General features: G+C 33.7%; 2 protein-coding genes and 2 pseudogenes across 2 annotated transcripts; 2 read left to right on the top strand and 2 right to left on the bottom strand.

Moving 5' to 3' along the window:
* The first annotated feature begins 2,516 nt into the window (after nucleotides 1–2,516).
* Nucleotides 2,517–3,540, top strand: LOC131943602 (mitochondrial thiamine pyrophosphate carrier-like; annotated as a pseudogene).
* Nucleotides 3,541–22,402: 18,862 nt separating this feature from the next.
* LOC131943601 (COP9 signalosome complex subunit 5) lies at nucleotides 22,403–22,765 on the bottom strand. The gene has a single exon (XM_059303807.1). It carries the CDS (start codon nucleotides 22,763–22,765, stop codon nucleotides 22,403–22,405), a length of 363 nt encoding a protein of 120 aa, XP_059159790.1.
* Nucleotides 22,766–28,192: 5,427 nt separating this feature from the next.
* Nucleotides 28,193–28,786, bottom strand: LOC131943619 (nucleolar protein 16-like; annotated as a pseudogene).
* A 10,278-nt stretch (nucleotides 28,787–39,064) lies between these two features.
* On the top strand, nucleotides 39,065–39,709 carry LOC131943599 (protein CUSTOS-like). The gene is made up of 3 exons (XM_059303806.1): nucleotides 39,065–39,069; nucleotides 39,253–39,401; nucleotides 39,495–39,709. Exons 1-3 carry the CDS (start codon nucleotides 39,065–39,067, stop codon nucleotides 39,707–39,709), a joined length of 369 nt encoding a protein of 122 aa, XP_059159789.1.
* The last annotated feature ends 32,380 nt before the right edge of the window (nucleotides 39,710–72,089 follow it).

Below are 72,089 nucleotides of genomic sequence, written 5' to 3'. Positions count from 1 at the left end.
TACACCCTGCCTTTTGTAAAAATGTTATCACAACTGGATGGTGTGGTCTAGCAGGTAGTACGCCAACGGCAAGACGATCCTGGTTCGCTTCAAGCTGCTGTACAAGCCCAACATATAAGGCGACGTCGCTAACATCTCGACCACATCACTCAGCCAGCAAGTGTACCAGGAGATCGTCTCAGTGGTCAACGCCAACCTGTTCTACATCAACGTGGGGGAGACGTTGTGTGTCTATGCGTGTGTATGTATGTGCATGTGTAATTGTTTACAAAAAGTGTATATGAATGTAGGTGTGGACATTTCGCTATATGTGGCCATTAATCCGTGTTTAGTATTATTCAAATAGTTTGAGATAAATAAAATCGTAGGTATGTATATATCACATGAAAGATCCTTTAATCTTATATGAAAGTAGTTAATTAAACTACCTTAATTAACTTTAATTATTATTTGGTAAGTTGTCTAATTAACAGTTGCCTATTAGACAATCAATAACTCAGCTGTTTCCTAACAGTATATTCCTTAAAGCGTCTATACATAGCAAGTATTGGAGATTTCCCAACACTAGTTCACATGTTGAAGAACGAATTATATTTCATTGTATTTTGAATTTCTTTTTAATGGATGAATGTTTTCAGAATATATTACTGCTAAAGAACATTTGACGAGAAGTATTTTCTTCATGCAAAAGTCAAACGTATGTAACTTTTTATGACACAATTAAAACAGATGAGGCCAATCGCAGTGATGAGTGTGGTGTGTTGTTGACTTGGCTTATGATTAAATTATGATGGTGGCATATTTCTTTACAATTCTACAGGTTCAGTTCTTGTAAGACTACAATTCTACTTCTGTTAAGATTTTTATTGTTTGGTTACCACTTGAATGGTCTCCAGGTCAGTTTTACATGGCACGAGAACTAGGGTTGAGGGATCTCCAACACTGGTTATTTATAGACGTGTTAATGTATATACTGTTAGGAAAACGCTGAGTTATTAGATCTTCTAATAGACAACTCTATGTCAGCCCATTTACCTAGTAATAGTTAAAGATAAAGACATTTTAAATTACTGATTTTAAAATTAAATATTCTCTCATGTGATATAGATATACTAAGAGTTTTGCTTAAATCTAACTATATAAATAATACTACACACACATTAATGGCCACACAAAGCTTAAATAACACACCGACATTAACACACACAACTTTTAAAGTTTAATATGTTACTTAACCTCAACGTTCACTTAATACAACGTTGACATTGTTTATATTTATTTTATCTGGTGATGATGGTGTTGTGAAACATGGTATGTTAACTGCATTGTCTATTATGTTGTATAGCTGTATGATGGTCGTATATCCTTCTCTTAAGAGCCATGATATTTCTTTGGTGTAGTGTAAATAACAACTAACACTCGTTCCAATAAAGATTAATCAAACAGTAATATTTGTTTTATAAACTAAACATATATATATATATATATATATATATATATATATATATACATATATATATATATATATATATATATATATATATATATATATATATATATATATATATATGCACCTTAGATTAACTTTGCTGCTATCTACTGTTCTACAACTGTTTTCCTATTTTTAAAAAAGCGTCGATTGTTAATTTTTTTTTAAACTAAATATAATTTAAGTGGAAACTTAAGTAAATTAGACATTGTCTCACAGCTACCCCAATCACTGATTTAATTGTATTGAAAATATTCCACTAAACTTTTCAGAAGTTCACATTGTCTCACAGCCACCCCGGTCATTCATTTACTTGAACATATTCACTAAATTTCTCTTCATCTGTAAATTATTCAGATGGATGTGTCATTGTTTTCTCTATAGTTAGCAAGTTTGCAATGAGGTCACCACCCCCCCCCCCCCCCTCCCTTCCTTTACGAGATCGTCAATCTGTACTTAATAGACTTTTTAACTTTAATAAGTCAATCACTGACCTGGGGTAAAGCATATTTCTGCCTTGCGACGCATTTGACTTGCGCCATCACAATATTCCTTATTTGAATGCATTTACGCAATTATTGTTACTTGTAACAGTTACTTCCCGTTTTCATTTTCTAAAAATATTAAGGGAAGTAATACATCATATTGGTTCCGAAACAATATTAAACTTTATGTTAACATTAATTGAAAAATAAAATACGAAATGTTGTTCATTTTTCATTTTAAATGTTTTTGCAAAAACTTTGAAAGTTTTATGATTTATACTTTCTTGCAATTTTCACTTATTAGTCGTTCCTTTTCACAAATAGGAAAGCTTTAAATAAGGTAACATTTATTTTGTATAGCTGAGAAATTGTGTAATTGACGTTGTTGTGTGACCGTTGAACAGTGGTTCTTTTAAGTTCTTTTAAATACAATGATATATTATTTGAAGATGGTCGCTTTTAAATAACAAATAGATCTAGATCTAGAAATCTAGATCTAGTAGAAAATTTACAAGGCGACGAACATCCTTAATATTAATTCTAGGACATTTTTATTGATTGATAAATCTAGAAGCTAGAATGGCCTACTGAATATATCCAGCAAAAACAATGGTTGGATTTGATCCTCATGAAAAGATTGATCTTTCTTCTACGGCCCATGCTTTGGCAGGTGCAGTTAGTGTTGCAGCATCAAGAGCTTTAACTCAGCCACTAGATGTGATCAAAATTTGATTTCAGTTGCAAGTTGATCCTTTCAACACACCCCAATCAAAGTATAAAGGACTGGTGCAAGCTTTTCAGTGCATTATAAAGGAAGAAGGAACTGCGGCATTGTCGAAAGGTCACATCCCAGCACAAATATTGTCTGTTGTGTATGCAGTTGCACAGTATTCAAGTTTTGAAATTTTGACTAAAGGCATTTGGCAGTACCTGCCAGAAGCACTTACTACAACTTACAGACCCATTACTCATACTGTGTGTGGTGGAATAAGTGGCAGCTTGGCAACTGCTTTTATTTTTCCAATAGATGTTATTAGGACCAGATTTGTTGCCCAAGGAGAGCCTAAACTTTACATCAGTCTGACACATGCTGTTACATCAATAATAAGGAAGGAGGGAATTGGGGGCTTCTATCGTGGATTAACACCTTCATTGATTCAGATACGACCTCAAATGGGCTTCAGTTTGGGTTTTATTCGTTATTTACAGTACTATGGAACAAATCTTTGGGTATCTTGCCCACAAGACAAGCAGAATCTCTTGAAGCGATTGTATGTGGATCTGGTGCTCTCTCAGAATTTATGGTCTACCCTTTAGATGTTGTAAAAAAACGTTTACAGGTTCAAGGTTTTGAAGAAGCGCGGAAGTTCTTTGGTGTGGTGCGAAATTATAATGGTCTAATTCAGTGTGTGATGCTTTCAATTCAGGAAGAGGGTTTTCGTAGTTTATTCAAAGGACTTTATCCAAGTTTATTAAAAAGCAGCTTTAGTTTCTGGAATAAATTTTTGCGTTTATGAAAATGTATGCAGATTACTTGTACTATACAATGCAAAAATTGATAGGTGATTTTATTTAATGGTAGACTGTATTTTTCAAAATCAAAATGATCTCATTTTCGTAACAGGCTAAATATTTGTTAAATAAAAACCTAAATCTAATTCAGACTGCACTTATAATTAAAACAATTAGTTTTAATTCTAAATTACCTAATGCTATTTATAAAAAACATTTTTTGTGTGTATTTTTCCTATACTTTATCCCAGTGAAGTTTAAATGCATAATTGATTTTATTTTAATTTTTTTGTGGTGTGTGTGTGAGGTTGTGTTAAAAAATATATCTAACATGATTTTAATTTTGATTGAACATTGCAAAAATTTCACACAAGTCTGGGTCTACTTCATAATGTACAATGATTAAATAGTGGTGAAAAAAACTTTAGCTGGTGATAATTAATGTAGTTGATGTCAATGTTAATTTTGCTCTGTATTTTTCTCATACTGTGCCTCTAACTTTAATCCTTTTCAACTAAGTCTTTCATTTATTAGATTATTCTTAACCTTGACAGTGATATAATAATATAAATATATATTATTATTCAATATAAAAAAATACAATGATCACTGTAAAGAATAACACCTTTAAACAGAATTTAAACACTTATCAGAGGTCAGCTATAATATGTGCAGTAGAAAGTATACGGACAGCTGATAGCACCTTGGGCACAAGGTCCAGCCTCACAGCGTGCTGTAGCTAGCCCCATGGCAACAATTCCATGCTTGCCTCTGCCCAAGTGCCGACTCTTTCAAATGCTATTTTATTCAGAATGAATTTTCCTAATTATCAGTAATAATTAATTTGACATTAGTGACGTAGTTTTTTTAGCTGTAAGCTTCCTACTGTTGAGCCATGTAATGGACGGTGGGGCACTAGTTTACCCTGCGTTCAGTGGGATGAAAGAAAAGCCTGGTGAGTGGTGAGAAACAAAGGACAGAAGCGAACGATACACGGTAATCAAACCGATACCCAAGCCAGTTAGTCGGCGCTTGCCGTGTTGAGGCCTGACTGGCCAATGGAAGACACCTCCTGAGCCGATGATATCCGTAAAGACAGAAAAAAAGCAGCTTCTAAAGTGGATTGGGATAGTGACGGATAGTCCTATAATTATATTCGATTACTAAGTTTATTATTCTGGCGAAACATGAGTATGATTTTATATGAATAAATATTATTTCATATTTAAAGCTATTTATTTTAAATAACAAATCACATTTGTTTACCTAGTCCTAATCAAATAATAAAATATTGAAATAAAAAGGTAGTAGCTATTTAAAAACTGGGAAATTTTGAAAATTCTAACTTTTGGCTCTTCAGTCTCAAAAGGTTGCCGACCTTTGTGCTAAGAATATAAACGTACGAGTGCCTGTCTGAGTGCTCATCAAACGTCCTTTTAGATCACGGTCACCACTGGTGACACAAGATAGAACACGATATTCTACTGGTGACACAAGATGGAACACGATACTCTACTGGTGACACAATATGGAACACAATACTCTACTGGTGACACAAGATGGAACACGATACTCTACTGGTTACACAAGATGGAACACAATGCTCTACTGATGACACAGGATGGAACACACACACACACACACACACACACACACCGTCCTGGTGAAACAAGATGGAACGAACAGAAGTACAAAGAAAAGGAAAAAAAAATAAATACAATGATCTTTCTTATACTAACGAATTGTCATGGTGCTAGAAACTCACAGGCAAATATGGATACATAATTATATAACAAAACACATCAGTCCAAATATAACAAAACACAGGAAAATAAAATCTGCAAAAATACAGTCCCCACACAGAAGGTAGTGTGCGGATACCGCCTACTGTCTTTTGTGAGGTGGTAGGAGAACGCCTGGGGGTGTCACAAAAAACTCGCCATGTCCGGGAAAAATCGGGAAATGGGTCAAAACTGACCAGTCGTATTTCCCTATATAATCTTTGTATTTTATGGGGAAAACAGAGGGTCATTTCAAAACGGATTTTAGGACACTTACCTTCTTTAGATCTGGCTAATGTTTGGCATGTTTATAGGTAAATGGCTTGGCCGTAGGGCAGACCTGTCGGTTTCAATCAAAGCCCTCGACGAGGGCTAAAAAGTGACCGCGAGTGAAATTCTCTTTATATGAGCTCTATTACGAAAAAAAATTTCCTCCGGCGACCCCCCTTGAAATTGTGTGAGGTGGTAGGAGAACGCTTGGGGTGTCACAAAAAACTCGCCATGTCAGGGAAAATTCGTTAAATGGGTCAAAATTGACCAGTCGTATTTCCCTATATAATCTTTGTATTTTATGGCAAAAACAGTGAATTTTCAACACAAGTTTTAGGTTACTTAACTTCTGTACATCATGCTAATGGTTTGCATACACGTCTATAGATGACAAGGCCGTAAGGAAAAACTGTTGGTCAGACTCAAAGCCCTCGACCAGGGCTAAAAGATGACCGCGAGTGAAATTCTCCTAATATGAGATATATATATAAATAAATTGACGAACGATCCCTTTATATTATTTGAGGTCGTAGACCGACCCTGGAGGGTAACAAAAAAACGTTATTCCCGTCGGAAAAAGCTATTGTAGTCGTTAAATATGTTCTCTTATATAAGCATAGTAACTGTTTGTTTAAAAAAAATAAACAAAGACATACGTCATTTGGTCCATTTTCAAGGGAGGTAACCCTTTTAAATAATTATTTTTTAAATAATTGTATACTATTTTAAACAAAAAACGACAAAGTATAGCATTTGTTTAAAAAAAATAAGTTGTTAAGTAAGCTAAATATCATGATTAAATAAAAAACTAATTTTGAAAGTTAGAGTAGTAAAAATTATGAGATATACTGTTCATGGAACCTCTGTATTTCTAATTCCATTTTAAATATAAATTGCGTCCTTTCTAATACTTTCTCTTAGAGCGGATGTTAAACAACATACAACAACATCTTCTCTAAAATTAGCATTACTGTTTAAATTCAAGTACTCAACACCTCATCCATCACTAAATAATTAGTATTTAAATTATAAAATGTGTTTGAAAACCTAAGCGAAGCTAGGCAGTATGCCTAGTATAACATAAGGCAGGTAAACAAAATCTGCAAAAATACAGTCCCCATACAGGTACGAAGTGTGCGGATACTGCCTACTGTCTTTAACAACGACTAAGAAAGAAGAAAACACACAATCAGAACACTGAACAGCCAACTGCTTTCTATGTGAAACCAACTTTAAAAGCAGAAAATACATTGCTGATAAAGAACATTTGATTAGAACTCTACGTTTTCTGCAAGTCAAACGTATATTACACTGTATGTTACAACTAAGACATAAATGTAGTCAACCTCGTTTATGTTAATCTCTAATAGTTAGAAACATATGTAAAATAAAATATATAAGTACACTTTTTTTTATTATTAATGGACATTTTATTTTTCGTCTAAATCGTGCTGTTGTGGCTGTTTCAAGGCGTGGATTACACATGTCTAAGATACTAGCTGAGGAATGGTTTACATATGTTTAAGATACTAGATGAGCAATGGTTTACACATGTCTAAGATACTAAATGAGCAATGGTTTACACATGCTAATTTGCATACTTCAAGCTCATCAGCATGCACTTTAAATGCGGAATGTTTTAAGAGACGTGAATAATAACAATATTTTAAATACACAATTGAAAAGGATGACTTTAAATAGTGCACTTCATGTATATGAGGGTCAGCGGCTCTCAGGATGGACCTGAGACACGTGACCCGCGCAAGACCAGTGACCCGTGTCAGACCAGTGACCCGCACCATACCAGTGACCCGTGTCAGAACAGTTACCCGAACCAGATTGGGATGGGATGTAGTACTGGTCAAACGCAGATGGTCATGTGACACAAATTATCTTCTTAACGATGTTGCAAAAATTAATAAAAGAAAACACAAATCTGATAAAATACATTACGTAACGTGCCAACTCCACAACAAACATATTCTACCTATAGCAGCTGTCCAGAGTAGAAATAAAAAGCTTGAATTAATTTAGCCATTCTTTATCCAATCTATTTGAACCAAACCACACAGCCCTCAGTGGAGCCATATCTCAACAACCTCACTCAACCTTAAACCTACTACCACACGCCACACTAGACCATCTCGTTACAATCCCAAAGCTCTCTTTACCTAGACACATACTACACTAGACCATGTCCACACAGTCCCAACCCTCACTAAATTTAAACCCACACTAGACTATGTCCACACAGTACCAAATCTCACTAAATTTTAACCCACACTAGACCATGTCCACACAATCCCAACCCTCACTAAACTTAAACCCACACTAGACCATATCCACACAGTCACTACCCTCACTAAACTCTAATTTCAACATTAACACAGACATCACACTATGTTTCTTGAATAACCGCAAAACAAGCCAATATATAATCGCTGCATCTCCGATATGGTGATCGCATATCAAATGAATATCCATAATTAAAACTAATTTAACCCTAAGACAATTTTTAAAATTTAATTTTTATGCAAAAAATCATGTGGGTGTAACGTATAGTACTACCAAAATGCATTAATAATCTTTTTTTACAGCCAGAGTTTTCAAGCATTTTAACACATAATTAAAACTAATTACTTTTCTAACTCAACCCTAACTTATTTCTAGCTGTAAGTAGCTGTAAGTAGCTGTAAGTAGCTGTAAGTACTGTAAGTAGCTGTAAGTAGCTGTAAGTAGCTGTAAGTAGCTGTAAGACAGTAATTTGCACATCAACGCGGCTCCTTACACCATGGGTCGTCAACCGGCGGCTCTTTTGATGTCAAAATGCGGCACTCCAGTTACATGCACAAATAATAATAATTATATTATTTTATTTTCAAAACACATAACAATGTTACACTGTAAGAAAACACATAACACTGTTACACTGTAAGAAAACACATAACACTGTTACACTGTAAGAGAATACCTTCAAACAAGATAAAAACACTGAGCGTATACGGACAGCTGATAGCTACTTGGGCACTAGACCCAGCCCCACAACTGTGCTGGGGTCAGCCCAGTGGCAATGGTTCCATGCTTTACACTACCGATGTTCACACTTTGTTTTCGAATACCGTTCAACAGCGAATGTTATTTTATTGAAAATGCATTTCTTTATATGTCAACATTCAAAAATTTGACCTGAGTGCCGTAGTGTTTTTAGTTAACACCTTCTAAATTGGGTAGGAATAGTGCCATAGCTATAAAAATTGATTTTAATTTTAAACTAGCAGATGTATCGAAAATAATTGTATAAATTTTGTGCAAAATAAAAAAAAATTATTTCACACTTAGGGGCCTAAACCTATTTATTTTAAATTTATTTACATAATTCTAATCAAATACCAATTGTTGAAATAAAATGTTAGTGACTCTTTAAAATTGGTGACATTTTATAAATTGTATGTTTTTGCTCTTCCGTCTCAAAAGGTTGCCGACACCTGCCCTACACCCTTTTGATATCTTGACGTTTCTCCAACCCCACTCTCTTTTAATTTGTTTAAAGTTTAAATGATTTCAGTTTTCTTTTTGATTTTATGTCCTACTTTACTAGCATATATTTCAAATTATTTTGTTTTTGTCCATCTATTATTTCTATGGGTTTCTTCGGTGGATGGGTTCATTGTCAATGACACAATTTAAACAGCAATGCCGATAGTGCGCCTGCCTTTACCTTTGACTACAATGTATATAAAATTGTTATTATTCTAATTAACATAGTGTTGGGATATGCCGTGAAGTGTTAATCGAACCCTGAAGCAGTTTATATATAAAATCAAGATCAACTTCAAATCTGACTTTCTACGCGGCAAGTGAAGTAGAGTTCACTTGTTTCTGTGACCTCGGCATTTGAAGAGATAGTGTGGTCAGCACTATGCCCAGCGCCTTCTCTTTCCCTAACGTGAGTTAGGTATCCATCAAAGTTGGGTATACGTTCTACTGACTTGAACCCAGATTCGAACTCGGGTTAGCAGTCCAGCTCTCTACCGCTAGACCGCTCCGTCTGGTGATGGGTTAGTATGATCCCATTTGTGGCTGCGTTTGTGTATCAAAGTTCGTGTATATGAAGGCTGTTAAAATATCTCATTTTAGTGTGTTAGATATGAAGCTAAATCTCAGTTTTACCTAGTCGTGTGTTTAATGTGTACTAATACCATGTAGGAAGCCGTCGCAAAAGCACTATTCGGAAGACGAAACAATGCACAAAAAATGAAAAAATGTGAACTTTTAATTTTTTTGCAAACGTTTCTACCAATTATATATATATATATATATATATATATATATATATATATATATATATATATATATATATATATATATATATATATATATATATATATATATATATAGATAAATATATATATATATATATATATATATATATATAGAGAGAGAGAGAGAGAGAGAGAGATAGATATATAGATATATAGATATATAGATATATAGATATATAGATATATAGATATATAGATATATAGATATATATTTATATATAGATATATAGATATATAGATATATATATATACATATATTAATGCAGTTGGTGCTACCATCCCCCCCCCCCACACCCTCACATTTTCCTATTTAAAAAAATATGCTTTGATTGTGTATTTTTTTTAAACTACATATAATTCAAGTGTAAACAAAAGTAAATTCGACATTGTCCCACAGTCATTGATTTGTATGTATTGAAAATATTCCACTAACATTTTCTTCCTCCGTAAATTATTCAGATGAATGTATCATTGTTTTCTCTATAGTTAGCAAGTTTGCAATGGTGTCACCCAGGGGCGTAGCGAGGGGGGGGGGGGGGGGGGGGGGCGGGGGGGTGCGGACCGCACCGGGTGACACCATTTAGGGGGGTGACACCAAGGCAAAAAATAGCAAAATATATAGAGAAAAACTCGAGGGGGGGTGCAAATCGAAAGTTTGAGGGGGGGGGGGTGCAAATCGAAAATTTGAAAGTTTGTCCCTGGGAAGGGTCTCTATGTCTCTGGGGGGTGACACCATTAAGTGCCGCACCGGGTGACACCCGACCTCGCTACGCCACTGGTGTCACCACCCTCTCCCCACCCCCACCCTTTACGAGATCGTCAATTGGTACTTAATAGACGTTTTAACTTTAATTAGTCAATAACTGACCTGTGAAAAAGCATATTTCTGCTTCGTGACGCAATTGACTTTCACCACAACAATATTCTAGATTTGAATGTATTCACGCAATTATTGTTACTTGTATCAGTTACTTCCCGTTGTTTATTAAACATATAAAGGTAGATAAAACGTTCGTTTTGGTTCAGAAAAATTTTTAAACATTATATTTCTTGTAATTGAAGTACAATATGCGAATTGTTGTGACTGTTTCATTTGAAATATGTGTGCACAGCTTTTTAAGATGTACGATTTTAATCAAATTGGAATCTTTACTTATTAGTCTTCCCTTTTCACAAATCGGAAAGCATTAAATTAGGTAACATATGTTTTGTATAGTTCAGAAAACTTCAAATTTACGTCGTTGATATGGCCACGAATTGTGTTCTTATTTTGTTCTAGGAATTTTTGTAAAATCTCAATTCCATTATAACAGTGTGAGGAATTGCATTTATTCTCCAATTATAATTTATTTTTACGAAATCTATGTGATGTGTGAATTCTAAAATTTTTCCTGCAAGTTGGATATTTTGTGTAGGCTATATTAAAACTCATATAATGTTATATCTGTTTAAGACTACACTTAATATCGTTTTTAGTGACGTGTTTTTATTTCTGCCTGTGGACTTCATTTGAACGTAAATTTTCATACTAAATAAAAACAATTGAAACTCGTTGAATGTATTTTGGTCTTGGTAGGGCCAAAACACAAAAACAAAGAATGGATGAAGATGACTTATTCTTTTACGTCTGCATACCGGGATTCAAAGCCTTCTTCCATGAACCAAATACGGTAGAAATTACAATCCTTCAAGGTCGATGGCTGACAACAATTACAAATTCCGAGTTTCTAACTCAATTTGCCAAAATAATAGGCTGCCAGGAGACCGAATTTAAAAGGGTATACACTTATGGAGTAATAAATGTCTGGTATGCCACATTGAGTTCAAGGAAATGATGCCTGGCAGAAACTCTGCCCTCAATGAATTTGCAAAAGACGATCCGGTCCAGTCCCAGATGTCATACAGCCATCTACTTAATTGTTACCCTCGCTATTCCCCCTCCCCAACTCCCAGGTGTACATTTGGTTATCAGACATCTTATTTCTAAGGCCCGTATCCGTCTCTGGTGGCACCAGCAATCCCCTAACTAAGCTTCGTAAAAGTTAACAAAGTAAAACTGGTATCGGGAACATTTGGAGCGGAATATTATTGGGGTATGACAACAGTACACAGCTAATTCACATTTCTGCTATATGTAGCTTGAGCTCTCTTATATGAAGAGTGTTAATCAACCAGAGTTTATTCCAGGCATCTCTGTTTACCGCCCCCCCCCCAGAACCAAATGAAATTTGTATAGAAAATATATACTTTTTACAGTGTCCGCCCCCCGAAGAAAGTTTACAGCCCCCCCCCCCCCCCCCCGAAAATTTTAAGTGCCCCCCCCCCGGAGAAAAAAGTCTGGAAGAAACACTGTAACCAACCCCCACGACTGAATCATTTCACCTAAATCTTGACCATTGTTATTATTCTAGTTTGTTAGAATTTGAATATCACGCACTAGTAAATTTACAGCAATACTAAATTAGTTTATATTCAATGGTATTAAATACTTCAGTAAGTGTAATTTTGAAAACTAAAAAAAATAGTAAGTTTTTCAATATTTTTAATTTTTTATACAATAATAAATAAGTAAATATAGGTCAAGATTATAATTTAATATCTATCAATACTACTTAACACCCCAAAGTCAACAGTTAACAAAGTCAACAATTGTTTCACCATAAATAACCATTTTACATAAACATTTTCATCTGTGTTTCTCGCTAGTGTCCAATAAATGTGACGTTTGTGTAACAATGTACATGGGGCCTTTCGTTGCTAGCGTCCCACTTATGGGACGCTTATTGTACACATGATATAACGAAGTAGTTAAAAAAAATATTGTTACTCTTAAATTTTTATCAGATAGAAATATGGTACTGCTACAATTTTTAAATGTATGTTGCACTTAAAATGTTAATATTTTAGAAGAAATGCATTTTCCTGTGAGCATGTTTTCTTTTTTCCGCCATTTTGACAAGTCCTGCAAAGCCGGCGCTATAACATTTTTCTAAATTATTTTTTTTTTAACAAAACACACACACATTCAATAGTCTAACTATTTTCAAATACAATGAAACATAATTTGTGTTTTTACTAGTTTTTAATGAATTTTAGCATAAGTGGGACGCTAGCAGAATATGGGTTAACGGCAATTCTAGGGGTCGGTAACCTGGGGCTCGCGAGCCACATGCGGCTCTTTTGATGTCAAATGTCGGCTCTCCAGGTCCTTGCACAAATGTTAACAGTTATATTATTTTATTTTCAAAACTCAAAACAAATATTGTACTGTAAAGAAACGCAACTTTAAACAGGATAAAAAAACATGAGAACAGTGAGAATAGGTGCAGTATAAAGTACGAGCCGACCCGCGGTGTATCATACGCCGCTATTTAGTTGCTTTTTCTACTTTTCAGTAATTCATAATTTGTGAATTCGACAGTACCAATGCTGCCACTGAAAATATTTGCTTTAAAACACTAAACCCCCATTCCCCCCCCCCCCCCCCCCCGTGAAAGCAGCCCCCTCTTACGTACCTCCTCTAAGTTTAAAATAGTTTCAAACTGAATTATCTGCCCCTAATAGCCCTAATAGTGGGGGGTGGTAGCGATGGAGAGGAAGAGAGGGGACTGTAAGGCGCGCGCTTGCAGCTTGTTTTCTATATAAACGCAACTTTAAACAGGATAAAAAATACTCATCAGAGAACAGTGATAATATGTGCAGTATAAATTATACGGACAGCTGACAGCCACCTGGGCTCCAGGCCCAGCCCCACAGCCGTGCTGTAGCCAGCCCCGCGGCAACAATTCCATGCTTGACACAAACCAAGTGCCGACTTCTTTTAATATCGTTAAATGGGGAATGTTATTTTATTCAAAATGCATTTCCGTATATGCCAATACGCATTAATTTGACGTGAGGGGCGTAGTTTTTTTAGTTATAAGCTTCCTACTATTGAGCCGGGTACTGGACGGTGGGGTACAAGTTTACCCTGCGTTCAGCGGTGTGGAAGATTAGCGCGGTGAGAACCCAAGGACAGAAGCGACTATTACAGGGTAATCAAGCCGATATGTAAGCCAGTTAGTCGGAGTTTGAGACTCAATGACAGAAGCGACTATTACAGGGTAATCAAGCTGATATGTAAGCCAGTTAGTCGGAGTTTGAGACTCAATGACAGAAGCGACTATTACAGGGTAATCAAGCCGATATGTAAGCCAGTTAGTCGGAGTTTGAGACCCAATGACAGAAGCGACTATTACAGGGTAATCAAGCCGATATGTAAGCCAGTTAGTCGGAGTTTGCCGTGTTGAGGATTTACATAATCCTAATCAAATACAAAATATTGAAAAAATTCATAAAAAACGTTTTAATAACAAGCTTTTATGTAATAATGCAATAAAAAGTAGAAAATAAATTATAGACTACTATTTAAATAACTATAAACAAAAGCGTGGGTCACTTTAGAATCTATTGGATACCTTTACTAATGTTGAGGAAGACACCCACGCTTTTCTTTATAGTTATTTAAATAGTAGTCTATAATTTATTTTCTGCTTTTTAGTGCATTATTACATAAAAGCTTGTTATTAAAACGTTTTTTATGATTTTTTTTCCAGTACTTTACATATTTTATTTACAATAGAGTTACATGACTAAAAACCATTGCGTGCCTACTGAACGTGATGGCGCAGCTATTGAACGTACCGTGATGGCGCAGCTATTAAACGTGATGACGCGTGTGGTCTGGTTGGCTAGACATGCCTACTAATTCGGTCCAATGTTTAATTAATTCATAAAAAAATAATTAGGCATCCAATTAAGACAAATTTAATTTCAGATTGCATTGTCTTCATGTATTGACCCACGTGTCAAATGTGAATCGTATCGGTCAAGTAGAAGTTTCCGAATTTTCACTCCTGCGTTTCGATCTAGACTGACGACAGAGAGACGACAGAGGAAGTGAGTTAAATACAAGCTTGTAAAAAAATATTGGCTCTTTTAAAAACTGGGAAGTTGTAGCTCAAAGTAAATAAACATCTAATCATCAATTAAAATAAACCGTCTAGACTGATTGAATTATGTATCTTATAAAAGTATTACTTGTCAAATAAAAAATAATTGATACAATTTGTAAAAGCTATATTTTTGTAAATAATTATTAAATAAACTTTTTTTTCTAAAAGTAACGTTCGTTTAATTGTTTTAAAGTTGTCTCCCTCAGTGTAAATAGTTATAAGTTATATACCTTGTTTTCTTTTTAGATTTTTAAATGGGCAGTAACCAAAAAATATAATTTTCTTTGAAACAATTTTAAAAAAAAAGGCTAATAAAAATATTTTTCAACACAGTAATGTGTCCAGTCATTAAGCAACGAGTGCCACAGATATATGAGACTAGCTGACATCTGACCACTAGGTTAAACCATTCAATTTTCTATCAGTACAGCACACACCAGTGTACTGCCGTCTTCTACAGTTATAATGTCGTTAAACCATTCAATTTTCTATCTGTACAACACACATCAGTGCACTGCCGTCTTCTACAGTTATAATGTCGTTAAACCATTCAATTTTCTATCTGTACAGCACACACCAGTGTACTGCCGTCTTCTACAGTTATAATGTCGTTAAACCATTCAATTTTATATCTGTACAGCACACACCAGTGTACTGCCGTCTTCTACAGTTATAATGTCGAAGTGATGACCAGATTGTCCAGGTACATTGACCTCAAAGGATATCAAGTTAGTAATTACCGGACAAACCTATTGGAATTACCCTGCTTTGGCAAAACGTTTGTCATAGTTATATTGATTTAACTTGTAACTATTACCTAGCATTAACAATTATGAATCAACTGAGTAGGCCTATGTCTTTTATACATGTACTCTGAACAATAGTATCATCAAACTTTAATACAGTAGAGATCTGTAAAAATACTGTTTTGAAATCGAATATTCTTTTTTTTTTACCTGTAATTAGCATGACTTGAAAATGTCATCCTGTATCTATCAATCTTTACACAGACAACACTTTCTAGTGACAAACAATTTATTTTATAAATGTGTAACACATAACACAGATCCAACTCCCAAATAATGTAACCCTGCTATTTTATAATCTATTTAAACCAGACACAGACTCCCATGCACGCAATTTGATACAAAAAACTCAGCCTTTTCTTTTTAGTTATTTAAATAGTAGTGCATTATTACATAAAAGCTTGTTATTAACGCTCAACAAACGATTGATTGGTTTATGACTCATTTTTGTCATATGACTTTGAGATATTTTAAACTGGTAAAAAAAAATGTTTTATTTCAAGCACAATAGTATTTTATATCAAAATAAATGATGAATTAATCATTATCTGCAAAAAATATTATTATTCTTGAACTTATTATATATTTTCGAGTTCGAAATTTATTTTTAATGAATTTTTTTTTAGAGTTAGGAGGGCTGGGGTTGGGAATCAAGCTGGAAATAAAGTTAACTTAAAGCATTAATGTTCGACAAATAAAATGTTTCTATATGAAAACTAAATTAATTAATTAGACAACACACACATTCAGAGGCGTAGTGACCCTTCCCGGCGCCCGGGGACAAACTTTTCGATTTGCACCACCCCCCCTCAACATTTCGATGTGCACCCCCCCTCCTCAAACTTTCTTTTTTGCACCCCCCCCCCCCTCGAGATTTCCATTTGCACCCCCCTCAAACTTTCGATTTGCACCCCCTCAACCTTTCAATTTATTTTTCCAACCCATTTCGGCGCCCCCTAAGGTCGGCGCCCGGGGACATATGCCCCCCCCCTCGCTACGCTACTGCACACATTGGTAGTAAAAATGTAATTCTAAAAATATAAGTCGGGAGGCAACTCAAAAATCTTATCGTAAGTTGTATTTATTCGGTTGTTCCCCTTTGAAAGATGAACAAGCTTGAATTTAAAGCTTGGAATTTCTAAAAACCGACAAAATAAAAATATATTTTTTTTCAAATCAGTAATTTTAAAGGAACAATACTATAGACATATAACGCCCCCATTGAATGATACAGTAATGATATCAGTGAGATATGAGAAATGTGATTCAACAAAATATTCTTAATTCAAGAGATTCACAACCACCCAATTATGATCTCTAAACGTTATCTGCAAACAAAATAATTGTTTAAAGCGCAAGAAGAATTGACTATCACAAAGACGAAAAGTGATCATTTACTGTTTTTTAATGTTTGTACTTTGTTTGAATTTTAAGATACAATTATACATGAACAAAAGAATAAAAGAAAATTAAGAAACGAAAAGTATTAATGTAAAACTGTAGCTAATTCAATTTTAAATATATATATAATGTAATTTAATGCAACACATGCAACATATCCACAAAGCTGGCTCCTGGTTGAAATGGAGTGAACTCTGTGGAAAGAACAACCATTTAGGGAAACCTTCCCCCATCCACCTCCTCAGGTGCCTCAGACGTCACCACAACACACAAACAATCACAACCCACACACTGAATTTCACCAACTATGTCAACACGTGAATAGGCGGAAGTGAAAAATGACGTATTGACAGGTCGTGTGGAAAGTTTGTTGATAGACAAGAATGGGAGAGATCGGAAGCTTTATTGTTAGTGTAATGGTTTAGATGTAATGAATCGAAAAATGGTGTGTGTCGTACTACTAGACAACAGAAACAATGACACTGCATTACATTTCATGTACAAGGTTTCTCTCTCAGCGTAGAGCTGTGGTATGTCGTAATGTCTATATATTCACGACGCTGGTTCTATGTTTGATTTCGGTTGCATTTTCAAAGACAACACGATTTTTGTCGATTTGTCATTGCTCTAAAATGTCCATCCGTGTAAATATTTAAGATACAAGATATTGCGCTAACTTAATCCTGCTTAAACAGTGGATATATATTACCACAGTTAATACACACGTTCACAGATCCTTAGAATGAATTGTTTATACACGTGTTTCTTCCAGACTTTTTTTTCTCCGGGGGTTCACTTGAAGTTTTCGGGGAGGGGGGGGGGAACGGACACTGTCAAAAGTATATGTTTTCTATATACATTCCATTGTGTTCGGGGGTGGCGGTAGACTTTCTTGGGGAGGGCGGGGTACTTGGAAGAAACTCTGTCAGTCAAACATGTAATTAGGAACGCAATACACATTTCACCTATTTTATTGTGTGATTAAATACATTTGTTCCTGTTCCCGCTCTACTATTCTGCAATTTGTTGAAATAATTTGTTTTCTTTTTAATCGATCGAAACAAACAGTGTCTATATTAGGTGCCATGCTATACTATCCCATGGATTCAATTGTTTTAATATATATTTTTTAATATGTCATTACTCAAGAGGCAAACTTTTGCTTTGCCGCCTTCAAAGGGAAGTACAAAGGGAAACAAACAAGTAATTACTACACAAGACAGGACGACAGAATTGTCTCCTCTTAATAAAATATCTGTAGAACCGTGATATTATTTTCTTGTCTATTCCTAATTTCTATTGTTTTTATAATATAGTATTTGCAATTGGTTTCTTTGCCGCCTTCAAAGGGAAGTACAAAGGGAAACAAACAAGTAATTACTACACAAGACAGGACGACAGAATTGTCTCCTCTTAATAAAATATCTGTAGAACCGTGATATTATTTTCTTGTCTATTCCTAATTTCTATTGTTTTTATAATATAGTATTTGCAATTGGTTTCTTTGCCGCCTTCAAAGGGAAGTACAAAGGGAAACAAACAAGTAATTACTACACAAGACAGGACGACAGAATTGTCTCCTCTTAATAAAATATCTGTAGAACCGTGATATTATTTTCTTGTCTATTCCTAATTTCTATTGTTTTTATAATATAGTATTTGCAATTGGTTTCTTTGCCGCCTTCAAAGGGAAGTACAAAGGGAAACAAACAAGTAATTACTACACAAGACAGGACGACAGAATTGTCTCCTCTTAATAAAATATCTGTAGAACCGTGATATTATTTTCTTGTCTATTCCTAATTTCTATTGTTTTTATAATATAGTATTTGCAATTGGTTTCTATTTTGAAAGTACAGTTTTATTTTTTTTAATAGTACTGTGAAAAGGCTTTTAATAAGCAAAGCGAAAGACACGTACTTTTCTTTCAGGAAAATCCTTTGTAAAGCAACGACCAGATTAATACATTAGTGGGATGGACATTCTGTTTGCCTCCGTATCTCCGCACCCAGTCAGTTTTTCAAATCCCTGTCCCTCACAAAAACTGTTATTTTACTAGTCTTAGACCACAGCTCACTTTACGAAATAAGGCCCCACAATCTACGTACTGTCGCTATTTATTTACATATAACAAAAACAAATGAAAGTTACTAATCAAATAGTGTTAAAAATTAAATTTAATTGTCTTCATTTTTGTAATAACCTGTTTGATTTTACTTTTGTAAATGTATCAGTTTTGTTAATACACATGTTGGAGCTTATAAAATTAAAATTTTGAATAGTTAAAACAAAATAAAACATAAACCATAATGACTGTGGCAGATAGTAAGTACACATGCACAGACTGAATGACACTGATTACTTAATGTATATTTTGTTTGTGTCTTACCCGCGTCGTTATCGATTACCTTTTCTCAAGCCTTAACCCTACCAAATGATAGTCTAAACCTTACATCAACCCTAGTAATAATCATCCTGAGAGCTATAGCATAATTGTAAATCTGCAACAGTCCTCACACGTCGCATGATAAACACAGTAAAGTTACAGTGGACGCCGTGGGACAACGTCTAGACCAGGGGTCTCCAAACTACGGCCCGCGGGCCGGATGCGGCCCGCGAGATCCTCTCATCCGGCCCGCGGAGTTCTTTTTGTCCACGGAAAAAACGTTTGTTGGTGATGGCTGAGGAACTTTGCCCAGAAAAATCAAAGACATGCCTGGAAGAAACTGGCCCCCGAACTGAAATTTGATAGTTAATGCGGCCCTCGGACTGAAAAGTTTGGAGACCCCTGGTCTAGACCGTTGATACATATACGAATCTGAGACTAACAAATGTAAATAAAATATTGTTAATGACGTGAGTAGCCTGAATGATCCACTCGTTATAAAAAAAATATCTTGTACATAATAAAGCTACAGCTTTACTGTCCTATTTAATACGCTTGTGACGTTATATGTCTGCAATTCCTTACCACATCAACCCCATCAAGTTTAACATAACTCACTCCATTTATTACATAGTCAAACCATATTTAAATACAACACCCATAATTATCACTAAAACCATTACATCCTCTTCTACTCCATAACTATTTTGATGTCCAATCCCCACAACATCACACCATCAACTACACTGGCCTATACCATCAACATTACGCATTGAAATTACTGACACTGAAAGTGACAAGTCTACATTTTCTAGTTGGTTTAGATATTGTAAATTATCTAATAGTACTTTTAAGAGTTATGCCCCATGTACACTTTTTTTTTTAAAGCATGAGCATTAATTCACAACTGTGATTAAATATGTTATTCCAAGATATATTTAAAAGTAGTTTAGAAGAAAAGCTACATATATATTTTTTTTATTTTGTAATAAAGAAAAGTGATATATTTCTTCAGGTCAATACCGTTTGTTGAAGGTAACATTATCTTTTTTATTCGTATACAACAACATAAAACTGAAGGAAATACGTTTTGTGTTTTGTAGACTAACGACGCTTTACTTTCGATAGCGATTGTTGTTGCACTCTAGTTTAGGCCTAAACAATTTTTTCTATACTAATAAATAAAAAAAAAGGAAATACACATTTAATAATGCATGTAGCCAACCACCCACTTATAAAAAGTACATCTTGAAAATTTAAAAGTACATACTAAAGTAGCACCACCTTGCACATCTGACCAATACATTACAAAATCAGTAATATAATAATTCAATATGTTATTCCATAATTTGTGTATATGTACAGCACCTATCTGTTTAAAACCGTCTTCCATAACTAACTGTATTAGAGATTATCCAAAAAGTCGATGTTTTATGTACATGTACCTTGCACTTTGATGTCACTATCTATCATTATACACTATCTGCTGCTGAAATTATGTCCTATAGAATCCTTCCCTACTAACAGCACAATCACCACAAAATCCTCTCCACAATGTTTAACGTCACTCACCCCATCACTTTATCCTTCACTGTATCACCCACACCATAACCATTTAACTTTCTAATAAAAAAAACTAACCACCTCTCACACCATTACCATCACACACCCACATTACAAACACCATCACATTTACCATTCTTCGATTCTCACCGGTAGAGCCTGACCACAAGTAATGTGGGCATGTAGTAGAAATGTTCTTTGCATGTAGTAAATAATAACACAATAATACAATATACTGCATGCACTGGTAACCTAGATCTAAACCATAGTTAAATGTTATTTTAATGTAACGACAAACTAAAACTAAAGCTTCTTAACGTATTTTTGTCTACCGAGTTATGTCGTGTCGAGTCAATCCTCTTCATAGAAGGTGGCGCATTATGTGTGTCAATATCTAAAATAAACCATAGGGTTTCTGTCACTTGCATTCATCGGAACATCTACTCACTTTTTGAAGAGGAATTACATAGTGTTCACATATACGACTACATAAAGACATTCACTGATGTGACTGTTGTGCCATTTACATGTATCTACTGCTGTTATGTTTGCCTACTTGTTATCTAGCTAGTCGTTATGTTATGTACATGATACATGCTATCCAATTAGTGATGATGACGGCATTTCAACATTAATTTCTCTTTAAGCAAACTACATGAGTGCAATAATTCAATACACACATTTATCGTAATCGTACACCTAAAAAATGTGGTTTATTTACCTTTTTTGAATTTCATAAACTCATAGATCGAATCATTCGTAATAGCCATATAGTCCAAGCTAACGCACTGCGATTGTGTATTAATTGTGTATAAATAACCAAAGTTGTTATGAGGACTTTAAAATAATTCTTTCTTGTTAAAGCTTTTATTGTGTCTGTTTATAATGAATGTATTTGTACCGTCCTCTGCAGATTGTTCGCGTTTGATTTACTATTTTTATCATCGGCTGTAAAGACTTATAAAGGTTTACAATAATGCAAGTTCTTTATGGCGAGTAATTTATTTCTAAATCATTTAGTTATGCATATGATTTATTTAATTTAACTTTTTTTTTTTTTTTTTTTTTTTTTTTTTAAGTTGTTTGTTTTTTAATTTAAAATAAATACACATTTCAGAGTGAACATTTTTTCAACTGTCAAGTATTAGTTTTTGAAAATATACAATAGTATCTAAAGGTAAAAAAATTGTATATGATTTATTTTAGTTTAGTAAAGACTGAATTTTTAGTTTAGGTTAAACTGCAGAAAAACAAAACAAAATTATCAAAACATTCCTTAATTACCTTATAAATGTCATCAAAACAAGATAAGTAAACATTTACGACAGCACCCTTTTCTTTCTCACACCAGCATAACAGTTTTTTAAGTAATGGAAATTATAAATGAAACAAACTATTGTTGCGGCTGTTGTGCTTGATCTGGCTCAGCAGGTTTGCAATGAACTTGATTAAACAGCCGATCTTTAATCACTTGTGACATGAGTCCATGTAAAACCTCCATAGTTGTTTTACAGCCATCTTTGGTTGCTTTGGTGAGTTTATCTTCAGTTTTCTTATCCTGTGCATCAGTGCCTATGAGACCGCCACGACCCAGCTGTGATTCAGACTGTTCTAATTTGTCTGACAAATCAAATATCATTCCTGTTGTGTAATCAGCATTTGTAAGAAGGCTAGATGAGCTCAGGGTATTGACCCAGTATTTATTCCACAAAGATTCAAGCAGTCTCCGATCCATGGATGATTTGAAGTAAGACATTTCTAATGGGTAATAAGCTTTACAATGTATTTAATTTAACTTGAAACGTTAATCTACTGTTTAGTAATCAGCTTGCACTTTAGTTAAAACGACTCGTTAGTAATAGAAAAACACGATTACAGCTGACAGTAGTGTTCATTGATACAAGTGGAATTATTCACCCCCTGTCAATATTCAATCTACGGACCATATTTGCTAAGACAGTATCTGTGGAACTCGAGGTGCCAACTCATTGCTTAATGTGTGCATACATCACTGTGTTCAAGAATGTTGTATTAGTTTTGCTGACAGTTTTTTTTGTTTCGATGAAAATTGAATTGATCTGGTTACTTCCCATTTATAAAAGTATAATAACCAAGGTATATAACTTATAACTATTCACACTAGGGGATTCAACTTTAAAACAATTCCACAAACGTAGTTTGCAAATAGTTTATATTAGTATTAATTTACAAAACAAAACAATGTTTTTACGATTTTTGTCAATGAATTTTTAGCAATATGTTTATTTTTAATGTAAAAGTTATTCGGTTTTAATTTGGCAAGCAATACCTTTATAAGATACATAATTCGATCAGTCGAGAACTTTACTTTTAATCTTCGACCAACTACTAACACAATGGAACTTACGAAATTATTTTTTTCATTTCAACACACTATACATTATTAATTAACAAATGTCAACTCTCGAGTAGCACAATATGTAAGACGCAGAGTTTCTTCCAGGCATCTCCAGACAAATTCTACCGCCCCCCCCCCCCTGAACGAAATGAAATGTATGCAATTTATATAGAAAATATATACTTTTAACAGTGTCCGCCCACCCTCCCCCCGAAGAAAGTTTACCGCCCCACCCCCCCCCCCCAAACGAAATGAAATTTATATAATTTATATAGAAAATAAATACTTTAAACCGTGTCCGCCCCCCCCCCCCCCCCTCACGAAGAAAGTCTACCCCCCCCCCCAAACGAAATGAAATTTATATAATTTATATAGAAAATATATACTTTTAACAGTGTCGCCCCCCCCCCACGCAAAAAGTCTACCGCCCCCCCCCCCGAAAATTTTAAGTGCCCCCCCCCCCGGGGGAAAAAAATTCTGGAAGAAACACTGGTAAGACGAACAAAAAGATCTTAAGGATTATTTTATTCTAGCTGCTTTGTTCCCGGAAAGGGGAAGCCATCAAGTAATTGCAGATCAGAGGCAGGAAACCAGTACTGTCTCCCTTTATTCACTCTTTTACCCTTTTATACCCTTTTATATATATATATATATATATATATATATATATATATATATATATATATATATATATACTTCAACCAAAAACAATAAACACAACACAATCTGTTTTGTAATTCTTGTAAAAAAAAATTGATATAATAATTCCTGAAATATTAATTAAGACAAGCGAAATAGGGGAAATAATCACTATCTTAATATAAATATGTATATATCTACATATTTAATTATAAATGTCAAAACAAATCAATAATTACTTTAAAATGTAATAAAATTGTTTACTTATATTCGTATTTACAAATAATTTTTGTCTACAATCAGAATTAAATATATCGTCTATATAAATGCTAAAGTATTACAGCATAATTAAAGTTTTTTAAATCAAAGTTGGTATAAAAACATGCTTAAAAATATCATAGAAAACCATTCGGAATAATACCTTACATTTTACTAAAATATCGGTCTTTTAGTTCAGATCATGCACTTTTTAATTAGCTACTGACTTTTTGTGTTCTTTAAAGATCATTTTTTAACATTGTCACATAGTGATCAGGTATGGGTTAGACCACTGCATTGATTACACACCGTTTTACTGGTAATTGCAAAAACAATATTAACAGAGTTTTACTTGTTTCAAAAGCTATGATTCTGGCAGCATGGTACTTTGGTACATCGTTACGCGTTAACCAACTCAGAGTGAACATAGCGTCAGTTTTTAGATGACTGTTCTAAACATGCATATTCAATTACAAATATATACTGATTCGGAAATAGCTTTTTATAAGTTGTAGTGGTATTATGACAATATTTTTTTACAGAGGGGTCCATGGGGGAGGGGGGTTCGTAATCACTATCGCTCAAACTGTCATAATACTACTATTTCATCGTGATGACGTTGTTGACGTTGTCAAAATTTCCCCAACTACGCAGTTTGCCCATAAGTAAATTTAAATGGAGGTGCCACATCAGTTGTATTTGAGTCTGTATTGTAATTTTTAAAAATTAATTACACGATTAAAACTTGATATATATAAAGTAATTATGTGTGAAGATTTATGTATAATATTTTCTAGATCAATTATTCTTAAGCAAACACAGTATACAGTTGCCTTAAACTTAACACCCCTCTTGCCAAGTGGTACTACCGGTAGAGTTTTTTTACAAATTGCAATGCATCGTAATGGTTATTTTTAGAATGACAACCTTGATACAGCTGTTAATACGTGTTGTAAACGTAGACGCTACTAGACTAGTACAATTCTGCTTAATTGCTTAATTTAGAAATCTAAAAATAAATTTTTAACAAAAATCATTTTTTAAAACTTTGAGTTTAAAAAGTTTCCAAAAAGGCGCCACTTTACTGAAAATGGCCAGAGGGGGAGCGGCCGCTCCCCCTGCTCCCCCCCCTGCGTACGCCTCTGTTGCTAACCATAGAGAAAACAATGATACATGCATATGAAAAATTTACAGAGGAAGAAAAGTTTAGTGGGATATTTTCAAGTAAATGAATGACCGGGGTGGCTGTGAGACAATGTGAACTTTTGAAAAGTTTAGTGGAATATTTTCAATACAAATAAATCAGTGACCGGGGTGGGTTTGAGACAATGTCTAATTTAATTTTCGTTTCCAATTGAATTATATGTAGTATATATATATATATATATATATATATATATATATATATATATATATATATATATATATATATATATATATATATATATATATTAATATATATATATATATATATATATATATATATATATATATGAGACTTTATATGAGTAGGGGGGATGGTGACATTATGGGGTGCTGCATCTAGTGATTATATATGTGATTTTCTAATTGTTGTATTAGTTATTTTAATGTTACAAGTCATACATTTATTAGATACATATATTGATTAGAGGAGAAAGAATTTTTAAATTCGCGGAAATCTGGTAGATTGTGCTGAAGTATTAACATTGTTTACTTAAATTAATTACACTATTTACTTAATTAATAAATATTAACTCTCGAGAACATGCCAAATAATGATGAAACTTGGTATAAATTGATAACACAAGCAGATGATCAAATACTTATGATCTTTAAAGAAAAAGCAGGCTAAAAAAAGACATAAGATTGCGTTGATTTTCATTAACAAATAAAAAAATAAATAAAAAAAAACGATATGCATACAACTGATTGAGTCCACCCAGATCTAACGGGTACCTAAACTCGGAACCAAAAAAATGGTGCGATTGGAGAGCTAAAGAATTGTATGTTAACATTATGAATCGTTATAAACTACCCCACATATTCATCCCCATACAATCATCACCCTCAAAAAACAAAAACTCTACGGCCATATGCCATACTAGATAATCTGCATAAAATACAAACCCTCACTGAACCCTAACCACAACATTAGCATAGACCTCACTCTTCGTCTCCATAGTGACGGCAAACCAAGCCAACAGATGGTTGGTAGTCATCAAGGAATATAATCCAAAATTAAAACTAATTTCTTCCCAAACTTAATCCTAACCTAGTTCTAGCCATAAGACACCGGTTGACACACATCTTGTCAACGTTTCTCCCTACACAGATATCTTGGCGTTTCTCCCTACACATATATCTTGGCGTTTCTCCCTACACAGATATCTTGGCGTTTCTCCCTGCACAGATATCTTGGCGTTTCTCCCTACACAGATTTCTTGGCGTTTCTCCAACCCTACCATTTTTTATGTGTTAAAAGTTTAGATGATTTCAGTTTTCTTCTTGATTTGCTGTCCTACTTGACTCGCACAATTTATGTTTTCAAATTATTTTGTTTTTGTCGCCCAAATACCTTTAAGAATATATTTGGTTGATCGGTTCATTGTCAATGCCAAATTTTAATAAGCAGTGCCGACAGCACACTTTCTTATCTGACTTCAGTTTTAACTACAAAAGATATTGCAATATTTGAATTTACACGTTGTTAAGATATACCTTAAAGCTACAAAAGATATTGTATTATTTTAATTTACACGCTGTGAAGCTATACGTAATGTTTTAATGGCCATGAGGATGTCTCTGTGTATATCATTATTTGTTGTGGAAATCAACAAGTAGACTTCATTTTGAACTTCTAAGCTTTATTCTATAACATGCCAACAGAGTAATTATTTGATCTTCACAATTTTTCCTTTTATTAAACCTGCTTTTACTTCCACAACCTTAGTCATTTGGACGTGTTCTTGTGCTATCGCTTTAGAACACGTTTTGTTTTTATGTTTCATGTTCTCGAGAGTAGCTGTATATCTCTAAATTAATATGCATATTGTTATTATTGATTTAATCATGGAGATTTCCATTGCATGGGTAACCGTAACAGACAATTAAACGAAACTCTTTGCACGATCGAATTTTGTATCTAGCTAAATAAGAATAACACATACATTAGAAAACTCCTTTATATAAATCTAATTGAATCTAAACGTAAAGTCAATATTTTCAGAAAAAATATTGCTTATGTGAACAATTTTAATAAAACGTTCGTTTAATATTTTTCTTTTTTACCAAGTTATTATTGTACATCCATGTAAGTTATTTACATTTTCTATTCAGATTATGTGCATGAGAGGTTGCTAGAACAAATGAACTTTCATCGAAACCAACAACATGCTTCAAACAGTAATTGTTCCACACATTAAGCCATAAGTGTCCAGTTCGAATCCGGGTTCAAGTCAGTAGACTCTCCAAGATCTCTGATGGGTACTTAACTCAGGAGAAGTAAAAGCCGCTGGGCATATCGTTGACCACACTAGTCCTTTATATGACAAGGTAATATAAACTGGTGAACTCTACTTCACTTGCCACATAGACCGTCATTGATTCTACTTCATACTAGAACAGGCCACAACAGACTGACACAACACAAGTATAAACAACAAAAAGTTGGTCCTAGCGAATCTCGTGGCATGTCCCCCGTGAATACCGAGCACGTCCTACAGACTGACACAACACATGTATAAACAACAAAAAGTTGGTCCTAGCGAATCTCGTGGCATGTCCCCCGTGAATACCGAGCACGTCCTACAGACTGACACAACCCTTGTATAAACAACAAAACGTTGGTCCTAGCGAATCTCGTGGCATGTCCCCCGTGAATGCCCTGTACGTCCTACAGACTGACACAACACATGTTCAAGCAAGAGAAAAACGGAATTTAAATGCAAATGTACAAAGCTGGAATATCTTCTTTTAAATACTATCTCGAGCCTGATTTGCTCTCACCTTGTCTGGCTTCCGCATACACTTTGTACATTTCAGGGATAGTTTTAAATCGATTGATCTTGCGCTGAAGTTGTTTGGGCGTTTCTTGGTAAAAATTTCTTTCATCTCTAGACATACCCTTATAATTATCACCATATTTATCCATCAAGTAAATACAGAATCCAGCATCTTCTTCTGACATGCTCATTTTCTTTGGACCTGATATTTTGGATTTCTCTTCAAGATCTTGAATGACAAAATTTTTCACTGGTGTCTTTTGAAAATCAACTTCCATTTCTACATCAAGCATTCCCAATTTTTGTCACCTTTGACTTAGGAACAGGGAAAGTCTTGTTAGGATCAACAGATATTCCCATCTCCTCCAGATTTCTGTCAATTGTTTTTGTTTCATCCCATGCCTTCTTGATTTCTTCAAACTTAGTCGTAGGCATTCCCTTAGCTGTTTTTCCAGTTCTTCTTTCTGTCTTTATCGTAACGAAATTTAAGGTGACGTTTCTGTTTTTTCACTTTACCCATTTTTAATTGCAAATGTCCAGTACAAAGTTTTAAAAAATATTGTGCATACTTTTAGATGATAGCGCGACGTAGCTTAAAAGAAACTATCCAAACTTAAAGAAAATGTACTTTATATAGTTTAAAGCAACATTTTTAAACATAACTCAAAGTAAAAATTTGATTTTAATTTACATTTTAATTGACGTAAAAGTATATTTTAAAAATATATTTTGTTTTGTTTGTAAAATTATAATTAGAAAGGTCGTGATTACTTCTAAATCCTTCTTTTTGTGTATAACGCTTTTATTTTGTAAGTTTACTGGATTATGTCCCCTAACTATTTTAATTTTATGTCACGGCGGATAACTATTGCAGGCGAATGTTAGTAATTTACGAAATAGTAGATTAACACTTTTTAAAATAAATTTAGGTAGATGATCATAATAGCCACTACGCCCCTTTATAATTATTCTTATGAAATTTCATCAACCTAGTTGTAACGGTACTCAAGTTATTGTGTTTACAGACATACACAGAGTCACACGCATTGACACACAGACATACGGACATAATTGCAAAGTCCAATTTTTCCGACTCGATAACGCATAAATGTTTATATATGTAAATCAAGTTGCATGAGGAGACTCAAAGTTTTAAAATATAGTATAAAAACACGTCGAGAAAAGTCGAGATACATAGCTAAGTTGTTAGTGTAATCGGCTTACATGCGGGTACCACAGATTCTAGACCAATAATTCAATGTTATTTTTTTTTCAATTTTTATTTTTTATTTTTAGATGTGAATGATAAAGTTGCCTATCTGAACTTGGCGGGATACAGGGCAGGTGAAGTAGAGTTCATCTGTTTCTTTGTCCTAAGCATATGAAGGGATAGTGTGCTCAGAGACATTCTCGGCTGGAATCGTTTTTGTAAACGATAAAAACATGTTGTCTGAGACTTGGCAGGACACTGGGCAGGTGAAGTAGAGTTGAGTATGTCACCTGTGACGTCAGTATATGAAGGGATAGTCCGAAATAGGTGTTTTCGGTGTTTTTAAAAGATAAAAAACTTCTTTTTGAATGTGGGGTCTGGTTTTTTGTGACGATAAGTGACAAACGTGATGTTTTTTATGGATGACACACGAAACCCACAGTTATCTAACTAGATAACGGGTAGTCTAGTTTTATTCTAAACTTGGAAGATGACGTCATTAGTTTCGTGCTCTTTCCCTAGTGAAAACATTAAGCGATGTCATTGTTAATGCGTTCTTGTCCCAGGTATAAACACTTTTCCGATTGCTTAATCAAAATTGTTTTTCGACATTCGAATATGCCTTTAGTTTTTATTTTTCTTCTTTAAATAAAATTGTGATTATACATTTAAAACATCTACCATATTATTTTCAACAAAATTCCTTATAAAGTTTTCCAAATATCGTAAAGATTCTGATGTGATATCCTGCGAAAATATTTTGCGGACAGAGAGAGAGAGAGAAGTGCTTACATGGGCTTTTATATATTAGGATATTGAAATTTTAAAAATAAACTACGTATCAAACATATTTCTAAAATAAAAATGTAAACTTTATTTATTGCTGGAATTTTTAATTAGTTTTGTATGATAATATTGCAAACAAACATCCACATTAATGAGCAATAACTTTTGAAATATTAATAAACCCAATAGTTGTTTGTAAATATGCATCATCAATGGAAAGTAACTAGGAACATGAGTTACTGAAAATGCCAGACGATATTGAAAATTACTGACTCCATAACTACAAATCCTATTAATTTAATAGCAATTAATTACAGCTTCTGGGAATACGAACTATTGAAAATGCTAGATAATATTGAAAATAACTTACTCGGTAACTTTAAATCCTATTCATTTATTAAAATGTAAATACACGTTTTGGAGAATTAGTTGTTACAGTTAAATGTGTACATTAGGCTGTTGGTAGAGGAAAGCGTGTGGAAGGTGTTGTGATGATGTCAATGGTATTGGTTTGTTCGGGTATATAATGGTAATAGTCATCGTTTTGTTAAGGTGTTAGAACGGGGATTGTGATAGTTGGGTAAACGATAAATTCCTATAGAGTATTTCACGAATGTCGTTTGCCAGAAGTCTATTTTATAGAACAAAAATGTTGGCCAGGATGATAGACAGTCTAGCAGGAATGACGAAACGTGTTTTAACTAAATGAATCTTACAAGATACATATATTATATGTTTGATCTTTTCTTTGTCATGTGTAAACTGTCGTCACGGATGACTGCTTTCATTCGGCTGGTGGGGGGGGGGGGGGTTAGTGTCGAATTCACAAATTATGTATTACTGATAAGCAGAAAATAAAACATATAAATAGCGGCGTATTCTTCGCCGCTCGCCGCTGCTCGTTTCGTTGTTAATAACATGCTTTAACATATTTTACTTTAAAACGGGAAGCAATTTTGTCGCCGTTCGTTCTCCTACGAAGTTAGCAAAAAGGAATGTGACTCTTGAGCAATGATACTTTTTTTTAGATCGACTAAAAATTTTTAAAAATCGAATAATTAGAAGGCTGTGATAGAAGACGACTGTAAACATATAGGTGCTGTACAGATACAACATTGAATGGTATAACGTAGTCTCAGATGTCAGCTAGTCTCATCGCTCGCCTCACAACACCAGTGATGTCAGTGATAAGGGGACCATCGTTGTATTGTGTGCACATGCAAATATACACACTTTAACACATTGCGTTTCACATACAATAAATATGACACAATTTAATCCAGGGCTATCTAAACGTGTGTATCGTTTACATACTTTAAACTACTGAGCCGATCAAAACAAATATGTAATGACGTTAATGCCGTAAAATTGATGTAACAGAAATACGTCAAAGGGAGGAGATATGAGTGTTTAGATTAGGAATTGTTAGGTCATTAGGTAGAAACATGTAGACAGATTTATAACCTGACCATTGAGAACTGGGATGATAAGCCATGTGCAGCTGAGCAGGAAGTCTAGTCTCAGATCTTTGAGTAGTTGTGGGTTATAGTTGAACAGTTGGATTGTTGGAGTGTATTAGTTGTGTTGAATTTGAATAGGTTTTAAAAAAAGTAGGATTGTAAAACAATTGCTGATAGCCGTTACTGTTAGATGCACAGTACAATTCAGCGTACAAAAACAACCATTACAAATGATGAAGTGTGGGCGCTATATAACACATACATTACAAATGACTAAGTGTGGGAGCTATCCCAAAGCCGTCTTGGTTTGTATTTGATGTTTGATGAGTTGATATGGCTGCCTCTAGGCCCATCAATCTACCCTAACCAAATGACTAGGATCCGCGTAATACATAACCGATATTACACTTTGATCTTACCCAAAAGACCGAGAAGCAAACTGATTTAGTGTATACCTTTCTGAACAAAATTGAGTCAATATGAAAATGTTAAATATAAAGCATTAATTCTAGTTTAAGAATACATTGATTTGATATATATATATATATATATATATATATATATATATATATATATATATATATATATATATATATATATAGGTGCTTTAAATAAGTCTTATATGAAAAGTGTGTATTAAATTGTTCACTTCAAGAAAACTATTGAAAACATATATTTAGGAAACCACTTAACTGTGTGTCTTATGAATACAAAACTGAATACAGAAGTATCAAATATCTTTTAGTATAAAATGAAAAATACAGCTTTTTTTTAAATCGCCATTATTAGTGTGTTTGGTCAAACTTGATTTTTTTTAAAGTGTTCTTAAGACCCTGCGCACACATTGTTGCTTCTTAAACATCATGTACATAACATTTGACTAGCTGGATAACAAGTTTCCTGCACATACCATTTCATCTAGCCGGATAACACGAATCATGTTCATAACATATTGACTAGCTGGAAACCATGTAGGCAAATTTAACAGAAGTGCAGCTAAGTAAATGACACAACAGTTACATCAGTAAATGTCGTTATGTAGTCGTAGATGTGAACACTATTTACCTCCTCTTCACCGCATGAGTGGATGTTCCGATGAATGCACGTTACATAAACCCTATGGTTTCGTTTAGATATTGACACATATAATGCGCCACCTTCTATGAATAGGATTGACTCAACACGACATAACACGGTAGACAACAATACGTTAAGAAGCTTTAGTTTTAGTTTGTTGTTACATTAAAATAACATTTGACTATGGTTTTGATGTAGGTTACCAGTACATGCAGTGTATTTTATTATTGCACATAAGCTATTTAAAGCACAAAGCACCATTTCTAATAACTGCCGGCATTACTTGTATGGATATTTGAAGACAGACTAGCTGCAAAGTATATTTATGCAATACTTAACACATGTGTATGGTAATAGACGAACATCCATAGCATGAGCAGTGATCAGGCTATTGCGGTGGTGAATCGAAGAATGGTAATTGTGATGGTGTTTGTAATGTGGGTGTGTAATGGTAATGATGTGACGGGTGGTTAGTTTTTGTGTTAGAAAGTTGGTTATGGTGTGAGTGATATAGTGAAGGATTAAGTAATGGAGTGCATAACGATACATATTGTGGAGGTGATGTTGTGTAGTGTATAATTATAGTTGGTGACAATCGAGTGTATGGGACATGTTCATAACACATCGACTTGTTGGATAATCTCTAATACAGTATAGTTATAGAAGACTGCTTTAAACGGGTACGTGTTGTACATATACATACATTATGGAATAGTGTATTGATTTATTCTTTTCCTACATTTTTAATGTTTTGGTCATTATTTTTTAATTTATGTTTATAGGAAAAATAGAATAGGCCTAGACACCGCAATAAACTGCCCACTGATATAAAAAGTAAAGCGTCGTTAGTCTACAAAACATAAAACGTATCTATTTAAGCTTTATATTTTTGTATACATATATAAAAGATACTTATACTTTCATCAAACGGTATTGACATGCAGTAATTTACCACTATGCTATTTTAGTATAAAAAAACAACAATATGTAGCATTTTTATTAATTACTCTTGAAAAAATCTTAAAATAGCGTATCCATGTACAGTTGTGAATTAATCCCCTTAAATATGTAGATTATGTACATGGGGCATAACTCTTCAAAAGACTATTTCATAATTTTAAAAATATCAAAAACCAAACTAGAAAATTTAGACGTGTCACTTTTAGTGTCAGTAATTACAATGTGTAATGTTGATGGTATTGGTCAGTGTTGGGGATGGTGTGATGTTATGGGGATGACACATCAAAATGGCAATGGAGTAGAAGATGATGTAATGGTTTTAGTAATGCCTATAGATGTTGTATTTAAATTTGATTTGACGATGTAAATAATGGAGTGAGTCATGTTAAACTTGATGGGTTTTAAGTGGTAAGAGATTGCAGAAATATAAGGTTACAAGCGTATTATACAGGACAGTAAAACAGTAGCTTTCTTATGTACAAGATATTTTTTTTGTAAAGAGTGTATCGTTCAGATTACACACGCCATTGACAATATTTTGTCCCACGGCGTCCACTGTAACTTTACTGTGTTTATCATGCGACCTGTGAGGACTGTTGCAGATTTACAATGTTGCTATAGCTGTCGTGATGATTATTACTAGGGTTGATGTAAGGTTTAGATTATCTTTTAGAAGGGGTGAGGCTTGAGAAACGGTAATCGATAATGAAATGGGTAAGACCTAAAAGGAAATATACATTAAGTATGCAGTGTCTTTCATTCTATGCATGTGTACTTACTATCTGCCACAGCCATTTTGTTTTTTTTTTAACTAATCAAAATTTTAATTTTATAATCTCCAACATAGTTGTCACAAAACTGATACATTTACAAAAGTAAAATCACTCACACAGGTCATTGGAAAAAACACATGAATACAATTTAATGTAGAAGGAATATAAATTAAGGACACACTAACAACTCCACGTATTAGAACTCTGGGAAGCATCTAAACATGTAATAACAAAACTCATTATTGAAATAGCTAGGAAAATCAGCATTGCAAGAAACCAACAAAAGAAATACTGAAAAACTCAATTAGACACACTAATTATTTGCAAAAGCACTCTAGACAAATAGATGAAACTGGGAAAACTAAACACGTTCCATACACATAAATATAAAGGCGCTCTCATTTTCAAAGAAGGATTAATACTTTAGGGAGTGAATGAACCTAACACAACAATATAATACTCGAGCAAATACACGCCAACAACTAACACATCCACAGCATTAAAAGCAGCGACGGCACGGTGACAACCGACCCTGAAGCCATCAAACAAAGTTGTACTAAATTGTGTCAACAACTCTTTGAATCAGATAAAGTTGTACTACATTTTATCCACAACTCTTTGAATCAGACAAAGTTGTACTACATTTTATCAACAACTCTTTGAATCAGATAAAGTTGTACTACATTTTATCAACAACTCTTTGAATCAGATAAAGTTGTACTACATTTTATCCACAACTCTTTGAATCGGACAAAGTTGTACTACATTTTATCAACAACTCTTTGAATCAGATAAAGTTGTACTACATTTTATCCACAACTCTTTGAATCAGACAAAGTTGTACATCATTTTATCAACAACTCATTGAATCAGACAATGTTATACTACATTTTATCAACAACTCTTTGAATCAGACAAAGTTGTACAACATTTTACCAACAACTCTTTGAATTAGACAAAGTTGTACTACATTTTATCAACAACTCTTTGAATCAAACAAAGTTGTACTACATTTTATCAACAACTCTTTGAATCAGAAGAGGTCAATGCTGACACCCGGTGACCCAAAACAAATATTTAAAAATTACCATAAAGGCAGACGACGAGGACCGCAGGAAAACAGACACGCCCATCTCTAAAGAAGACATACTCGAAGCAATCAATGAACTCAAACAAAGTCCCGGGTCCAGATGGCCTGACAAACGAGTTTTATAGGACTTTTGTAACTGACCAAATCCCTATGTTACAGGCAGGTTATAGCGACATGCAAACAAGTAGAGACAGCGTTTAATGCATTGCTGTTTGAAACGCCCCGTGTACCTGTAATTGTTTTTCATGTGTGAAAATACTAACAAGATTAGTTGAGTTCATATTCTACAGGTCTGGTAAGTCTTAGCAGAACATTATTTCCCTTTACCAGCTGTAGTGTATTGAGTATTGCCTCTATCAAGATGTGAATACAAATGTACATTCATTAATCAAATAGAGATAAACCATTTCGAACAAACTTGTATTCGAACAGGCGCAGTCTTGTTTATTATTAGCCATCTAATGTCATGAAAGTATGTACTATATAATTATTTAAATGTTTTATTTATTTATTTTTATTTTATTTTATTTTTATTATTGTTTAATTTCTTTTTACAAATGTTCTTTTCAGTTGAGTAGAGTTTGAGCAACGCAATGTGTTAGTTTTATATTACAAAAATAATATAAAAAAAAGTTATCATGAAGGTGATTATAAACCGTTCTTTATTTGTAACGATTTCTTTTGAGCAATGTTACTGGTTTATGTCCCTTAACAGTGTCAGTTACCTACCTGACAAATAATTTTTAAAATTTGAATTGATATAAATCATGGTTTATGATTATATTACACTATTTGAAAAATTATAAGCAAATTTGTGAGGAACTTTAAATGCTTCTTTATTTATAACTCTTTTATTGTGTAAGATTAATGGTTTATGTCCCCTGATTGTTTTAGTTTCTAACACGGCGGATAACTATTGCATGTTAATATTAGCAATTAACGAAATAGTAGTTTAAAGGAATAATTTCTGGCGTGAGCAGAAGCGCGATTTAAACGTGTTGAAAAAAAATTAAGGAAGATATAACATAGCCACTACGTCCCTTTATAATAATTTTACGCCTTTTTTGTGGTGTTAATAACAATGCCCTTACCCCACTTAACTCACGCAAAAACCTAGTCCAAAACAGTCAGTATTATGATAAATAGTTTAAGCTCTTATTGTTACCCTAAGTTTTAAATAAAAGTTTATTTCGATGACTCAAAAATATATCGCTGCTCTATTGATTTTCTATTAGAAAAACTAACCCTAAAGTACAAAAACATGCTTAATACCTAGTAGATCATTTATGATTATCTGTCATTTATGTATAATGTTTGCTGATGAAATGGGTCGAGAACATGATTTGTATTGAAACCGCACTTGATTACTTTCGAAAACGGAAATAAAGCGATCATCGTTTGCTTGTTTTGTCCTCAGTAAGTAGCGCATACATACTGTTTAAATTCAATTTAAAGACATGTGGCGCAATATTACAATATATATATATATATATATTTTTAAAACTTTGTTATGTATGTTCAAATATGCTTTTTACAATTAGCAAACAATCATGTAATATAGCAGATTCATCGATGAATGAAAATGTAACATAATACGGTTGTAACATATCACACTGATGAAAGAAACTAAAGTAACACTTAACGGTTGTACACGTCTCACTGAAAGTAAATGTAGTATTTATTTGTTAATCTATGCTTGTTTTTTTTGTGTGTGTATAAACGCAAAGCAACTGCAAATAACCTGAACATACTTTTTAAAACATATTTTACATAATGTGTTACCTACGTTAGAAAGAGAAATGTACATATTCATAATTTAAAAAATAATGATATAGCATTAAGAAATAATAAACATTAACTACTATTTAGATAACAAAAAAAAGTAGGTAGCGTTTACATGTATTCAATACATTTACTATATTTTATGAAGCGACCCACCAGCCTAGATATTGGTCAGTTAGAAGTAGTGGAACAGTGGCTTGCCAGGTTGGTTCGATGATGGATCACAGACAGAAGCACGGTAGAAAGACAGAGAAATCTCGTTAAATAGGAGCTTGTAAATATGACACGTTAGTACAGCTCTCCACAAACTATCATGTTATATGATTCTAATTATAATGAATTAGTTTTCATTCTTTTAATACCTAGGAAATCAATATTTTACTTGAATATGTATTTCTCTACACACACATAATTAAAAATAATTTCACAGGGCGTAACAAAATCAACGACATTTTTAACGAAACACTGCTCACAACACGAATTAATCATTTTTTAACATCAGACATGTGCAATATAATGTAAGCATAATTTAAATAAAAAACCCACTGAAGACGGCCCATAGCGAGATTATCGTAAGCACTATCATCATTATATCAGAACAAGTAAAACTGTTATGAAGTTAGAAAGAAACATGTTACAATAATATATATAATACAAACAGCTTTTTATAAAAAAAAAGTGAGATAACTTTGACTAAGTATGTAACAAGATGTAACTGCACAAAGGGACACACGCCGGGTGCCACACAGGACTACGATTGCTTAAAATGTATCAGGACAAAACGCCATCAATACCTGAGTACCATCAGCACTGTTACTATTGTTGCTAAAAACGTTAAAAAAGGCTTTCAAAGTCGGGGCTAAGAGGTTTCTTGTTTATAAAAGTGATCAAGTAGATGTTTAGCCAGGAGCAGGAACCTATGAACTAAACACACACATCAACAGAAAATTAGTCTGGCACTAAGCATTTGGCAGAGCACCAATCATAAAAGCTTAATTTAAATAAACGCAGATAAACAGAAAATACCACTGAAAAGTCGCATATCTGAAGTTTTACTACTATTCATACCAACTGCCAAAATTAATTTATAACCTGCATGAAGATGGAAAATGTCATGTAATTAGAAATCATTGAAAGCTTAATAAGGATAGACAATAGTTTAAAATATTCCACTAAACTTTTCTTTGTCTGTAAATTATTCAGATGGATGTATCATTGTTTTCTCTATAGTTAGCAAGTTCGCAAAGGGGTCACCACCCCCTCCCCCCCCCCCCTTTACGAGATCGTCACTTTGTACTTAATAGACTTTTTAACTTTAATTAATCAATCACTGACCTGAAGAAAAGCATATTTCTGCCTTGCGACGCATTTGACTTGCACCATCACAACATTCCCTATTTGAATGCATTGACGCAATTATTGTTACTTGTAACAGTTACTTCCCGTTTTATTATTTAAATATATTAAGGTAGGTAATTACATACGTTTGGTTGCGAAATATAATTAAACATTATATTAATAATAATTGAAAAATTATATGCGGATTTTTGTTACTTTTTTAAAATTTTAAATAGGTTTGCTAAACTGTGATAGTATGATCTATAATTTCTTAGAAATCTTATTTATAAGTCTTCCATTTTCAAAAATCGGAAAACTTAAAATGATGTAACAATTGTTTTGTATAGTTGAGAAAACTTCTAATTCTTAGTACTTAATACCTAGCATCGCCGTGGTTCTTTTATTTCTTTAGAATACAAAGATCAACTAACAGGTCTAACAAGTAGATTATCCATGACTATCCATGAAGCTACAATTAATTGCTATATTCATGTTTAAAAAAAAAAACAGGTCTAACAAGTCTTTGGATATTTGTCATGAGGATGATCATAACATTTTAACTACCACCCCTGAATTTCTTGCTTATGTGGCTAAACAACTGTCTCAGTATCTTGATAATGAATTAGCTGAATCAATATCAGACAATGTTTGGCATTCAAGTTACAAGAAAAAAAAATAAACAAACCGGGATTAAACTTTTATCATCATCTAAAGTATTGTGTCAATTAGAAGATCCTCAAAAAAATCATCAGCTCCACCCCCACAGCTGTTGAATCCCCAACCCAGAAAACACAAGTTGAGCACAAGTTCAGAAAGCTCAGAAGATGAGAAAATTTCAGCATGTGTATTTTCTGTAACAGACCTAGAGGAAGAAATTGAAAGGCTGGCTGGGATTAAGTCGCAGACTAAAGCAATAGTGGACTCTGTCCAGGCTACTGTTAAAGAAGTTGCAAAAAAAATAAAATAAAAAAATAAATATAAATTGAAAAAAAATTATTAAATGTACATTAATTAACTATCTAGAACAGACCAAATAAAGACGAAACCTAATATATAATTAAAAACGCTATTTCAAGATTTATTTACCAGTGATTTAGAAAAAAACAACAGCTTTTTATTTTATTTTGCAAGAAATGTATAGGGGTACATTTTTTGCAGGTTATTACTCTTAATTGATGTTATAAAATATGTGTTATGTATATACACAAATATAAAACTTAAATTAATACGTTTTATGTTTTGTAGACTAACGACGTTTTGCTTTCAATAACGGTATTGCTATTGGTTCATTTATGAAATATTTTTCCTGGACTAATATATACAAATTTAATAATGCCTCTACAACCTACTAAAAAGTGCATCTTGAACATTCAAAAGCACATAATAAAGTAGCACCACCAAACATATCTGACCAAAACATTAAAAAAGTAGTAAAATAATAATTCAATACATTATTCAATATTATGTGCATATATATACAGCACGTATCTGTTTAATTGTATTGACTACCTTTACTGACTTAACACGTAGAGGGGTTTAGATAAGTTTAAAATGTGTATCGACGTGTGAAGATACTGAATTTCAGCCATAAAATCAATATTTACACACTGTTGTAATATTTTGTAACTATAGAAACTGATTTTGGTCGGCGTCGGGCCCCTAAACGCCCCCCCCCCCCCCACATTGCGTTGTCTGACGGTACTGTAGTTCGCCCCTGCACACCATCCTCAACATCACCCTTGGCAATTACTGACACTAAAACGACACGTCTAGATTTTCAAGTTTGGTTTAGATATTTTAAATTATTTAATAGTACTATAAACAGTTATGCCCCTTGTTTGAATTGTATCGTATTTGAAGGGTTAATTCATAATAATGATTCGAAACTTTATTTCAAGATATATTCAAAAGCAGTATAGAAAAAAGCAATATATATTAAATTTTATTTTAGTAAAAATTATAATTCAATACACTTTTGCAAAACATTACCTCTTTTAAAGAAATAAGTATTTTCTTTTTATTTATATACAAAAAACTAAAAGTTATAAAAAATACGTTTATGTTATGCTTACTTACGACGCTTTTCAGTTTATTACGTTTCCAAAACATTTTCACAGTGTTATCTTATTTTTAAAGTAATAAATTTATTTAAAAAATACAACAACAAACAGGTACATTAGAACACATTTTCAAACACACGATTAGAAACATTAGCCACAAAATCTTAATACAAAACAGGTGAAATGGAGGTATAGGGCTACACGAAATTCATACTAAAGTAAACACCTTCCGATTAAAACATCTTGATATAATTAAGGATAGAGCCACATTATCATCCATTAGCACAACACTACATATGGTTAAAAATAAAGAGCATTTTGAAATTAAACATCATAACACCACACTATGGGGGAAATGACATAGGCAGCTGTTATAAAGAAAACTAGCACGATTCCAACGAAACAAAAGCATTATTGGGGAAGACACAAACAAAATATACGGCATCCTAATCAAACAACAAGCGAGACCCATATACACGAGAATTAGTAGGGCCAGGTAACACTATGAAATAGACATTAAAGCTACATTTAGAAACCTAAATAATAAACGCATTGTACCAAAAGAAAGGGAAGTAGCATACAGACTGATTTTTAATACAACTCCAGTTTCACGAAATACAAAGCCAAATCAAAATATTAAAATAACATGTCGAACGTGTAAACAGAATATACAAGAAACTGAGAAACAAATTAATTTAGATTGTATATTAGTACAGAGAGCAAATACAACACTTGCGAAAATATTAAAAACCACCAATCAAACAGCCCAACGGAAATATGTGATGTAGCGCCCCGATAACCTGCATAAGCTAAGCGGATGGGGTTACTTCTTTAATACATAAACACATATATAGTGAGGCTTAAAAACTGTTGAAGTAACATACGAGGCTTGCCCCTACAATATATCAACCAAACCCTATCAATGATACTGAAATGGAAATATATTTTATAATGTATGCAGTATATTAATGTGAAATAACAATTTGGAGAGCATAACATGAACTTATCTTTAACAATAACTAGAAATACCTGCAAAATACTACACATAACCCTATTTAAAGCTATGTTACTCAACATTATTTAGGCCGTATTGTAAGTGTTTTTCATTATAGGGTATCGACGACGTCATTTCTTTTGAGGGGGTAGGCGGCTTAGACGTAATGTGTCGAGAACATGAGTTGTGTTGCTATTTTCTATTTTACTTAAGCTTTATATAGCTTTATGTACACTTGTTGTCTCTATAGCCCAGCTTGTTTAATACACGTTTAAAAATGGTCAGTTTTTGCTTTAATCCAATGGTACTGTAAACACAAGACAGTTATAAAGCAACCCACCGGAACTAATACACATGGTCAGTTTTTGCTTTAATCCAATGGTACTGTAAACACAAGACAGTTATAAAGCAACCCACTGGAACCAATGCCACACCCCGTCCTGCAACACAACTGACCCATAGAGTTACCAGGCACCATGGCGTAGTAAATAACAGTATGGGAGGGGTGGGGTATGGTTTATTGGTAGAGTACTGGATTTTTTTAAAAACTAAACTGATAAAACCGGATAGTATGGGCCACTGCCTTACAATGTCTCTGTAGTTGTTACGAACATTTGAAGTCGTCCACTGAGTGTAGTGTTATCGTTGGTTCAGACCCTAGCAAATAATGCCGTCGTTGTCTATTTGTTTGTATCAATGGTAACTGAACCAGTCATAGTCAAATCTTACATATGCTTTTATATAAATATAACATACACTAGGCACAAAAGAGAATGCAATGTGTTACTCATAAAAAATAATATATAGCAAGTAATCAGTAGCATTCACTCTGCGCATGTATATCTACTATCTACAACAATCATTTTTTGCTGTTTTCTTTTTTTTTTATTTACCATCATTGTACTTGTAAACTTAAAGATTGTAGTGAATTAATTTAATAAGGTGAAAGCAAAAGGATCATAGCAACTTAAATACAATTTAGATGAATATTACATTATTCTAGTTACTTCCCATATTAAAAAAAAAAGAAAAAAAAAGGTAACTAACTTGTATCTATGTAAACTACGGGTTCAAACTTGAAATACAATTAAATACACGTTATTCTCAAATATGTATATTAGAATTAATTTTTAAAAGAAGATATAGACTTAACGATGTTACGAATGATTTTTAAAAATTGTGTTTCTCTTGTTTTTGGTTATGCATTTTAATTATACAAGTAATACCTTTATTAGATGCAAGATTCGATCAGTCGAGAATGTTTATTTTAATAAACGATCAATGCTCATTTACAATGTGGTATTGAAATGTTTTCATGATAAAAATAATTATCAGTTCTCGAGAACAGACCAAATACAGACGGAACGTGTTATAAAGCGATATGACAAGCTGATTATTAAATACTTATGACCATCGAAGAACAAACGGGCTTAAGAAATGACAGAAGATTTTTTTTTCATCACAAAACACAGTTCGATTCGGGTTCACGTCAACAGACGTTCCCTGAGTCCACCCAGCTCTGATGGGTACCTAACTCACGTTAGAGTATGTAAAGGCGGCCGGGCATAGTGCTGACCACACTATCCTTTTATATGCCGAGTTCACAGATGCCAGTGCACTCTATTTTATTCACCCCGTAAACCGTCAGGTATGAAATATAACTTGTTTTTACACATAAACTGCGTCAGGGTTTGATTAACACAGCACGGCATATTCTAACTCCATGCTAATTAAAATAACACTAATCTATATGTTGTAGGTAAACATTAAGTCAGACGTATTGTCAACAATGCTTTTTAAATCTTGTCATTGACAATGAACCAAAATCAACAAGAAAACTAAAATCATGTAAAGAGAGTGTGGTTGGAGGAGCGCCAAGATATTAAGGGGTGTAGGGAAAAACGTTCATATATGTAAATCACGGTCTTAAAGCTAGATATATATTAGGGTTAGGTTAGAGAAGTAATTAGTTTTAATTATCAATTTAAATGCTTACAAACTCTGGATGTGAACTCTATATGGAATGTAGCGATCGAATATAGGTTTGTTTTGTCATCAGTAAGGATGCGATAATACTTTGGTAAATTTCAATAGTAAGTTTGATCTTTTAATACGATTGTCAACGCACTTTTGAAGTACTAGACGTTACACCCTCATGATTTTTGCATCAAAACGAAATTTAAAAAAAAAATGTCTCAGGGTTAAGTTAGTTTTAATTATTGATATTCATATGATATGCGGTCTTCATATCGGAGATGCAGCGATTATATGTTGGCTTGTTTTGTCGTTATTTCAGCGACATAGTGTGAGGTCTGTGTTGAAGTTAAAATTATAGTTTAGTGAGGGTTGTTATTGTGTGGACATGGTCTAGTGTGGGTTTAAGTTTAGTGAGGGTTGGGATTGTGCGGACATGGTCTAGTGTGGGTTTAAGTTTAGTGAGGGTTGGGATTGTGTGGACATGGTCTAGTGTGGGTTTAAGTTTAGTGAGGGTTGGGATTGTGTGGACATGGTCTAGTGTGGGTTTAAGTTTAGTGAGGGTTGGGATTGTGTGGACATGGTCTAGTGTGGGTTTAAGTTTAGTGAGGGTTGGGATTGTGTGGACATGGTCTAGTGTGGGTTTAAGTTTAGTGAGGGTTGGGATTGTCTGGACATGGTCGAGTGTGGGTTTAAGTTTAGTGAGGGTTGGGATTGTGTGGACATGGTCTAGTGTGGGTTTAAGTTTAGTGAGGGTTGGGATTGTGTGGACATGGTCTAGTGTGGGTTTAAGTTTAGTGAGGGTTGGGATTGTGTGGACATGGTCTAGTGTGGGTTTAAGTTTAGTGAGGGTTGGGATTGTGTGGACATGGTCTAGTGTGGGTTTAAGTTTAGTGAGGGTTGGGATTGTGTGGACATGGTCTAGTGTGGGTTTAAGTTTAGTGAGGGTTGGGATTGTGTGGACATGGTCTAGTGTGGGTTTAAGTTTAGTGAGGGTTGGGATTGTCTGGACATGGTCGAGTGTGGGTTTAAGTTTAGTGAGGGTTGGGATTGTGTGGACATGGTCTAGTGTGGGTTTAAGTTTAGTGAGGGTTGGGATTGTGTGGACATGGTCTAGTGTGGGTTTAAGTTTAGTGAGGGTTGGGATTGTGTGGACATGGTCTAGTGTGGGTTTAAGTTTAGTGAGGGTTGGGATTGTGTGGACATGGTCTAGTCACAGTGATGTTGTTGAGATAGGGTTACACTGCGGGCTGTGTGGTTTGGTTCAAATAAATTGTCTAACGAATGTGTAAATTGATTTAAGCGTTTCATCACTACTCTGGACAGCGGCTTCAAATAGAATCCGTTTGTTGTGGGGTTTGCTTGTTACTGATTGTATTTTATCAGCTTTTTGTCTTCTAATATTAATGTTTGCAACATAGAAAAGAAGATAGTTTATGTCAAATGACCAGCTAGGTTTGACCAGTACTACACCCCGACCCCAAAGTAGCGAGTCACTAGTCTGGCGCGGGTCACTGGTCTGGTGCGGGTCACGGGTTTGGTGCGGGTCACTGGTCTGACGCGAGTCACGTGTCTCAAGGCCATCCTAACTCTCATATACATGGAGTGCACTATTTAAAGTCATTCTTTTTAATTGTGTATTTTAAATATTGTTTTTATTAACATCTCTTAAAACACTCGCATTTAAATGGTGTGCTGATGAGCCTGGATTATGCAAATTATCTTGTGTATACCATTGCTCATCTAGTATCTCAGACATGTGTAATCCACGCCTGGAAACGGTCACAAAAGCATGATTCACTAGAAAAATGAAATGTCCATTAAAAATAAATGAATGTGTACATATATATAATTTTTTACATATGCTTCTAACAATTAGAGATTAACATGAACAAGATTGACAACATGTATGTTTAAGTTGTAACATACAATGTAATGAAGTTTAACTTGCAGAAAACGTAGAGTTCTAATCAAATGTTCTTTACCCGCAATGTATTTGTTGCTTTCGAAGTTGGTTTCACATAGAAAGCAGGTGGCTGTTCCGTGTTCTGATTGTGTGTGTTTTCTTCTTTCTTTATCGTCGATGAAAGAGAGTAGGCGGTTTTCCGCACTACCTTCCTGTGTGGGGACTGTATTTTTGCAGATTTTGTTTTCCTTTCTTTTGTTATATTTGGACTAATGTGTTTTGTTATATAATTATGTATCCATATTTGCGTGTGATTTTCTTGCATTATGTTTTTGACAATTCTTAGTAAGTAGTTTTCTTTGTGTTCATTTTTTTTTCTTTTCTTTTTTTTTTATTCAATTGTTTTAAACATTTAAATCAGTAATAATAATAATTTGTTTGACAGTTTTACACAGCATCAAAGATATGAACATCAATTGCATATATAATAATCAAAAAAAGAAAATAAAATAGCATAAGAACTAGACTAAAATAAGGTGTGCAAACTCGGTTTCTCTTGACTGCTTAGTTTACTGTGCTCAGTTCTTTGCTGCGGAGTCAAAAGTTCACATTGTAGTCACCCATGGACAGAAATAGAAACGACCGTGGGAGAAGTGTCTCTGTAATACTCATACTGATCTATCATTCTAAAAATGTCCATGACATTAAATTGACCCGTGGCGATGAAGGCACGCTACCTTGAAATATCCGCCTGTCCGGTTGAGTGGGGGGGGGGGGGGGGGGAAATGTGTGTGTGCGTGTGGAGGGGGGGGGTGAGGTGTGTATCTCTTCTACCATTCAGGTTGTTCACTTTTTAAAACTTTTAATTTTGTGTTTGTCTGATGTACAAAGTATACTGGTTCCTCTGCAGTTGAAACCAGTACTGTGCAGTGTGTGTTTTAATACCGATATATGCATCTAGTTTATTCGCTTCTTCTGTAGTTCCAATGTTAGTTTCCTGTAGAAGTAGGATGTCAATATTTTGTTTATTTATTTTTTTGTTTACATAATGTGTTTTGTCCCTAGCCCCCCTGATGTTCATTGTTGCCAGAGTTAGCATGAATTGTTTGGGGTTTTCTTTCGAACACCTGTTTCTGGAGGGCTGGATGGTGGTGGTCTTTTAACGCCAAACTTTCCAGCCGCTGGTTTGCTATCCCGTTGGGCCCTGGTCACGACCCTTTGAGGTGGCTTTACTGTGGGTAATTGTTTTTTATTTGAACTGATTGCTTGACTATATAATAGTTGACCTGATTCCTTTGTTGCTGGTATACTTTGTGAGCTTTTAATTTCCTTTAGCGGTTTCGTTATGTTTTCTGAACTAGTGTTATCTTGAAGAATATCATTTATTGTTTCGTCGACTGCCTCCAAATTTTCTTGATCCCCATCTTTTTGAGAACCTGTTACTATGGAATTTCTGGTCGCTATTGTCTCCATGGCTTCTGCCTCTATGGTGGTTTCTGTTACGCTTTCGCTGACTTGCTGTGATGCTGCAGTAGTATAATGTGTTTCAGTTTGGCCATCTACTCCAAAGGCATCTTCTACCTCTCTAAGCCTTGCTTCTCTAAGCATTTCATTTTGTCTTTCTCCGTCAACATCATAACTGTCCCAGTGCTTTAAGAAATGTCTATTGTTACTTAGATGCTCCCTAACTTCTTCTTTATCATTTGCATCCCAAGGCTCAATTGCCCTGTACTGTTCATCTACTATCTGGACGCCGTCAAGAGCGCGAGTCCTCAAATGCTCACACATTTTAGGCAGGTGCCTGTCTGTGTTGCAGTGGCAACATTGCACCCTCCTCCCATTGAGGATTTTAAGGACTCTACTCTCCTTGTTGGCCTCATTTGTAAGTATAATATAGTGTGGGACACTCTCCGCATCTTCTTTCTTCAGAGAGATGGTGAATCGGACCACATTTGATTAGTGTATTCTCTTAAATGTTGGTGTTGAGTCCTGACTGCTTATAGATTTTAGAATTGCCATTATATCATTGTCGCTTGTCTTGGAAGGCAGCCATTTCAGCATGCCCCTTTGCCCAGATTTATCGGCGTGGGTTATTGATATTTTCTGCACTCTGTATCTGGATGTTACCCCAGGTGCCAAATCTCCGTGAAATTCTTTTAGGTGCATTTTCTCATAGTTCCTTTGAACTAATGGTGACATACCATTTACGCAGTGTCCCGTAGTTATACAGACCATCAAATTCAGCTAGTGATAGGCTACATAAAATACATAGCTCTCTTTTTAGTTCGTCAGCTGTGAGGGTAGCTAAACAAAAACCCTATTCTATGAAAATCTCTAGAGTTTTTGGCGCATGTCCTGCCATGCCAAACTTAGGCAAGAATAGCCGTTTGTTGTATTTTTCTGACATAGTTGTGCGTGAGGCCACCCCTGGCGAGGCAACACACACAAGAAATAAAATAAGAGAAAAAAGTACACATACAATGTAGACGAGCTTTGAATACTTTTGAAATTTACAAAACACTTTTTGGGGATCCAAAATTATGTCTTTATTTAGATATGGAACCAGCTTTTTTTTGTGATCAAAATAAAATTAAAGAAACAAATTACACAAAAATGTTACGATCAATTACAAGTTTTATCAACTATACACGATAAATGTTACTTTCTTTAAAGCTTTTCGAATTGTAAAAAGGGAAGACTAATAAGTGAAAATTCCAAGAATTTATAAAACTTAATCTTATAAAGTTTTGTAGACAAATTTGAAATAGAAAATCAACAAACATCAGCATATTACTTTTCAATTAATAATAATATAACGTTTAGTTACGTTTCGGAATTAAACTAATGTATTATCTCCCTTTATGTGGTTAAACAATTTAAAAAAAAACGGGAAGTAACTGTTACAAGTAACAATAATTGCGTATAAAGCATTCAAATAGGGAATATTGTGGTGGTGCAAGTCAAATGCGCTGCGAGGCAGAAATATGCTTTTACGAAGGTCAGTGATTGACTAATTAAAGTTAAAAAAATCTATTAAAAACAAATTGACGATCTCGTAAAGGGAGGGAGGGGGGTGGTGGTGACCTCATTGCACACTTGCTAACTATAGAGAAAACAATGATACATCCATCTGAATAATTTACAGAGGAAGACAAGTATAGTGAAATATTTTCAAAATTAAGAAAAAAATGTAAGTAACAGACTTATCAATATAATTAAAAGCGTAGGCCGCTTGTTTAAATACTTATTAATGCAGTGGCCCATGCTTTTAATTATAGTGACTTAAATAGTAGTACATTAATATATTTGAAGAAAATAATTTTTATATATAAAGTAACCGCAGATTTATTATATTTTTAAAAATTATTTTATATTTAATAAAGATTGTATTATTTTCTTCTATTTAGTATATTAAAAAAAAACTTTTTATTATAAACGTGTTTATGTATTTGTTTTTTTGTTTTATACTTTTTAGTATTAACGAGTTATACGCATGTTAAGACAATATAGTGTAGCAACAACTATATGATACACAATTTGAAAAACAGTTTTGCTTTAATAATATATATAATTAGTTTAACTATACGTGTCACAGTATTATGAGATGGCGTAGTCTAGTGGTAAAGAACTAGACTGCTGACCCGACTAAAAATCATCGCGCGCCTATGGAACATGATGACGCGCTTGTGGCGTAGAGCCCCCTCGCTCCACGACCAACACGGCCGTCATGACGCGTGTGGATAGATCTGCCTACTAATTCGGTCCAAATTTTAATTAATTCATAACAATTTAATTAGGCATCCAATTAAGTCAAATTTAATGTCATAATGCATTGTCTTCGTGTCTTAACCCACGTACCAAATATAATGAAATTCAATTTTTTTCTAGCATCACACAAATCTACTTACAATTTTTGCTCAGAGTACAGATCCATCTCCTAAATCAGTTTACCCTGACGTTATTGAATAATTCTAAACCAAAACACAAAGCCAACAATATGAGGTTAGCCCGACAACATGCTCCAATAGATCATATATATTTTCGTCTACTGAATGAGGATAAACCGAGCCAACAATGATCTCTTTATTTCCATTATTCAAAGCAATCAAGTGGGATATCCACTAAAATCCTGTTCTCGACCCATTTTATCAGCAAACGTTATACACACTTGACAGAAAGTCATTAATGATCTACTAGGTAATAAGCATGAGTTGTACTTTAGGGTTAGTTTTAGGCCGATCATTTATAATAGAAAATCATTAGAGAAAAGATATGTTTTTGAGTCATCAAAATAAACTTTTATTTAAAACTTAGGGTTACAATAAAAGCTTAACCTTTTAATGCTAGTACCAGTGACTACTTTTGACTGGTTTTGTTTTGTGAGGTAAGTGGGGTAAAGGCTTTTTCTTTTATTTTACAAAAATCGGCGTAGAATAATTTTAAGGGATACGTAGAGGCTATGTTTAATATCTTCCATAATTTTCTTAAAACATGTTGTAATCGCGTTTCTGCTCAACACCAGAAACACTAAGTATTTAGAGTTCCTTTAAACTACTATTTCTATGCTTGCTAATATTAGCCTGCAATAGTTATCCGCCGTGATAAAAACTAAAACAGGGGACATAAACCATTAACATTGCACAATAATGGCGTTATAAATAAATAATGATTTAAGCTTCATCATAATAATTCTGATATAACGTGTATGTTGATTAAAATGTAAATAAAATACCTTTTTTTTGAGTTATATTTAAATATTTACTTTAAACAATATACAACACATACTTTTTCAGTTCGGATTGTTTCTTTTAATCTACGCTCCAATGTGAGTTATCAAGCTGTGCGCAACTTTATCTCTGTTTAATAACATAAAGGTTTTCTAGCAAAATCTGCATATGTTAATTGTTTTAAAAAATAACATAAAGGCTTTCTAGCTAAATCTGCATTTTTTAATGTTAATTGTTTAAAACAAAATAACATATAGGCTTGTTACTGAAACCTTTTTAAATAATTGTTTTAAATCAATAAATAAACACATTTTGTATTTGAACTGTATTGTTAGAATGATACCTAATTTTAATCAATGCATAAATACGTTTAAAAACAATTATGTTTAATCAAAACGTAACAAAACTTATCTAAGATAAATATGTTTTAATGACTTGAACCTTACTATTAAAAATAGCTTGTTAATTTGTATTGGTAATTTTTATATTATAACAATTAGTAACAATGGCTAAGTCCAAGAATCACACTAATCACAATCAGAATAACAAACAGCATCGCAAAGGCATTCACAGGCTTAAGTCCTACAAATATTCATCCATGAAGGTGTTGATCCCAAGTCTTTAAAAATCTAAAGTTTTCTAGAAAACACAACTACTACTAAATAAATGTGTGTTAATAACAAAAAAACAAACAAAAAAAAAACAAAAACTATGCTCGGCCAAAACTAACACTTAAGTATAAACACATGCTTAATACCTAGTACATAATTTTTGAATAGATGTCATTGTGTGTATAACGTTTGCTGATAAAATGGATCGATAACAGGATTTGTATGGATATCCCACTTGATTACTTTGGATAACGTAAATAAAGAGATCATTGTTGATTTGTTTTGTCCTCAGTCAGTAGACGAATATATTATATGATCTATTTCAGCATGTTGTAGGTCTAGCGTCATACTGTTGGCTGTGTGCTTTGTTTTAGAATTATTCAATAACGTCAGGGTAACGTGATTTAGGAGATGGATCTCTACTCTGAGCAAAAGTTGTGATTAGATTTGTATGATGTTATAAAAAAATAGTGGATTTCGTTATATTTATTAAGCCAAATACTTTTTGGGTGTAATGCATTCTGAAAAAGGATTGTATTATTGTTTATTGTGTTAGAAGTGGCTGTAGTTGTTGATTGAACAGAAGGGGTCGGCGTTGTCGAGTCGGTAAATGATATGGAATCAAATACAAAAAGAAAAGCAGGCTGAAATCGGAATCAATGGCCTCAATGGCGCATAACCAGTTGACACCTATACTCAATTGCGTTGGAGGGGATCCCTTTCAACACTACAACTAAGAACGAAGACGTAGAAGCGATTGACCAGTGTCATTTCTTTAATTCTTTATTTATTTTTTGCTTATACTATGTTGTTATTTATGACATATTCCTTGTGTGTCTATTTATATAGCTTATAGTTGAAAAAAAAATTAATTACACGTCTACATTCTCACGGTTCTAGGGCGATATCACGTTTTGTATTCGCTTATGGTTGCTCCTGAACATCAAATTCAGCCAGCTTATAACGCCAATATTCGCTAACTCCAGTCAGTGATCCATCTCCAAAACAAAACAAAAAACATGAATTATAATGATTGATCGCTCACACATAATTCACTCCTAACACAATAGACAACAATATAATATCGATACATACAGGTTGTATTAATAGAATTGTTATTGCTGAAAAAGTTTTGTTGTTATTCTTAACGATATGGTTATTGTATTACTGCAACGTTTCCAACCCTAGACGTGTGCGTAGCATTGAATTTAATAAAAATATGCAGGTGTACAAGGAAATATGTATTAATATTATTTTAATATTTTAATATATAGTTTCTTTGAATTATTATTGCATAATTTGCTAATATTAATCTGTGAAAATTATAAACCATAATAGTAATTAAACAATCAAGGGAATTATGCAAAAAAAGTGGTTACAAATAAAGAATGATTCACAATTCATTAAGATACCTTATTAAAAATAATTTTTGGAACATAAAATATAGTTTTAATAAAACGTAATCTTTAATACATGTTTGTGCACATGTAAAATCTTTTGATTGTATTTTTGTTTTATCGTGCAACTTTTTCAAAATGATCGACTTACATTTTTAACTTGGATCGTTTCGTTTAATCGATGTTGGGTTGTTATGGCTTGCTTTGATTGAAATTATTTATCTCTTGTTATTAAATGTTGTTATATTTGAATCATATATGGCAGGGGTCGGCAACCTGCGGCTCGCGAGCCGCATGCGGCTCTTTTGATATCAAGATGTGGCTCTCCAGCTCCTTGAACAAATACTAATACTCTTAATAAAAAAATAAAATATTTGAAATAAAGAAAATGTTAGTGGCTCTTTAAAACCAGGGAAATTTTGAAAATTGTAACTTTTGGCTCTTCCGCTTCAAAAGGTTGCCGACCCCTGATATATGGAGAGGCAATACTCAACTCTCTATACCTGATAAATGTAAAGGAAATAATGCTCTTGTAATTCTTACACAAACAGTAGCAGATTTAACTGTTTTTTTTTTCAACTACCATTGAGTTGTCTTAACAAAAGTACAAGCCCAGATAGTCTTTCTTACAGATGCACAATCTGCCCTGCAGTCACCAAAAATACATGTACTCAATCTCTTATGACAGACAATTAAAGGCTAAACAATATCTGGGCCATTCTCAGATACAACTAAATAACATCTCTGACCAACTGCGTCCATTTATAATTATTTTAGGCCATGTCTGTGATGTTAAAGTAGTCTAGAATTGATAGTTTAAACTGTTATTGTTCCTCTAACTTTAAAAAAAAAAGATTATTTCGATGACTCACAAATAAATCATTTCTATAATGATTTTTCTTTTAAAAATGCTGAGCTAATCCTCATTCTGCGGGTTGTGTGTTTTAGTTTAAATACATTTCATAACGTCAGAGTAAAGTAATTTAGGAGATTGATATGTTGTCTGAGCAAAAGTTGTGAGTAGATTTGTGGGATGTTAAAAAACAAAAAAAAATGTAAAAAAATAAACCGGGAGTGATCTCCCCTAAACTTTCTCGAATATTCTTATATAAAATAAAATAACAGGGGATGGGAACTCGGGCAATAGACATGATTTTTAATCCATTTTAAATACTTAAAGTTTTAAAAATAGAATAAAATCTCGTAGACAAATTAATTGCGCACCAAGTGAACGCCAAATAAAAAAGTGCATAATAGTGCGCAATATTAGTAGTACTTTAAAAATTTACATTAGTATTTTGAGAAATCGGAAGTAGCTTAAATGTCTACTTCCGGTCAACAGAAATTACTCAAAATTTAACAGAAGGTATAGAATTAGATCTTTTACTTACATGTGAAATGTCATTGATCTAAAAGAAATAGTACTCAAGTTATAGGCTTTTGAAAAATTCAAAGTAGAAAAAAGTACCTCTTCCGGTTATCGGGAATCGCGCAAAAGTTGATCAAATACTTATATAAAAAATGTCATCAACCTAGCAGTTACGGTACTGAAGCTATCGTGTTTACACACATACAGACACACACACAGACACACAGACAAACGGACAAGAATTATGCAAAATTATGTTTTTCCGTATCAGTGAGGTGTAAAACGTGGATATTTGTAATACTCTCGATTTTTTTTTCACGATTACAAGACTTTCTATATACTTCGTATATACGAGAAAGTAAAAACGCGTCTACTCGACATTCTCAACATGCGATTTCCAACACACGAATAATCAACCGCATTTACTAATCAACAACGAATCAACTTTCAGCCACGCTATAATGAGTTACTTTTAACGCGTCACACTTAAGAGATTTTAGACTACATCTTAAGGGTGCATATTTAGTGATTAAACAAACCCGGCAGTTATAAACATAATACGTAAAATAAAGATGGTTTAATAAATAATAACATAAAATAAAACGCTGTTTTAAAAAATAGATTTGATTTACATTTGTTATTTTTTTTTAGTTGCTTCCCATTTATAAATTCATTGTATCCAGGGGAAATAACCAACAGCTTATGTTATTGCTAAATAAATAAAATAATACTACTGCATAAACAAATAATAATCATTAAAAAAGTTTTAAAAAACCCACGTTTTCTGATTGAACTAAAAAGTAGAAAATAAATGCTATAGGCCCTACATCACAATAATGCAAGCGATCACTCTACTATAAGCGATCAAAAACGTGGGGCGTCGAAGTAAAAGTTATATTACTATTGATTAGATAATACTATTGACTTTTATTAGGGAGCTTGTAGAGAGTCAACAGTATTAGAAACTGTAAGAAAATCACGGCGCCCCACGTTTTTGCTTGCTTATAGTAGAGTGATCGCTTGCATTATTGTGATGTAGGGCCTATAGCATTTATTTTCTACTTTTTAGTTCAATCAGAAAACGTGGGTTTTTTAAAACTTTTTTAATGATTATTATTTTCTACTTTTTAGTCTTTGTCTGTTTGTTTGCATTAAAATCTTGCTATCGATTTTATCTTTTCACTTTTTTTGGGTAAACGAAGACAACTCGTAAAAAGACAACTCGTAAAAAGACAACTCGTAAAAAGACAACTCGTAAAAAACACGTTGTTTGAATACGTTACTGACTAGAACACATAGATTTGAACCCGTGTCGAGTGGGATAGCAATCGTGTGCCCAACCACTCGACCATATCGTCTCCCCCAAACTGGCCTACCTTCTGTAAGTTTAAACTCGGTTCAAGCTAAATTCTCTGCCCCTAAGCCTGTGGCGACATGTGATCGTTCGCTTCACTGCGCGCGAGGTACGCGTCGCTGGTTTTTTTTCTAATGGCTAGCAGAGGAGGATTATATATATAGATTATATAGCGGTCTAAAATGCTCAATAAAATGTTTCCATTGATCAATTTAGTAATAATAACAATTGAATATTCAATGGTCATCCAAAAGAAAGCTTCCCTGAAAATTTCAGCGCGCTAGCTAACTGGGAAGTGCCAGAAATTTCGATCGCAAGATTTGATTGGAAAGACAAACAGAGAAAGCAAGTTAAAGAAAACGTGGGAAAATGGTTGTTTTATTTACAATAGTTAACACATGTATTATTATTGTGATAGGTTGTACTTTTTTTCATTTTTTTAATATTCTTTGATTTTTAAACAATTATTTTATTCTAAATGGTGATTAAAATCATTATCTCAAAGACTTAATGAATCGCTTAAGCTGTTAAACCTCCTCTTTACTACACGCATTTCAAATTAGTAGGATTATATTAAATTTTGGATCCCTTGAAATCTAGGGCAATTTCAAATTATAAATAACCAGCTTTTGTGTTTGGGTGACAAGTAGCTGCGCTCAAAGTTTGCCTACAATTAAAATAAATTAATATGATTTTTTTTGTATCTTTCAAAACGTTTTCCATACACTAGCCATCTGTACCCGTTACACGTGAATTATAGGCGTATATATATTTTAATGTTATTCTTCATTGATACAAATATTTTATTAAAATATGTTTTGGTCAAAACGCAATGTGCTTTACTACATGTTAAACGATATTTTTGAAAAATAAATAAATAAATAGCTAAAAAATCCGACACAATTGAAATAACATAGGCTACCAATCTTGTTAGAAAAATAAAAACCAAATTACATACATTATTTATCAACACAATACCATATTAAATGCACACGCTGGTGTCACAATAATAAACACTTTTCCGGTTGGATAATTTAAAATGTTTTTCTACATTCAAATATGCCTTTATTTTTTTTTCCCTTCTTTAAATAAAATTTAGTTTATACAATTTAAAACATTCAACATATATTAGGATTGTTCTACGAACAACGTTGTTTACCTCTTATGTAAATCTATAAAGATTAAAGGAGATAACTCCCACTTTATTTTAAATTTTAAAGGAGATCACTTCCGCTTTATTTTAAAGTTTAAAGGAGATCACTTCCGCTTTATTTTAAAGTTTAAAGGAGATCACTTCCGCTTTATTTTAAAGTTTAAAGGAGATCACTTCCGCTTTATTTTAAAGTTTAAAGGAGATCACTTCCGCTTTATTTTAAAGTTTAAGGAGAGTAGTATAGTAGGTCCCCTTTGGGTATCATTTGTGCAGACATGTTTATATAGTAAAATATTGAGCAGCCAGAGCAGACATGTTATATAGTAAAATACTCCAGCTGGAGCAGGTGTTCCCCTCCTCCTATTGTCTTCCGTGACGCTCCTTTACGGCCGCGACGACAAACAATAGAGTATCGATTTTTTTTTTAAAAGATATGTTTAAATAGTCATTAAAAATAATTTATTCAGCTAGGCTTGCTTTACAATAGGCCATAATTCTCATACAGTTGATCTATAAATAGCCGTTACTATTTACTATCAGTCTGTTTTTGTCCTCTGTTTTTTGTCTAGTCGTGTTAATTATGTTAAGTGTGATTGCTTTATTTGTTGCGGCTGTTTGCTTTGTTGGTTTTTAATATTTACATATGTTGTAATCACAACGTTTTCATTGTTTTTTTTTTTTTTTTTTTTTTTTTTTTTTTTTTTTTTTTAACCACCTTTTAACTTTAAGGTTCTATAACCATCATTTTGACGACGACTTATATATATAATTAAATATATTTTGTTTATATTTTTATAATTTTCTAAAAAATATTAATATAGAAGATAAACAAATATTTTTTTTTCTTTCTGTGATCTCGGCATATGAAGTGATAGTGTGTTCATCACTATGTCCAACCGCCTTACTTTCCCTAACGTAAGTTAGGTACCCATCAGAGTTGGGTAGACTCGGGGACAGTCTACTGTCTTTGAACCTGGATTCGAACTCGGGACTTTTGGGTTAGCAGTCGTAAGTTCTACCACGCTGCCCCTTCATTCATGACTATATAAGTTCCTATTGATTTGGTCAGAATAATTGTCAGGGGCACAGTTATCTCTTTACTAAATAAAACTAATATAGAAACGAAGGGAGAGTCGAATTTTTCTAGAACAGTCTTGTTAACAACCACGAGTAGCGTCCCGTAAATTTAGGATCCCAATGGTTTAACATAGAAATGACACTAAATACCATTGGTGATGTCTTTATAAACAAAAAGTCCGTTAAGTTTCAAATCTCAAGTTTTGTAAACGTCTTTGTTTAAGTATTTACATTGTTTTATGTAGGTTCAGAAGTATTTCATAGCGACAATGGAACAGTGTCCGTGCGCGTTTGTTTACATTTAAAAATACATGTCGCGTGCTTTGCGCGCGTCTCACGACGTTTTAAGTTTTCCTAGTGTTTTTAAAACAGCGATTTCTTTCTATAATAGTGAGAGGGTCAGACATCAAAGAGTATATTAATCAATTTAGCGATTTGGCGATTTAGTTGCTACGAATAACAAAAGGTCTTCACTTTTTTTGTTTGCTGAATTAGGTATTTTTGTTTTTTGTGTAATATAAACGAATCTCATTTAAAGTTTGAGATGGTTTTTTAAAAACAGATGTGTTAAGTTCGAGTAAATTGTCTGAAAACATGGAATCTTATAATACTCGTTCGATAGTAGTGTATTATATCAAACATCGAGTAGCGAAGGAAGGTTTTCAGTGGGAAAATGATGGGCGACAAAGTAGTGTTACTCCAAATGTTGTCCAAGCGGCAATGCGTAATCTTGGTGATGAATTTGAGGAACGATTTCGAAATAGATTCAATGATTTGATTGAACAGCTTAATATTACTGATAACAATGCTTATGATACTTTTAAAATAATAGTTGATGAAACCTTCTCTGATGGTGTTAACTGGGGCAGGATTGTAGCGCTTTTAGGCTTCGCTGGATGCTTTGTGGTATATTGTTTCGTACATAATAAAAGCCATTTGGCGGATAATGTTGTTGAATGGGTTACCTCATATATCGACACTAACTTACAAGAATGGCTGACGTCTAATGATAAATGGGTAAGAAAAGTTTCTATTTGCATACATCATAATATCAAATTTATATCACCTGTTAAGAAGAATCTAAATCAGTATATTAACTTGTTTTAACTGATACATTTGAACAACAGAATATTGATTAATTCAAATTTATGTGCTGTGTTTTCATTAGAATGCATATTGCGTTTAGGATAATTGTTATGTATGCTACAGCTATATTTTATCTCTATCATCTTTTATCACCCCTCTCCCCGTGACTTTAAAGTATACTGATTACCCATCTTCAAGATAGAGAAATTAAGAAATTGAGTCTCTCTTATTTTTATCTTCTACAGCAAGGTCTGGTTGAGTTTTATTCACGCCGCGCTGAAAGTCAGAGAGATTGGGCATCTTTTAAAACATTAATTACATGGTCTGTGGCAGGACTTGGTGCAATCACACTGGTAGCATTTCTCGCACACAAAAAAAATCATAAAGTTTAATCATTTGTTATGGTGACTGTTACAATGAAGACATACATAGAATTATAGCACATTTCTACTCTTAAGTCGTTGAATAAAGCCACACATTTGTAGCGTTAAACATTTTATGGTGTTTTTTTTGTTTTTTTTTCTTCTCCTCCGCCCTCCCCGTACCCATCCCAACCCTTATGTCGGATGTTGCGGTGATGTAAATCTGTTTTTTTTTGTCCTGTGTTCTATGTATTAAATATTAAACACTATACATCTATACTCAATACAAGTTATACCCCCTCTTTTAACATTGCAAAGATAATATTAGTTGTATCACATAGTGGCATATAATTCAGTTTAATGTCTTGTTTAGTATCAGTGTTTTGTCTTGAAGACTTGACTTTACGAGTGGTTACATCAGGTGTGGTTGATTCAACTTGATGGTTACGCAGTGTGTTAAAATGACAATATTTGTTAATAATAGATCTGATTAAAAACTCTATCTTGAGATCGGTGTATGAAACAATAATATTTTAAAATTTTAGCGTATTAATAATGTTTAAAACAAGTTTCGCCGATAACGCTCAAGCAGATGTATAAATATCCCGTCACCTGCTTGCGATATAAAATACAAAAGCTAGTGTCTTTATTTCGCGTACGTTGCACTTGGAAAAGAGATGGTCTAGCTCACTGTAAAAGACGAATCATCTCCCCTGCTAATGACATCGCAAGGAAGAAACGAGTAGACGATATCTCGCTACTAAAACGTACCAAAAACACTTTTAAAAAATGAAAAAAAAAAATGAAAAAAAAATTACTCAACGTGAAGTTAAAAATAAATTGTCTTCTTCGAGAGAAGGGTGTTGTGTGGAAGTATTTTTCCGACACAGTCTGTTTGATTCATTGTCCTATGCGCAGATACCCATACAATGGGTATTGTGGTCACGGTACACAATGGAAGGTAGCCGCGTGCTTTCGTAGCACTTTAAAAAAATGCGTAGAGTGAATGACGGCGTATGTTTTGTTAGCTTGTAAAGATTACACCAGAGGGACGTTAGTAAATATTTTTTTAGGGTTTTCTCCCTTTAATTAATTTCAACAGAGTACTAAAAGCTTGTCTTGTGTAACATTACCCTATTTGATGTCTTTAAATGACGCACGACTCGCTCCGCTGAAACGAATCGTCTCCCCTGCTAATGATGTCACAAGGAAGAAACAAGTAGAAGATGTATCGCTCCTAAAACCTAACAAATACACATTTAAAATTGTGTTTGCCATCATGGAACACACGGGTGGGAGGGTAGGTCACTACCCTTTCTCCTCCTCATTTTGTTTACAACACGGATACAAAGAGAAAAAAAAAATATCGCGCCACCCTGATTGAGACATAAAATACAAAAAAAAAGCGACTTTCTTTATTTCACCTGTTTCACAGCTTGCTCCGCGGAAAAGCTACCTCGCTTATTATCTAACCGCCCATGTGCGTTGGGGTATAGCTATTGCCCTATGCTCAGATACCCATACAATGGGTATTGTGCTCACGGCACACAATAAAAGGCGGTCTCGTGCCTTCGTTGCACTTAAAAAATACATAGAGTGAATGACGCGTGTATGTTTTGCAAGTTTGTAAATATTATACCATAGTATTTTATCGGCTTAGGGAAAATAAAATTAATAAAATTAAACAAGACTTGTTGTGATTTGATTTTAGTTTCATTTGTGTGTGTGTGTGTGTGTGTGTGTGTATGTATATGTATGTGTATATGTGAGTCTCCAAAAAAAAAAAAAAAAAAAAAAAAAAGTGTAAAATGTCAACGCCAGGACAACAAGTCATAATCAAAATGGACTAATTCAATACATATCTATGAAAAGTAAAACATTATAACTTATTACAAGTATAAGTGCACAACCATTTTGATAAAAGCTTTTAAGCAAACCTTTCAGTAAATTTAATTGTAGGTACAGCTTTTCTTCTAAACGACATCAGTTGGATTAATATATGCTAGACCCGATTTATTTCTCACTGATTTGTGCTAAAATTTTGATCATAGGAAAATGGTCTTATTTTAAGAGGTTTCAGTGGGGTAGTGATGACTTTAAAAAAAATGATAACAGTGTATATAAATATAATATATACCATGCTGGTCATTATCTCACAAATCATAGGGCCGAGTATTAATAAGACAATTGGAAAAGAAACAATTATAATCATAACAATCAAAATATTTTTCTAAGATTAACGCTGGTGTAACACATATATTACTTATTAAACCAAACTGCTATTGATCATTTTAATTAGCTATTTAGTCTGACAATTATTTTTAATTAAGACAAAACTTTTATGTTAATAAAATAAACCTAGTTCTGAACCTACTTAAAACAATGTAAACACTTAAACAAAGAAGTTTACAAAACTTGAGATTTGAAACATAATCGACTTTTTGTTTACAAAATCAAAGACATAACCAAGTGTATTTAGTGTAATTTCTATGTTAAACCATTGACATCCTAAATTACTTTTTAAATTGTTAATGATAATTGATTAATATACTCTTTGATGTCTGACCCTGGTCACTATTTTAGAAAGAAATCGCTGTTTAAAAAACACTAGGAAAACTTAAAACGTCGTGAGACGCGCGCAAAGCACGCGACATGTATTTTTAAATGTAAACAAACGCGCACGGACACTGTTCCATTGTCGCTATGAAATACTTCTGAACCTACATAAAACAATGTAAATACTTAAACAAAGACGTTTACAAAACTTGAGATTTGAAACTTAACGGACTTTTCGTTTACAAAGACATCACCAAGGGTGTTCAGTGTCATTTCTATGTTAAACCATTGGGATCCTAAATTTACGGGACGCTACTCGTGGTTGTTAACAAGACTGTTCTAGAAAAATTCGACTCTGCCTTCGTTTCTATATTAGTTTTATTTAGTAAAGAGATAACTGTGCCCCTGACAATTATTCTGACCAAATCAATAGGAACTTATATAGTCATGAATGAAGGGGGCAGCGTGGTAGAACTTACGACTGCTAACCCAAAAGTCCCGAGTTCGAATCCAGGTTCAAAGACAGTAGACTGTCCCCGAGTCTACCCAACTCTGATGGGTACCTAACTTACGTTAGGGAAAGTAAGGCGGTTGGACATAGTGATGAACACACTATCACTTCATATGCCGAGATCACAGAAAGAAAAAAAAAAAAACTTATTTGTTGATCTTCTATATTAATATTTTTTTTTTTAGAAAATTATAAAAAATATAAACAAAAGGTATTTAAATATATATAAGTGGTCGTCAAATGATGGTTATAGAACCTTAAAGTTAAAAGGTGGTTAAAAAATAAATAAAAAAAACAATGAAAACAATGAAAACTTTGTGATTACAACATATGTAAATATTAAAAACCAACAAAGCAAACAGCCACAACAAATAAAGCAATCACACTTAACATAATTAACACGACTAGACAAAAAACAGGACAAAAACAGACTGATAGTAAATAGTAACGGCTATTTATAGATCAACTGTATGAGAAATATGGCCTATTGTAAAGCAAGCCTAGCTGAATAAATTATTTTTAATGACTATTTAAACATATCTTTCAAAAAAAAAAAATCGATACTCTATTGTTTGTCGTCGCGGCCGTAAAGGAGCGTCACGGAAGACAATAGGAGGAGGGGAACACCTGCTCCAGCTGGAGTATTTTACTATGTAGCTTGTCTCCGCAGTATTTTACTATATAAACATGTCTCCGCAGCTCCGCAGTATTTTACTATATAGCCTGTCTCCGCAAATATACCCAAACACGACCTACTATACTACTGTTAGATGCAATTAAATGTTCGTGTATTATATTACTTGAGATGCTTGTAAAATAAAATACACACCATATCGAAATTATACTATTGCACAGTCTTCACTATTCGACAATAAAAAAATAGTAACAGAAAAAAAGTATTAGTGTTTTTTTTTTTTATTTTATTTTCTCTCTTTCGAAAAAGCTATTACACAATTTTGTTAAGTCGACTTGAAAGTTTGAAAAAAAAATTGCGAAAAATGATTGAAGTAGGTGGAAACTAAAGTGCGAATAACATGTATCAATTATTTTACGTGAATTTTATTCAGATGACCCCGCTGCACCACCACCCTCCACCCCCTACTCTCCCCAAACTCTATATCTATCTAGAAATACACTTTCGGTCAATTTCATTTTATGAAACAATTGCCAATGTTTCAGTAATATTACTTCCAAATTTACCCTTTTTCAATTTAATGTGTACTACATGTATTTTTTAAAAGAACGTTTCATAAATAACCTAGGGAAAAACCATTTCAAAGACATAATTACACATAACTACACGTTGGGTTCAATACTTATATATGAAAGATCAATAGTTGATTAGTGTTCCTTTGTAGCATCAATTAGCGTTTTTATCTTTTTTTTACGTGCATCTGTATTCTTTCTTCTGTTGGGAGGATTAAGTTGCAAGAGCCGCATTCGTAGGAAGTTGCTTCAAGGTGATTTTTGTTTGTAGCGCATACCTATGTCGTTGTGTATTGTTTTATCATCACATATATTGCATTGTTTGAGCTTTGTGTGTCTTTTGTTTTCATGGCTGTACAGTGCATTGCTGTACTGTACCTTTTTACATGACGAGTGGATCGTTCAGGCTAAACACGTCATTGACAATATTTTATTTGCATTTGTTTGTCTCATATACGTAACTTCATTACCCGTCTAGACGTTGACCGACGGTGTCCACTGTAACTTTACTGTGTTTATCATGCGACGTGTGAGGACTGTTGCAGATTTACAATGTTGCTATAGCTGTCAGGATGATTATTACTAGGGTTGATGTAAGGTTTAGACTATCCTTTAGTAGGGCTGAGGCTCTTGATAAGGTAATCGGTAAGGAAATGGATGAGACATAAAACAAAATATACATTAAATAATTAGTAGCAATCAGTCTGGGCATGTGTACTTACTATTTGCCCTATTCATTATAGTGTATTAATTTTTAACTAATCAAAATTTTAATTTTATTAACTCTAACATGTTAGTTACAAAACTGAAAATTTACTAAAGTATAATAAAACAGGTTGTTAAACAAAAAATGAATACAGTTTAATGTAGGAGGAATAGAAATTAAGGACAGCAACTCCTGTCTTGTGTGAATATATTAAGACATTATGAGATACCGCTTCGCTATGTTAAAGAAACCTTTTACATGCAATTTAAATGCAGTATCGTCTACAGTGTTATTGGAAATCAAACACGTGTGTTATTTAATTGGGTAATGAGCTAAACAACACAATGTACCTCTATATGAATGTGTTGGACATTCAATTATTTAAATACATGTTTTGGCAGGAAACTATTTTAATGGTGGGGTTATTAAAAATAAAAAAATGAAAAAATGTAAAAGTATGATTGAATGTTTATCTGTATTGATGTTGGCATATTTAGAGAATTGAGATTATTATGTTTACCATCAGTGTCCATTTATTCTCATATCTCTTTCGATTTACCATTTCTCTATTTAAAGATCAGCGGTCTGTCTACTTGACATTAAACATTAGAAAATGTTCTAGATCAGCGGTCTGTCCGCTTGACATTAAACATTAGAAAATGTTCTAGATCAGCGGTCTGTCTGCTTGACATTAAACATTAGAAAATGTTCTAGATCAGCGGTCTGTCTGCTTGACATTAAACATTAGAAAATGTTCTAGATCAGCGGTCTGTCTGCTTGACATTAAACATTAGAAAATGTTCTAGATCAGCGGTCTGTCTGCTTGACATTAAACATTAGAAAATGTTCTAGATCAGCGGTCTGTCTGCTTGACATTAAACATTAGAAAATGTTCTAGATCAGCGGTCTGTCTGCTTGACATTAAACATTAGAAAATGTTCTAGATCAGCGGTCTGTCTGCTTGACATTAAACATTAGAAAATGTTCTAGATCAGCGGTCTGTCTGCTTGACATTAAACATTAGAAAATGTTCTAGATCAGCGGTCTGTCTGCTTGACATTAAACATTAGAAAATGTTCTAGATCAGCGGTCTGTCTGCTTGACATTAAACATTAGAAAATGTTCTAGATCAGCGGTCTGTCTGCTTGACATTAAACATTAGAAAATGTTCTAGATCAGCGGTAAGTCTACTTGACATTACACATTAGAAAATGTTCTAAACCAGCTGAAACACAAGAGACCTACAGTTTCCCTTCCTGATCGTATTGACGTACCAAATATACGCAAAATCCTATTTTAACGGACACACTTTAGGTAAACAATTACAATAATTTCTGAATTGATTTTAAAACCCAAAGTTAATAGGCTTCCCGTATAATAAGAATGATATAATTCAGATCGATATGTAGGTAGTTGACAATCTACATCCGTCTGACAGTAGATGTAATATCTAATTAGTCTATAATATACACTTTACTCATATCTAGCTAATTTGCAGTCTGTTTAAATTAACTCCAAACAATATCTAACTGTGACTGCTTACTAAAACACGTCTAACCGCTAACACTCGACTGACCCACTCCTCTAACGTTATCTATCTCCCAATGCTGCCAACAAGACAATGGTGGTCGGGTGTCACTTCTGTGCCCACTGCCGCTACCTGCTGTACGGCCGTCTCCGTGCTCGCCGTGTCCGCTATCGTCAGTCTATCCTCTCCGTTGTCTGTTCCAACTGGGGTAAGGCGTGCCCTTTCCACCTCGACGGCCTCCACCATGTTGCCTGTGTTCTCCTCTGCTTCCTTTCCAACCTCCTGTGCTTTTTCTGCTTTATCCTTTTCCCTAATTCCCTTGCCTTGTTTAGCTAAATGTACATGTAGTATACCATTTTCATCCATCAATCTTTTTCTAGCGTTTCCTTTTCTGTCCTCATCTTCTTCCTCATCCTCTGTTGCATTTATCCATTTTCCTACATTTCTATTTTCTGTTGTTACCTCCACCCTGTCGAAGGGAATCGCGTCCTAGTGCTGGAACCAGTGGATTCCCCTGTCCATTGTCTGTTCACGCATCCGCTGTTTTTCTTCCTCATCATAGTTGGCTATGGCCACGTACTGCCCATTCTGGATCTTGATGCATTCTACCATCCTGCAGTACAGATTGTCACATTGCCTAGGCATGTGACGATCATTACCGCATAGACAGCAGATGGATTTTCGGCCTTCCAATTGAATGGCTAGCAAATGATGGGGCTCCCTGTGCATCAGGGTGAAGTAGTGTGGCGTCTCATCTTTTGTGGTTTTCGGTGTGAAGGAGACTTGTGCGTGTTTGTCTCCTGGGTTGATGCGTACATAGGTATTCGGCTTGGAGATTTTTTGTAACAGTTCCACTCGGTCTTCCTCCTTGTATCCAGGGAGTATCCACCGGAGTACCCCAATTTCCTCCTTTTTGTCCACGTACAGGGCAATTGAGCCTTGAAATGCAAATGAAAAAGAAGACGTTAGAGAGCATTTAAGTAACTCTCATGTTATCAAGCCTGGGGTGGGGTGTGTTAGATATGTCGCTAGCTCTCATTTTATCAAGCCCGGGATGGGGTGTGTTAGATATGTCGCTAGCTCTCATTTTATCAAGCCCGGGATGGGGTGTGTTAGATATGTCGCTAACACTCATTTTATCAAGATTATTTCTACCTCATATAAAGCAATTTTACGTAGTAGTGTGTAATGTGTTATGTCCCCCTCGTATAAAGCAGGTTTACGTAGTAGTGTGTTTAATGTGTGCTGATACTGTGTAGGAAGCCGTCACAAAAGATTCAGAAGAAGAAATATGTAAAAAATGTGTACTTATATATTTTATTTTACAAATGTTTCTAACATCAGAGATTGACATAATCAAACGCCACAAGATAAAAATAGCTGACTTGATTTGATACTGGTGGATGACATATTTCGTGCTAATCAATTAGTGATCCGACTTTTAGTACATTACGTCATTTATTGTAATTTTATTAATAACGCAGAGTGTACCGGTAATTATTTTAAATGTGTGAGGATATTAACATCATATATTTAAGGGAGTCATGTAATATTTTTGTTTGTCTTGGTAGAACATTATTTCCCTTTAATTTAGCCAGCTATAGAGAGTTGTGTGTTACTTCTACATACATGATAAAAATACATAATATAAACAAAGAGAGGTAATTTGGCGCAACGAACAGCAGAATGTTATTATCGTTTATTGAAAGTAAAGATCCCAGGTTTAAAAGTATGCACTTTATATCATTTAAAGTTGAAATAAAGTAGATCCTGATCAACTATTGAGCGATTTCCGATAACCGGAAGTGGTACTTTTTCTACTTTGAATTTTTCATAAGCCTATAACTTGAGTACTATTTCAGATAGATAAATGAAATTTCACTTGTAAGTAAAAGATCTAATTCTCTACCGTCTGTCAAATTTTGAGTAGTTTCCGTTGATTAAAAGTACTAATTTACGCTATTTCCGATTTCTCAAAAAACGAATGTAAATTTATAAGGTACTAATAATATTCTGCACTATTATGCACGATTTATTTGGCGTTCACTGGTGTGCAATTCTTTTTTCTATGAGATTTTATTCTATTTTTAAAAAAGTTTAAGTATTTAAAATGGATTAAAATTCATGTCTATATCCCGAGTTCCCATCTACTGTTTTTTTAATAAAAGATCAACCTTACCATTGAAATTTACCAAAGTATTATCGCATCCTTACTGACGACAAAACAAACCTATATTCGATCACTACATTACCATGGTATGCAAAAATCATATGCGTGTAACGTATAGTATTATTAAACTATGTTGTCATTCTTATTGAAAGATCAACCTTACCATTGAAAGTTATCGAAGAATTATTGCATCCTTACTGACGACAAAACAAACCAATTGGTGATCGCTTGTGGCCATAGATTAGATCAGGGGTTCCTAACCTTTTTTTTTACTCTAGAACACATTCTAAAATATCGGTAGGGTGACGGGCACCATCTATTTTAAATCGACAAACTGCTTCCATAACGTGTCATTTTCACATAATTTATTTTCTTTTTTTCTAATATATGAAATTTCATTAACCTAGCAGTAACGTTACCAAAGTTATCGTGTTCACAGACACACAAACATACACGCACATACTCACAAGCAGACATACGGACACAATTTCAAACTTATGTGTTTTTTTTTTCGACAGTAAAAACATCTGGTAGTTCTGTTTTCGACGAGATGGGATACAGTACCGTAACTAGTTCACTGTTCTGCGCTGGTCTGGCTTGGTTTATTGTTATAATTTACATCCCAAAACTATCTAGTTTATTTTCATCATTTAGTTACGTGATGCTATCAATGCTTAAACCTTGTTAAAGTTATGGTAACAAAGGTAGCTGTAGCTGACTTTACTCTCGGGCCGTTTTAATACAAGAACACATTTAATCACAAACCAGTAGGTTCACAATTCTAGTTTGTTGAAATAAAACTTAAACGTTCTTGTTTATTGTGAAACAAAATATACTTCAAAAAGAAATATTATTGTAAATCCATATCGGTCCTCACTAGCCGATATTGAAAAAAGTAACACAAAAGCACACAACGTACGGCGACATATATCCGCTTGAAATAAAAGGCTAAGGAAGAAAAAAAAAATCAGTTGTTTTATCTATTTATTATAATATTAATGCAAACAAAATGTGTGTATACTCAACGGGTCATGATGTATATAGATAGTTTATGCCGATACGAATACTCACACAGTTTCATCAATTATCACAATAACTGCTTATCTAAGTGTATCATTAAAAATAGTTAGTGGGGTAAGGGTATTTTTTTATAACATCTGAACAATCGGCGTAGAATAATTATAAAAGGACGTAGTGGCTATGTTAAACATATTTCTCAATTTTCGTAAAACAGGTTTTAATTGCGTTTCTGCTCCTCACCAGAAACACTAAGTATTTAGCTCTTTTAAAGTACTATTCCGTGAATTGCTAATATTAAACTGCAAAAATTATCCGCCGTGATAGAAACTAAAATATTCAGGGGACATAAACCAGTCTCTTGCACAGTAAAAGCATTATAAAAATAAAGAAGGATTTATAAGTAATCTCGACAACTTTGATTATTATTTTCTATACACAAAACAAAATCGTAATAAATTGTTTATTTTAATAAAAATGTAGATACAATTTTTTTTTTCTTTGAGTTATGTTTAAACATAAACTTTAAACAATATAAAATACTTATTTTTTAAGATTGGATTGTTTCTATCGATCTACAATTGCTCGTTCTACACAAGCTCTGCGCAACACTATTTATCTCTTTTATGAGAACAATGTAACCCAATTTTCGACCTTTAAAACTCCACTGTATCCCCAAACCCACGCCTACCCACCCCTAACCTGTCGGTACTAAACATCCAAACAAACATAAACACCGACTTGAACATACCAAACTTTCACTCTACCGCAAAATCGCTCACACAGCAATCTGTTCGTCAACCCCCCCCCCCCCCCCAAACATAAACACACTTTAAATAGTAACGCATCAGCAGTTAGGTCACACAGCACAGATTTTGACGCTTGGCTTGCCTTAAACACACTCCATGGCTCGTCAGACACTCTACCCCCCCTCTGCCCACATCACCCTCAGATATGATAACCCCACATCCCTTTTAACTGTTCCAACGACCCCACTACCCTCAAACATCAGTTTCGAATATTTATTCATTGACTTATTTACCTATTTGTGTAATTCACTATTGTACAAATGTAAACGAAATCTGTGTAAAACAACAAATTGTGTGTGTGTGTTTGTGTGATTACTCTACTGGTTATTCATTTTGTTTTGATATTTACTATGTTTATTGTACATAACGAGATGAAATACATGTAAACCAGCTTTGTTTTCGACTATTCTTCCATACTTTTTACTCTTCCACCACTTTTGTTTGCAAACATGTTACAAACCAGCCTCTTTTCAATTTTTGAACCAACAAGCTTTAAATTCAATGTATCTTTTGTATTCATTTACATATTTCGCTATTTATTTACCATACTCTGTAAACCAATGTAGCTATCTTGTAAATATCCACCCAAACGGCGTGGAATGTTACTGTATTTGTTTTAAATTGGAAAATAAAAGTATTAAAAAAAAAACATCTGATTAATTTGGGCCTGGGTTGAAACATTAAGAGTTTAAGACAAAAAGCTACTTAATTAAACTCTCAACAATTTTTTGTTGTGTGTGATTATATTTTATTTTAAACAGATACATTCTCTGTCCAAGCGGTTGAAATGTCACTGTGACACTGAGATAACACCCACAGACAAAGCTACCAAAAACTCTCCTTCAAGCAGACACAACACATCAAAAGTAACAAATAGTGCAATGTTAAAAGAAGCAACTTCAAAAGCAAAAACAAAATATTGACATTGAAAAGAATAAGAGAAAAAAAATTAAATCCGCAATATACAAAAATAATCGCAATTGTCCAGTATGGAAATTGCGCTAAAAAGGAAGACTGTGTTCATGACAATACAGAAGCGAACGTAAAGGCACTGCTAAAACCACAAAATTGGGAAAAAAGGTCCAGAATGATGTAGCTGAAAAGATGTTGTTCAAATAACCATGTCTACTGTCTAGAGATAGAAAACAAACAATCACACAACTATTGACATCAATGTTTACAGAAGAGGACTTCCAAATATTTGAAATAGAATACCAAGCAAAATAACATTGTTGATTTAATTAAATCCACTTTGGGCTTTTCATGAACTAGTAATGCAATTTATCGGTTTCATGTTTAAACAGACAGTGCTTCTCAGCTATTTTTATATATTGCATTTTTTCAAAGTATGTATATGCTGCTCAGTCTGAATAGGGGTGCGACATTTGACTGTTTGATATAGAAGTGCAAGAAAGTTTAAATTGTCAAACACAAAAAAAATCTTATTAAATATTTTAAGTATAGCATGTTTATTTTTGTTTAAAATTATTTATATTTATGTAGCCGTATAAAATATACTTGTGACCAACAATTCAAGTATGTGCTGGTTTGTTAAATGCTTTATTTTATCAACCCATTTGCTTAATTTATTCATTTTTTGAACAAAAAAAAATCCCTGATTAATTTATTGCTATTTTAAATATGTATCAGTCCACACAAGCCGATGGTGAAAACTGTAATACGAACATGCAAGGCAAACTGACGCGCATAGATTACATGTTTGAGGCGAAAAAAATAAATATATGTTTAGTTTATGCGTTTAAAAAATGAATGCGCATCCAATTGTTGCCACAAAGGGACCATTTTATTATCAGAAAAAAAAGCACCCTAACATTTTAAATTGTATGAGTGAATCGGATGCCGATTCGAAAAATTGTATGCAAACCATCAGATCGTACAATGGTGCAATGTGGAAAACATCAGATCGTACAATGGTGCAATGTGGAAAACATCAGGTCGTACAATGGTGCAATGTGGAAAACATCAGGTCGTACAATGGTGCAATGTGGAAAACATCAGGTCGTACAATAGTGCAATGTGGAAAACATCAGGTCGTACAATAGTGCAATGTGGAAAACATCAGGTCGTACAATAGTGCAATGTGGAAAACATCAGGTCGTACAATAGTGCAATGTGGAAAACATCAGGTCGTACAATAGTGCAATGTGGAAAACATCAGATCGTACAATGGTGCAATGTGGAAAACATCAGGTCGTACAATAGTGCAATGTGGAAAACATCAGGTCGTACAATAGTGCAATGTGGAAAACATCAGGTCGTACAATAGTGCAATGTGGAAAACATCAGGTCGTACAATAGTGCAATGTGGAAAACATCAGGTCGTACAATAGTGCAATGTGGAAAACATCAGGTCGTACAATAGTGCAATGTGGAAAACATCAGGTCGTACAATGGTGCAATGTGGAAAACATCAGATCGTACAATAGTGCAATGTGGAAAACATCAGGTCGTACAATAGTGCAATGTGGAAAACATCAGGTCGTACAATAGTGCAATGTGGAAAACATCAGGTCGTACAATGGTGCAATGTGGAAAACATCAGGTCGTACAATAGTGCAATGTGGAAAACATCAGATCGTACAATAGTGCAATGTGGAAAACATCAGATCGTACAATAGTGCAATGTGGAAAACATCAGATCGTACAATAGTGCAATGTGGAAAACATCAGGTCGTACAATAGTGCAATGTGGAAAACATCAGGTCGTACAATAGTGCAATGTGGAAAACATCAGATCGTACAATAGTGCAATG

The sequence above is a fragment of the Physella acuta genome, unplaced genomic scaffold (genome assembly GCF_028476545.2).
Source record: "Physella acuta isolate Inbredline_101_S28 unplaced genomic scaffold, ASM2847654v3 ptg000463l, whole genome shotgun sequence".
NCBI lineage: Eukaryota > Metazoa > Mollusca > Gastropoda > Physidae > Physella > Physella acuta.
Note: the sequence above shows the minus strand (reverse complement) of the source record. Positions and strands in the feature narration are given on the sequence as shown.

Excerpts from the sequence above, each read along its gene's own strand:
- LOC131943601 (XM_059303807.1), bottom strand. The coding sequence starts at position 22,765 with ATGTCTTACTTCAAATCATCCATGGATCGGAGACTGCTTGAATCTTTG.
- LOC131943599 (XM_059303806.1), top strand. Across the intron at positions 39,402-39,494 it reads AGACAATGTTTGGCATTCAA|CTCCACCCCCACAGCTGTTG; the intron begins GTTACAAGAAAA and ends AAAAATCATCAG.